Consider the following 72089-nt stretch of genomic DNA (forward strand, 5'->3'; position numbering starts at 1 on the left):
CAAATATAGGTAACTTGATAAATACAAATCGATTTAGAACCACAATTCTTTAAGTTTCATAATATAATAATATTTTTTCTATCACGATTTGCTTTTATGAGCTATGTCTATGTGAACGATATGTCCTATCGCGATTTACACAATGACTGATTCATTAAAGGCAGAAAATAAAAATAATAAACAAATCGATACGATGTTTAGGCTTAGTAAACTACAAATCGAGACTTAGTTGCAAATCGATTTCACTGTAACGATATGTGCTATCATGATTTGCTTGATACTGATTGTCCTATCATGAATTGCTTTTATGAGCTTTGTCTATATGAACAATATGTCCTATCACGATTTACACAATGACTGATTTATAAAAGGTAAAAATGAAAAATAATAAACAAATCGACACGATGTTTAGATTAGTAAAGTACAAATTGAGGTAACTTCAACGATACATCATGACCAATGGTTTATCTTAGATACAATACATGACCATCATCATCAAAGAAAACAGACATAATCATCAGCATCACCCTCACATCCAAACAGTGATGTGCTTCAAATGCAATCCAAGTGCATATGAAATCCTGGTTGTTAGTGCAGAAAGCTTCGAGGCAGAGCTGACGAAGCTGCATATGGTATGGATTCCAACAAACAAAGAAGATGAAGCCTGCACAACTGTAGCATATTTGTCATGAAGTATATCAAAGATTAGGTAGATATTTTTTCAATCGCGAAGGATGGTTTGTGAACGATGGAGGGTCCGACAATAGGAATAGATCAAATAGATGGTCATCAGCATCACCCCTTGTCTATCATGCAGGATATTTGTGCTTGCTCCGGTATAACGACAATGATTGAGGATGATTATGGTCGTTATGTTCTGCGTAAGCTTCGATATACTTCACGACAAATACGCAAAAATCGTATGTGTCATGAATATATCGATGTATACAAAGAAGATAACCACCATAATCATCATCAAAGATTATACAGATCTTTCCTCACAACGTGAAACAATTATGTTATCAACATCAAACCCCATCTATCAAGCACAGGTAGAAGGAACACAGAAGAACAAAAAAGAAAGAAAAATACAAGGAGGAAGAAGAAGAAGGAGAAGGAGAAGGAGAAGAAGAAGAAGAAGAAGAAGAAGAAAAAAAAAGAGGAGAAAAAAGAAGAAGAAGAAGAAGAAGTTGCAAGGTTTTAGACCTGGACAATGGGTCGGGTAGGGTTTTGCATAGAATAGGGTTTTACATAGATCTATATTAGGGTTTTACAAACATATCAATATCGTTCACAAAGACAAACAAAGTTATATCATTGTCACGGTAACTTCATAAATACAAATCGATGTCCTGATAATTATTTATTGGGATTCTATAATTCTTTTCTGTAACGTGACATTCTATAAGTGTATAAATCTATTTTAATAAGTATAACACACAAATGCCACTGAACAAATTATTGTAATGATCGGCCTTCATAAAAAAAATTGAACAAGCGTTTAGCGTTGTGTATAGTGAAAATTATGATTTGCTTTTATGAGTTGTCTTCCTATCGTGATTTACACAATGATTGATAAAAGGCTGAAATGATTTGCACAAACATGATAAAAGGTTGAAACGATTTGTACGTATAAAGGCTACGTGCTATCACGATTTGCTTGATACAGTCTGGCTTGCAACCAGTTCTATAAGAGATCTCGATTTATTTTTTATATAAGGTGTTCTATCACGATCTGTACACCCATTTTTTTATAGAATTTAGGGTTTAGGGTTTTAAAATTTAGGGTTTAGGATTTAGGGTTTAGGTTTTAGGTTTTAGGTTTAAGGTTTAAGGTTTTTGGGTTTAGGTTTTAGGTTTAGGGTTTTTGGGTTTAGGATGTAGGTTTTGGTGTTTAGGGTTTAGTGTTTTAGGGTTTAGGATGTAGGTTTTGGTGTTTAGGGTTTAGGGTTTAGGGTTTAGGGTTTTATGTTGTAGAGTTTAGGGTTTTAGGGTTTAGGGATTGGGGTTTGGGGTTTAGGTTTTAGGTTTTGTGTTTTACGGGTTTAGAGATTTAGAATTTAGGGTTTAAGGTTTTAGGGGTTTAGGGTTTAGGATTTAGGGTTTTATGTTGTAGGGTTTAGGGTTTAAGGTTTTAGGGTTTAGGATTTAGGGTTTTATGTTGTTGGGTTTAGGGTTTAGGGTTTAAGGTTTTAGGGTTTAGGTTTTGGGGTTTAGGGTTTAGGTTTTAGGTTTTAGGTTTAAGGTTTTTGGGTTTTACGAGTTTAGGGTTTTAGGATTTTAGGGTTTAGGATATAGGTTTAGGGGTTTAGGGTTTAGGTTTTGCGGTTTGGGGTTTAGGTTTTAAGTTTTGGATCTATCTAAATTCTAAATGAATCCTCTTAAATAAATAGAACTTGGATTCATTTTATAACCAAATAAATTTAATTAAAAATATATATGTAGATATCTATTTCTCTCTCTATATATATAATAGTTTAGATTGAGTTTGGATTTCATGAGAGCTAAATGGGTCTCATAACCAACCCAATCCAATTACTCCCCCGCCTAAACTCATCACACAATCGAATACATCCCATCCCACCAAATCCGTTTGAATATCCTATTGTGATTTGCCTTTACGAGCTTTGTCTAAGTGAACAATACATCCTATCGTGATTTACACAATGACTGATTCATAAAAAGAGAAAAAGAAAATTAATAAACAAATCGAGACGATGTTTAGACTAAATAAAGTAAAAATCGAGGTATCTTCATAAATATAAATTGATTTACAATTTGATACCGATTTAAGTAACAGTTGCAAATCGATTTCACTGTAACAATTTGTATAGCCACGAACATAAAGCGGAAAACATTTGCCCTATCGCGATTTGCATTGATGAGCTTTGTCTATGTGAACGATATGTCCTATCACGATTTGCACAATGATTGATAAATAACAAAAAAGATATAGAAAAAACAAATCAACACAATATTTATTGGTAAACTACAAATCTAGGTATCTTGATAAATACAAATCGACTTACAACCAAAATTCTTTAAGTTTCATAGTATAACAATTTTTGTACTATCACGATTTTCTTTTACGAGATTTATCTATGTGAACGATATGTCCTATCGCAATTTACACAATGACTGATAAAAGATGAAAAAATATAGAAAAAAAAATCAACACGATGTTTATTGGTAAACTATAAATCTAGGTATCTTGATAAATACAAATTGACTTACAACCAAAATTCTTTAAGTTTCATAAAATAACAAATTTTTTTCTATCACGATTTGCTTTTACGAGCTTTGTCTATGTAAACGATATGTCCTATCGCGATTTACATAATGACTGATAAAAGACAAAAAATATAAAAAAAACAAATCGACATGATGTTTATTGGTAAACTACAAATCTAGGTATCTTGATAAATACAAATCGACTTACAACAAAAATTCTTTAACTTTCATAGAATAACAGTTTTTATCCTATCGCGATTTGCTTTTATAAGCTTTATCTTTGTGAACGATATGTCCTATCGCGATTTACTCCATGACTGATAAAAGATGAAAAAATATAAAAAAAAATAAATCGACAGGATGTTTACTGGTAAACTACAAATCTAGGTATCTTGATCAATACAAATCGAGTTATAATTAAAATTCTTTAAGTTTCATAGAATAACAGTTTTTGTCCTATCACAATTTGCTTTTATGAGCTTTGTCTATGTGAGCAAATCGTTGTAATGTTCACCCTTCGTAAATGAAAATCGAGACTTAGTTGTCGAGTTTTGTAAAAGGATGATGAAATCACATTTTTTAATTTAATTAATGCACAATACAATTTATTTGCACTTGATTTTTAAAAATGAGTGGTATATGAAATGACATTTTCTTTATAAATGAATGACACGTCGCACAAGTTCAGGAGGGTGTCGCTTCGCTTTGCTTTGTGAGTAAGAAACAGATGAACCAACGTTTCCTTTATAAACGACGTGTTCGTGGGTCAAACATATAACCTGCTTCATCTGAACCTCCTGAACTTGTGTGAGGAAGGAGACGACGAAAACTACACGATCAACGATGGCGAATCAGGCGTATATTGTCTAAACCTCATAACAGGATTCTTTAAAATGTCTCTTTTATGGCGCATATTTGATTTGTGTTGTGTACTGTATAAAGAAAGTTCAATATCGTTTATTGAATATTCTGCTAATGTCAGTGGAACATCCACAAAAAAAGGTACCCAAAAACTCAGTAAAGAGCTCTAAGATAACATCAATCGGCTGTAAGATGAATTTACAGAAGGAAACACTATCAATAATTTTGTACGTATAAAACTACTATTAGTTATATATTTACGTATGTCATGGGTATGTATGTTAACACATACATATTTATTGCAAACAGACTATATCCAATTTTGTCATGTATATTCAAAGCAACACAACAACCAATACAAGACGTGTTGTCACCCCCTATTACATGGGTATGTATGTTACTCTTGTTGTATGTTAGAAATTACATAAGTTAGATATTGATAAGCTGCAAGTAATGCAATTTACATGGGAAGCAATATAATGTATTACATACCTGTTCATGCGAAGGGCTTGGTTGCTTTTGCTTAGAGGTTGGTTGTTTCTTAGACCTTTTCTTGAAAACCAATTCTAGTGCAAGTCCTCCGATGACTGCGATCAGAGGAGGGTTTCCTTTAGATACCCTTCTCTAGGTGAACTTTTCTATCATAATTTACAATGTTGACTCCTGACTTGTTAAAGATGGTGTTTACGCTTTGGCTCAACTTCTCATGCGGGTCAAGAGAAGCACAATTTTCACCTTCGTTGTTCGCTCTCATTTTCTTGGACTGGTCTTCATGAGCTGCAACAGACTGATGGTGAATTAACTGCATGTTTTCAATTAACTCTTTTGACATTTTTCTCATGCATACATAGGCTTCTTCACTTTTTGATGCCAAATTTGCAATAAGCATAAGTGACCTACATAGTTGTTGGTAACGGGAGACTATGTGACACTTCTCATCAACACCAGATTGACTGACATTATCTGTATCTAGCAGTTCAATCTTTGCTTGTCTCGTCCATCTTCACATTAAATATGACTCAGGTATTTCTTGTATCTTCTCTTGATTAAGTGCCTTTAATGCATGACGACATAAAATACCTTTGAATTCATATATTTTGCACGTACATTCAACTGTTCTGTTGTCAACATTGTACGTAACATGTGCTTCTTGCCTTTTCAGATGCTCTTCACCCTCCCATACAATATGGTATTTATGCATATTCTCGGTTTGCACATGTCCTTCTATGTTGCAATTCATGACTTGTATAACCTCCTTAATCCATTCAAATACAGTTAGTGTATATAGATCTGCAGATCGCATCAATATTTTCATGCCCAAAGTTGCAGGACGTGTATTGAAGCATTTCACATCTTGTTCAAGCTTATTCTGTCTAAGATTGTCTACAAATAATTCATATTATTCCATGAAGCGAAACATTATTAAACATGAATACAAGGTTTTATTCAGTGTAGCATGCATAAATTCAGCTCTTTGTGTGCTTATCATACCTGCACAAAAGTATTGTCTTTCATATGTTAATGCCCACTTCTCTTTTTCTGCATATAAATTTTATAACCACACACAATATTCAAGGTCGTATATTTGAATCATTTCCTCTCAATCAGACATAAAGGTGACCTCGTCTACGCTCTCAAGTATACACCTTGTAAATTTTTTTGTCAAACCCTATTTTCTGATTAAATATGTGTCCTATGTTCTTTACTGCATTTTGAAAGATATGCCACAAACATAGGCGAAGATGTGTATCTGGCCATACATGAGACACTGCAACCGCAGTTGCGTGATCACCATCTGTAAGTACAACTTCATGTTGCTTTTCATTCATTGCCTGTGTAAATACTCTGAACAACCACTCAAAGCTTTCTGTAGTCTGGTCATACAAAAAAGCGCTGCCTAATATATAACTCTGTGAGCGATGGTTCACTCCGACAAACTGCTCAAATGAACACTGTTCAATATTAATCTTCATTGTCGTATAAAAAACAAATTCATCATTGAAGCATTCATAATCTACTCTTGACCTTGAATCTGCTCAAAACATATTCACAACATATCAATTTTCATTCAGTTGCATTGCACTAAATAAACCAAGGTCAATGCTTGATTTCTTTTATAAGTAATCAACCAAAGAACATGTTTCTCTATTCTTCATGTTATCTGTCATCTTTCTTCTCAAGTGGTTTCTTAGATCCATAGGTGTGAATGGAATATTCTTGCGACCACCATTTATGTGCACGCATAAATTATATGTCTTCATTGGTGCAATGCCAGCGCTATAAGCTATTTTAGCAATTGCAGCATGCACTTCAGTTAATTTATGATGTGACCTTAACATAGAAGTCATAAATGAAGCTGTTAATTCATGGTTATGATCACTGATTAAAGTACAAACTACATATTTTCCATTCAGAAGTCTTCTTAACATTGTTCTCGCTAAACATCCATATCTTGAATCTGACTTGCTCCTTATTGGATTTCCACTTGACTTCTTTCAACCTTCCTTAGAACAAACATGTCTTTCTCACCACGACACCCTATGCATTTTTTGACCAAGAATACCTTCTAACACTAAAGCCAAGTTTTAAGGCATATTCATTGTAAAATTTATATGCAGCTTCCTCATTAATAAACTGCATTTCTTCTACGGGAACAAAGTCAAGTGTACTATCATGTACATTCCCAGTGCCTGCACCTTTATCAAGTGTATTGTTATGATCGTCTACCTCATTATCAAATTGCATTTCTTCTGCTAGAACATTCAAGTCAAGAGTGAATCCAATGCCTGCACTCTTCTTATAATGTACATCATTAGTGCACATGTTCACTTCTTCAGGTGCGTCATTAGTATAGACGTTCACTTCTCTATAACTTTCCAATGATTGAGATAGATCATCTTCACTGCAACCAGATGATAAGTTCACCACTGTCATAAGCAAGATATCAATTTGCGTTAGCCAATGCATATGTTTACTATGATTTATTCAAGATGCATATAACAATGGATATCGATAAGGTCAAGCAAGTCAAAGAAATTATTGAATGAATCACAATATAAAAGCAACAACGATTTGTTATTTGCTTATACTATGCATCGAGTTATTATTTACCATGCTAATAAAAGAAACGATTTATCGTATATGTGTATTGACGATAGCGATTCATGTGACAACGATTTAATTATATCTACGATGTTGTGAAGCGATTTTAATAAAAATCTCTAAATGAGCAGCAATTTGAATACGAAAATCACTGCGATTTATATACCAAATAAATCACCATAGAGTCAATTTACTAATGGTGTAAAAATTAAGCTACAACGATTTAACAACAATCATGCACAGATAGTAAATGTAATAACTTTTTACTTTTAAGACAGTTTATTTATAGAACAACTTTTTGTGCAACGATTCAACTATAGTATGTGCATAACGATTTGTATATGTGAAGGCTAGATGAGACAACGATTTTTACTAATGGTATAAGCACTGAACAACGGCGATTTACCTACGGTATCAAAATTGTAGCTTTGTAGGCTAGATGAGACAACGATTTATACATGTAAAGGATACATATTACAACGATTTACATACTACAAATATCTTACAAATTGATACTAGAAAACACATAATATCTTACAAATCGATATACATATCACATAATATATTATAATTCAATACGATAATTCAGCATAATAGCTTACAAATTGACACTATAAAACACATAATATCTTACAAATTGATATACATATTACATAATATATTATAAATAGATACAAAAATTCAGCATAATAGCTTATAAATCGATATTAACAAATAAAATAATATCTCATAAATCGATAGTATGTTACTACAACCGCGATTTGCGTTATATTGCATATACTGAGTGAATGGACGATACCGGATGGGGTTAAGGCCCTTCCTCACATCTGTAAACAAGCATTCTTGTCAATAGGTCCCAGCGTCTTATAAATATTTTTAATTTTCCAATCGTCGAAAAGACAACATCCACCTGCAATAACAAAATGCCTTAATGGCACTCACGATGACATACGTTCTTCAACAATAGCATGATGACATGGAAAGGTACTCACGATGCCTTAATGGTACTTGTTGGAATGTTTGTGCGTCATTGCTTTTTTCCATACTGCCTAACCAAAATGAAGAAGAAGAGAAGACTGTAAAAAGAGATGGCCGGCAAATGCCCCTATGATGCCCACCAATGATCGAACCAGTTGGTCGATTTATAGTTATCTCCATGAGGTAGGAACGAACCCGAGAATGTTCTGTAACACAAGGCGGGAACGAGAATGCGACAATGTGTTGTAACACAAGCAAAAAACCAAGGCGGCAACCTGGACTTGAGACAATGGCAAAGGGTGCTCCGGCTGCAGTAGACAACGGTAAATGGTGTGTCATCAAAGGGAGCTCATGTTACAGCAGATGGTGCAAATAGAACGTTTGGACTTTGAAGAGTTAACATCATCCTCGACTTTCTAGATTGAGGACATTTTTGTCCTTTTCTCGAACCATCATTTCCCTTTTTTGGATGGAGGACATTTTTATCCTTTTCTTGAACCGTCGTTTCATGGCGAGAATGGCGAAAAAGGGTACTTAAGTCTTTGCAACCGCACCGGACTCTGATGCTAAGTGATGCTGAGACACACGGGGATACGAGCTTCACATGCTTATATATGTGGTGCTTATTCGGACCCCAAACATGCACTATAGCAAACCCTGTATCTTCGGGGGAGAACATGCACCACCCTCTCATGCTAGATGCTTTGCTTGGTTGGTATCCGTCAACTGTACCCTCACTCACGATAATCTTCAAAAGAGAGGCCACCATTTTGCGAGCATATGCTACTACCTGGTCATACCCTTTATTTTAGGATATTTTCAATTTTTCTTGAAAGATCTCGTTGGATTTCAGGGTGGCTGAATCATCCTTCGCCAAGATGCTTCTAATTAATCCTACGTCTCTAAACCCATCCAGTAAGTGGTCGTTCGTATGGTGGTGCTGACTGCTAACTGCATGGTGGGTCATTTGGAATGAGAGAGGAATTCTAGAATTTTCTAGGCCGCTACAACTTTGAGCTTTTTTATGGCAATGAGCATCCTATCGAACGTGTTCTTTATGGTGGCCTAACTATGATCTAGCATGGCTTCGGCCTCTCCTTTTCAATGTTATCATCTTTTTCATAGATTGTCCGTTGACATCTCATAGGTGCAATCACTATCTATGTAATCACCTATTTTTTTTTAAAAAGGCAAGCTGGGGTCAGTTATTCAACTATATCACTGGGTTTTGATCCTGCAATGTCTAGCCACAAGGAAACGTGTACTGATAGCTCCTACCAACCACGGCGGCCCCCATTGGTATAATCACCTAATTAGTCATCTTAATAATATGTTTTCTTTGTTTTAAAAAATATGATATTTAGGTGATAACCATGATTCTTGCTACCACGAAAGGCACTAAAAATAGAAATTCTAGTTGAACTTCAGTTGATCTCAAACACAAATTTCTGCTAGTAACAAGCTATTGTTGTTAAATTAATTTGTAATTGGGAACAATGTCTCCTATATCTTATCTTATTCCAATTATTAGATGGTAGATGATTCTGGTAGGGCTGTTGGTTTTTCAAAGTTGATTAGGGTTACTGGTGATGCTAAACTAACCACAATCATTTTATAAGACAATTCATTTAAAATAAATATTTACATTGTCTTAAACTTTTACAAAACCAATCAAAACCAAAATTTTGCAGGACCCCAAAAGTGTGATTTTTGATTTCATCCTCAATGAACCTGCAACTGCTCAACATTGTTCATTCTTTAATATAAAATTAATTAGGATAAATCATGTCATAACTCATTTCGAGTCTCAATAGAAAACACAACAATTATACGTGCATACATAGTATTTAGAAAACCCATCATGATACACAGTTCTAGAAATCATATCATCAAGTATAATACATGTCAATCATAAACAATGTATGAACTAAAAAGTCAATTTCATAACATGTCAATCATAAACAATGTATGAACTAACAAGTCAAATTCATAAAAACAATTTACAAGAATTGAAATGCAAAATAAACTGTTTGGATAGTCATTATATTTCTCTATTTGCCTCTTCGTGGGTACTCACAGGGTAGGTCTGAGAATTAGGCTGAGGTTATTCGGGGTTTATTATGCTATGTAATTTCAATACCTAAATGTTTGGCTGAAACCGAATCCAATGGGGACGATCACTGATCGAGAGATCTATCCCCAAAGGCTTAACCATAATGAGAGGCATCTCGAAGTCTCTGTAGAAGAAATGGAGCTACCAATAGTAGTTCTGGCCCCTAACTCCAAGGACTGGGGACTGGGGACTGGGTGAGGCATAATGTTCATCACAACAGTAATTGCCCCTCGGAGTTTGTACCATCTACCCTCTCCAAAGAAGCATATATTCTTTCATACCCTTTTCCCACACCAAGGCAAGGATCCGATAATGCCATACCCTTCTCTCACACCGAGGCAAGGATCTTAAGTTTAGATGGTACACAAAATCTCCAAAACTCAAGATAATGGTATACCTATCTCTCACATCAAGGTAGACCAAAGATTTGACACACAGAATCTTCAAGATTAAGTTAAGGGGAAACACTCAGAATCCCAGGATAAATGATACACATAATCTCCCTTGTTTAGTTATATGTGTGTAGATTAATTTATTTAGGGTGTAGAACATCACATTCTAGGGTCATACACAAGGATTATTCTTAAACCTAAATTTCATTGTTCCTGTTTCCTAACTTATTTTTCAAGGAAAAATCTCATATACAGGTCTGTCTTTTGACCCCATCTTGTAAAATCAAAACTGAATTAGACCTGTATGTATTGCAACTCATTTTTTATGTCATTTTTTAGCTTTCCTTTTGAATGTGAAATCTTTGAAATGATGTATTCAGTATTTAATGTTTGTTTTTTTCATTTCAATCATTTTAACTGTGGTGAGCCGATACATTAAAAAGCCTTCTTGGATAAGATGATAATCCATAAACAATGTCGTGATCATTATAGGGATGCAAATGGGTTGGATGTAGGCATTTGATCCAAAATCATCATATCTGACATAGTTGGATTGTATTGGGATAATGGGAAAAAACTTTTATCAGATCCAAATTCGATTAACCTAGTAACATTTCTTAGGTCCCACACAGCCCATGTTTGGAAAGTTGGCTTTTGTTTCAATCGGAACCTCCAAAATTCATGGAACTATGGATCCTTCTTCTATGTAAGGCAAACACATTGCAAGTCCTAATTTGAGCTGCATACATGTAATCAACATCTAAATCATGCCTTATTTATAGTTTTGTAATGAACTAAATTGTCACTTACTAAAACTTAATAACTTATTATTCCTCCAGCTTTGATCATACCCTAGAGCCTAAACAGAGGGCAACCATTTACCCGCCTGCTCCAAACCTCTTTAATAATTCTTCTATAAGACTACTTCCTAGTCCACATTTAAATAGTCTAAATGGGACTTTAATATTTCTGTTAAATCTTTCAACACCAGCTAATAAAGCATTATGATCTGACGTCAACCTGGATGGCTTGATTTATGAGAAAATTACACTACAATACTCCTATGCATGAAAATCTAAAAAAACAAGAAAAAACTAAAAAATTACATAAAACTCAAGAAAAACAATAATTTTCATTCATCAACTCCCTCTCTCTCTTTCTAATCCCTCCAACATAACAAGTATTTATAGAAAAATAAAACCTTAACCCTACGACGAATCTTGGATAAGATCCAAATATAAATGCAAACCCAAAACAAAAATTCAAATCCTAAATACTAACTACAGATCCAATTGAATCTCTTATGGGCCTAGATTGTAGCTGCTCTGCTCCTGCATCATTCTCTCCGGGTTGAAAAAAAAGATTCGGCCTTGTGTCTCGTCCGCTTTCACTTCTTTCAGTTCCACTTGATTGGAAGGAAACAACAAATTGTTGTAACTTTTAAGATATGCATATCCATTAGTGTTGATAAAACCGAGTCCAAAGAATGCCCAAGCAAGTGAAAAATGATGATTTGATCCCTTGATAGTGGATGTAGCATGGAAATAAATGGGTCTTCACTTGGAACATGAACCAAACTAGAAAAGTCTAACTTAAGGGGCACTTGGATCCTTTTAGAATCAATTGGATTCGAATATACCTGAAATGGATCAAAGTATGCTTGGATAGGTCTTGGGTAGGTTTTCAATGTAGGTTGGTTGTGGGTAGGTTTGGTGTTGGACATATTGGTTTTGGGTTTGGGTGGGGTTTAGTTCATGGGTTGGATTCAGGTTTGGCTGGCTGGGATGGTAGGTTTGGTAAGGATCTAATTGGATCATGACTAGATCAAGAATATATTCATTTGCCAGACACAGAATGGGTTGGAGAGTTTGATAGGGATAGGTCTGGTTTAACCCTAATCTAGATCCAAAATATGTATGAGTCTGGTCTTGACCCAGTCCGGGTTGAAGCTGGAGCTCTGTTCGAGTCCGATTAGGTTCAGTTTGGACTTGGATCAGACAATTCAGACCAAAATCAATGGACTGGACCCAATGCAGAGGCATGACCCCTTGAACTAGTCCCACAGGACCCAAAATCGGTGTGATGTGGGTTGAAATCGGTGGAAACATGCCAGAATCCGGACCCACAACACTCACAACTGGTCTTATAGAAGCAAACCGGGTTGGATACCAGTACCTGCTCCAAACCAGTTATGAGAACCAGTTCAGCTGGATCCTTCACGGGAAGCCCTTCCCATTTCAGGAAACCGCCTATCTCAATGGCTGTTGTCCACCACCATCGGTAAAATGGGCCCTTCAAGCAGTGGTTTCCCCTGCCAGCCAGCTCGTCCAGGAGAAACCTGCCAGCCGGACGCTGGGGGTGACGACGTTGTCCCCGTCCATCCCTCTTAAAATGGGTGGGGAGGTGAACCGTGGTCCACCACCTACCACTCCAGTAGGGTCGGTGGCTCCTCCCCATCAACAGTGAGGTGGAGGCTTCTGTCGGGGGCGACAGGGACGTGTGGGAGAGTTATAGATGGTGGTAGTGGAAGACACAAGGGGAGGTAGGGTTGAGACCCCCTTCTTCTGGTTTCTTGCACCACAAAGGGTGATGGGTTTGCACTTACGGTGGGTAAATTGATGACACGATGTCACTGTCCACCGAAACTCCCTCCTTGTTGCACACTGACTGCAGACTAATGAGCGTGGATGCCGCACCATCGATCTCTTTTGGGTGGTTCTCATCTTCCGTTGGTTGTAATCATCGCTCAACACCCTCAAGTCGTCATTCCATCTCCTCAAGTCGATGATGCATTGTCCTTCGGTCATCTTGTACCTCGTTCATCTTCCTGTTTATCGACGCAATATCATTGCTTAGGCGAAGCATAATTTTCGTCAATGATGCCATGTTAGTCAACATGTATCCAATGTCGGATTTTGGGTTAACGTCTAACACATATTGAAACCAACAAGATATGGCCCCTCAAATGGGATCAAGTTTAAAAACCTTTCTTCGATACCAATAGATGTAAACCGGGAAGGCCTACTTTATGAGAAAATTATGCTAAGCCATGCCTATGTACAAAAATCGAGAACTAGAAATTGCACAAAACTTAAAAAACAAAAAAAATCATTCATCAACTCTCTCCTTCTCTAATCTCTAACAAGTATTTATAGAACCTAACACTACGACAAATCTTGGATAAGATCCAAATACAAAAACAAACCTAAAACAAAAATTCAAACCCTAAATACTAACTACGCACCCAATTGGATCTCTTATAGACCTAGATTATAGTTGCTCCGCTCCTACATCAGACCAACTTATGTAAACCGGGAGAAACCGATTTACAAAAAAATTATGCTATGCTAATTTTATACAAAAAAATTATGCTACACTACTTCTATACAAAAAAATCAAGAAAAGCAAGAAAAAACTAGAAATTACATAAAATTCAAGAAAAACAATAGTTTTTATTCATCAACTCTCTCTCCCACGTAACAAGTATTTATAAAAAAATAAAACCCTAACCTTACAATGGATCTTGGAAAAGATCCGAATATAAAAGCAAACCCAAAATAGAAATCCAAATTCTAAATACTAACTATATCCAATTGGATCTCTTATGGACCCATATTATAGCTGCTCTGCTCCTGCATCATTATCGGACACACTTTTAGGATGAATCTTGAGCCATGATCTGGGATATTTATTGATCCAAAGTGGGTTCACAAAAATATTGTCTATTTTGCTAGCTTTGAATAAAAATCCCTCTTGATTGTTAGGTCATACGAACCGCACGTCCACAAATTCGATATCCGTGAGGTTACAACTTTCAAGCACTTTTATTAAATTCCTGCATGGCCAGCTTATCAACACCCACCCCAATTCTTTAATTCATTTAAAGCTCTAAGAAGATTGGTCTCATGAACCCTAAGCGCCTACCATAACTCCCTCCTTGATACATAGTAGTTCCTCCTGTAAATAACCAAAACAATAAACACCACCATTTTTCTCAACCTTAATTAATATATTATTTGATCTGACATGTATATGACTTCCACACTCAGTTTGCAGGGATCCACAACACCGATATTCTATTAAGTGAGGACTGATTAAAGCTACCCATCATTTTGAAATTCGAAAATGCTAAGTGGACTTTTGTGAAAGCACTGAGCAATATTTTGGTTTCAAGTAGGAAGCTAACCTCTGCTTGAGCTTTTCTAATAACTCTGTTGATCTCCTTCCTCTCCCACTTTCAACCTAATCCTTTGATAATCCAAGCTAAAACATTCATTTTGATTTTTAGGATGAGCTTGCTTTATTTAAGAATTTATAATTCCTCTTCATGGAGCTTTTGCTAATATTTTTTTGAGTCATGCTCTCCTCCCAGAACATGGGAACATTTTGCCTTCTTTGTCTCCTTTAAATATAACCGACTTAGCAGCATTATCAGCTCTTTACTAGGTAATTTTAGGCTCAATGAGTTTCTAATCTGATGGTTAACTTCAATGGCTACAATGATTTTCATAACAGTCGATACTTGTTTCATCTTTTTCTTCCTCGAGTTGTTTTTACTAGGTGGCCATTTCAGAGCTTCTTGCTAGTCTCTCCATATCCGTTTACATCTTAGAGGTTCCATACCATAGATGACAATTTCTTTACTGGAGATTTCATTAGGATTTACCCTTTCCAACTCTTCAGAATTATTTTCCAACTTAGTGATAATATTTTGCCTCTCCTTAACAACCAAAGATTTGTCATTCTCCTTTAGTTTCACATTAATTACTCTATATTTGTGGTAACTTAGCTAAGCAACTACAATTAGGGTCCATAAGAGATTCATTTGGATCCTGTTTAGTTTAGACTTATTAGAGTTTGTTTATTTGGGTTTGGATATTTTATCATGGAATGAATTCATCTTGAGTCTAAAATAGATATAGGGTTTCTCTTGTTTTCCTATAAATACTCGTTATAGGGGTTTGTTAAATAGAGTTTATAAATTGAATGAATTGAGCTATTATTATTTTTCTTGAATTTATGCATTAATTTTTTTTTAATTTTCCATTTCTTCTGCTTTTGTAGTGAAATCCGTGTAAAAGTAGCATAACTTAATCATTTTTTTGTGAATCAAGATTTTTTATTTGCATCAAAGTGGTATTAGAGTGAGGGATCATCCTTTTATTTAAAAGAGGATACCAACGAATTCAAGATGCACCTAACGTTCAACCTCGGGAGTAGCATTGGATACATGTCAGAAACATGCTTTCATATACAAGATATGATCATTCTACACATGAGGTGGTTTATAGCTCCCCATTCGATTTATCAAACTGGTGATATTGACCATGGCCGGCCAACCAAACGGAGGTCCCAAGCCATCCATCATTGTCTTCTCCACCATCCACTTTTCCTTCTTCTTACCTATCATCACCCACACCATCTTATTTTCAGACCTATTGCTCACCTACTACAACCTGTTGCAGCCACCATCACCACCATTGTCTTATTTTTCTTATCTGCACATTGTCACCAGTTAAATCATGTTGGCATGATCCCCATCGGCTAGTCAAAAACACCCCATCGATGGAGGATGGCAAAACCCCACCCAAACACCTTCCTCCACCTCTTCTTCTAACATTCTTAATCCAGCCATCAGCGGGGTGAAGGCCAGCCGGGAGTTCACCAGAGAGTGGCCGCCAACCATCCCAAAATGGTGGCACTCTTGACCAGCAAATGATGGCCCCGCCAACCATCCCAAAATGCTCTCATTCGACCACTGTCAATGAGGTGCAAGTCGATCGGGATATCATCGGAGGGTGGCCACCAACCACCCCAAGTCGGCGACACCCCTGACTGAAAACTGATGGCTCAACTGGTCCCCTTTTAACATGGGTGGTGGAGGGTGGGTATCAAAATCTGAACCATACCCATAGCCAAATAGGAGAGATTCATGTAAAGTCCAGTTTCAAGAAGCCTTCTCTAAAACCTCTTTCAAAGAACCATCTCAATCATAGATCCAATTAAAGAAGATTTGGATCCAAAATCATACGATTAATCCAAATATAGTTTGTTAGATCTTCTTAAAACCATTTTGGACCCTCATATCTCCATATCTAAAAACCTTATCCTGAAATTAAATCTAAGTTTATTTGATCTAATCCTAAAAAAATTATTTCATGCATTACCTCCTATCCAAATCCAAGTTTTGCTCGTACCTACCTCACCTAAACCAAATCTGCCCTAAAACCTAAGCTTGTATAGAGTGCATCATTAGCAACATGTGGAGCACGGGATGATAAAGCAAGAGATCCAGGCTATCTCCTTATAGACTTCTTCACATAGGATCAAACTGCTACTAAGTATATTTGATTCACTTATTCCAGAACAACAAAAAGATGCAATTCATGACTATGAATGGTTCGAGAACAATGTTTCAAGTTTCCATGTACATATTAGAGTGAATCTTATTTGGTTCTATTTCCATATTGTGGTCCTTGTGGATCCCTAACCCACAAGGTGAAACTAAATTGGAAAAAATGCAAGCGAGATCCAGACTTGAGGACAAGTCTTCTCCAACATTGGGAGAATAATGCATGAATAGAGCAGCTACAATCAGGTTCTATAAGAGATTCATTTAGATTTAATTTAGTTTAGATTGATTTGAGTTTGCTTATTTGGATTTGAATATTTTTATCATGTAATGGATCCATCCTAGGTTCAAAATAGATTTTCTCTTGTTTTCCTATAAATACTCGTTATAGGGGTTTCTCAAAGAGAGTTGATGAATTAGATGAATTTAGTTATTATTATTTTTCTTGAATTTATGCATTAATTTTCTTGATTTTCCATTGCTTATGCTTTCGTAGTATAATCCATGTAGGAGTAGCATAACTTAATTGTTTTTACGTGAATCAAGTTTTTCGATTTGCATCATATTTTTTTAAATTAGGTAACATCCATAATGGCACTGTCAATACAATTTCTAACTTCCACTCCATTCCTAGATGCCATCTATTAGCAATCATGATTCTCTCTGCTAATTTCTATGCTTTTCTACATATAATCAATCACATATCTTCCTCTTTCCTCACTTTAATCATGAAAAGTCCATTCTTGCGACAAATTTCAAGATCATGAATCCATGGCTAGAGCCACCTGAGGTTCTAAAAAATGAAGTCAAAATTGATTTGCTTCTTATGGTCCTCGCTACCAACCATGCAATAAGAGTCCATGTATCCCCTTCTTCCTCTCTTCAAACTTTATCTTATGGAAAGAATGATATTCACTATTCTCGATCTTCTTGTTTTCTTCTACCTCTAACAAAGTCTTGAACCTTGTATCCTTCCTTCCTTTCATTTGATAGTCTTTTAAGTTTTATCTAGAATGATCACTTGTGCCAGGAGGTCCCCCATGGAAGGCCACTCCCCCACTTGTAATCACTTAACCACTCTTACTAGAATCATTAAAAAAAAAAACCTCTTTTATGGGCACGTCCCCCCCTTGCGTGCTAGTAAAAAAGCATTTTTACTGACGCTATTTTACTTAACACTAGTGAAAAAGTGAGTTATATGGTTGCTAATTGTATTGCACCAATATAATAAACTTTTTTTGGCACACATAAAAAGTGCGCTAATAATTCAACATTTAAAAAAAAATCATTTTCACTCTTTGGCAGGCTCTTTCTCTATCTCATACTAAAAATTTTCGCTTTCATAGGTGCTTAGCGTCGGTAAAAAAGGGTTGTTTCTTGTATATAAATAAAGTGAGCCAATAAAAAGACATAGATTTAAAAAAAAATGAGTTTCATGCGGGCTCTTTGTGTTCACTAGCGACCATTACCACCCTCTCTGTCTCATTCATTCTTTGTGTTCACCGGCCACCATCGCTGCACTCTCTCAGAATGCATGCTAAATCTGATTTTTTTTCTCATGTATGATTTAGATTTTAAGGGTTTTGTATTTTGATTCATATTTTTGTTATTTATTGAGTGAATGCATGTTAAATCTGAATTTTTCCAAGTATGATTTAGATTTTAAGAATTATTCATTTTAATTTATATTTTTATAATTTTTTGAGTGAAAACATGATAAATCAAAATTTTTAGGCATTTTATATTTTAATTGCTAATTTTGTAATTTATTGAGTGAAATCATGTTAAATTCAGTTTTTTTCTCATGTATGATTTAGATTTTAGGGGTTTTGCATTTTAAGTATGATTTATGATTTTTTAATTTTAAGGGTTTTGCATTTTTAGGGTATTGTTTTTTCAAGTATAATTTATAAATTTTTAAGTTTTTGATTTTAAGGGTTTTATATTTTTAGGTGATTTTTTTAAAAATATAATTTATGATTTTTTAAGTTTTTGATAAATTTGAGCTCTGAATTATACTACTATATTATAGTATAGTTTTTTTTCTATTATCCACTTTTAATGGAGCACTTTTTTAGTGTACCAGTAAAAATTATTTTACTAGCACTAATGTAGCACCAATAAAAATAATTTTCTGGTGCTAAAATAGTCTCAGAAATTTCTTTTTTTTTATCACTATTTTAGCGACAGTAAAAATACCTTTTTTGTCTCTATGCTTTGGCGTCAATAAATGTATTACTAGTAACACTTTTACTGTTGGCACTACAATAAAGATCTGATTTCTTGTAGTGAATCCGACATGTTAGCTATTTGTTCTATTTATTTGCGTAGAGGTTTAATGAGAAGGACGAACCATGAAAGGTGAGTAGTAATTTATTACAAAGAAGGTAGGAACTCTGTTAGGGAAAGGAATATCACAAGGGAGATAAGTTTGCTTGAGGGGGGAGAGAGTTTATTAAATGGCCCAAGGGAAAAAAAGGTCAGTTGATATATGCCGAATCATTACTTGGTGGTGTTCACTCATCGGCACTGCCCATATCATGGGGATCAACGTATGGCAACCACCAGGATCATTGATGATGATGTCATAGAGCGTAATTGATGGTGAAGATGGATGCAGGATAGATGGTGAAGATGTCAAAACTCGGATTAGTGATGATTTGGCATATCACGCGAATCCCTTTCCCCTCTGAATAGGGGCATCAGTACAAATGAGAGAGAGATTTAGAAAGTAGAATTTCAATGCTCACAAGTGTCTAAAAAAGTTGATCTTGTGCAGGTTCGATATGTCTTTTAGATGCCCACACGGGCTCCTCTTGTCTGGCAGGGGTCACTTGTTAATGTCACCAAGTTGGTGGGACATCACAAGTTCAAAACCCACGGATGGCGTCCCTTGTCACAAAAATTAAAGCTGGGTGTTCTCTCCGGTGGGCATGGGAGACCTCAAGGGTTTTAGCAACAGGAGGCCAGCCAATGTGTGGTCGATGATGGGAGTTGGTTTTCTCTTAAACTATCCAAGAAAAAAGATATTTGTCTCTTAGATATTGAGATTTATAATTTGATGATTTAGTTGGAGTTATAAACAACCCTAAAAATATCGTTTTAATTGCTAAATTTTTGTGTGTATCGCAATGTTAATCATAAGTTTGCCATATATATATATATATATATATATATATATATATATATATATATATATATATATATATATATATATATATATATATATATATATATATATAAGAGAGAGAGAGAGAGAGACGTGATCGAACCCAAGATTCTATGCTTAAAAGAGAAGCATGTTATAATTATTTTTCTTCAATAAAGCTAATGAGAAAACGCATTCAATATGAACATATTACAAGTCATGATTCGTTTATATTATTTAAAACAACAAACAATAATTTTAAAAAGAAAACCCATTATTCCTCATCAAAAATCCAATTACTAAGCACCACGGATGTCCACTAAGATTAAAGAGGAGATGGGGGAACATGATGAACTCCCTCCCTTGCTCTCAAAGATGTACAAAGACACACTTGATGGCGATATAACAAAACATATCATAACCTTAGCCTATGGCCAACCCTGTCCATTAGCTATCCCACACTACTCAAGAAAACGCCATTTTGAGCTCACCCATGTTGTTGTTGCTGTTGTAGGTTGATCAACTTGTAGTAAGGTCCATCTTTCTTGGCCACTAGGCTGGCATGGTCCCCTTGATCTATGATCTTCCCATCTTGTAGCACCGAGATCTGGTCTGCATTTTGGATTGTCGAAAGCCGGTGGGCCACAACGACCGTGGTTCGGTTCTTCATGAGCTGATCCAGGGCCTGCTGGACGACCCGCTCCGACTCGGCATCCAGGGCACTGGTTGCCTCATCCAACAGGAGTATGGCTGGGTTTTTTAGGACTGCCCTTGCAATGGCGACACGCTGCTTCTGCCCTCCTGAGAGCTGGACGCCGCGCTCACCGACCTTCGTGGCATAGCCCTCTGGCAGTGCACTGATGAAGCTGTCGGCATTGGCGAGCCGAGCCGCCTGGATGACTTCGGCTTCCGTGGCACCATCCCTGCCATATAGGATGTTGTCATAGATGGAGGTGGCAAAAAGAGCTGGCTCCTGCTGGACCAAGCCAATGTGGCGCCGGAGTGACTTTAGCCTGAGCTTCCTTATGTCTTTGCCTGTATGTAAGACAAGGAAGAACAGTATTACTAACATTGATACCGCTGCTAATACATCTGGACCAACCTAAATGGATCCAGATAGGTTATGGGCCATATCAGAATGATCCAATTTCTAGATTTCTACAGGTCAGATTTGAGTATGTTTAACTGCATCCGTATCCAATCGCTGATCCAAATCAAAGATACTCTTTTATGTGCAAGTTTAGGGATAAAAATCGTCTATAAAAAGAAAAAAAGAGGTTTGCCCAATGATATTGGACTTGGCCATTTGGGTCTGTCCAGTGGAGCCTCAATTTGAACCTGGACCTTAATATCCAGTAACCAAAAGAAAAAGCTACCGGGGCGGGACCTGGAAGGTGTCCATCAAGCCAGGGCTCACACCTGCCACTAGTGTCAATGGGTCGGGTGTGTGACCCATTAAGTTGCACCCAAACCCACTTAAATAACATGTAATGCAGCTCAGGTTCGGGTTTGGGTTTGGATTCAGGTTCAGATTATGTTGGATTGAAGAAATGGAACCTATCTCGAATTTCAAAAGTGTTTAGATATTTATATTTACTTAAAAATCCATATAAAATACTCGAGTATAGGGTTGGGCTAGGTTAGATATCTGACAAAAAAGCCATGGCTTAAACCGGACCCAAGTATTATTTGGGTCGACCCAAAATATTACTTGACTACATCTGCCAACCAGATTACAATACTCGGCAGAGATCCGGCCCATTGACAGCATTCGGACGAGTCCGGTTTCACTCATTTCCTATGTCATCCCCCATCTTCATACCCTTCTTAAATCGTATACTGAAAGTTTTTTTTAGTGAAAAATCTTATGATGTAAGTTGTTTTTTATCAAATCTGACAATATATAGATGGATCCACTCGTTCAGCATGACCAATTTAATCAGAATCGACCCTCCAAAAATGCCTGCATACAGATCCGATTTCGGCCATTTAAGTGTCATCTTTAGTAAATGAAATCACATCTATCGAGTCCGATTCGATTAAAATAACATGCACCAATGAAGTCCCAAGGGTACGAAGATAGGGATGACTTCCGATTTGGTTGTGTTCCCACCTGAAGCTCTCCATCAGATGGGAACCACTTCTTCGACACTTTTGCGGTCTAAAATCAGTGCCAACAATCCTGTGTGTGTGTGTGTGTGTGTGTGTGTGTGTGAGAGAGAGAGAGAGAGAGAGAGAGAGAGAGAGAGAGAGAGAGAGAGAGAGAGAGAGAGAGAGAGATGGTTTTTACCGTCGATGAGGACGCGGCCGGAGGTGGGGTCGTAGAACCTGAGGATAAGGGAGAGAACGGAGCTCTTGCCGGAGCCGCTGGTGCCGACGATGGCCATGCTCCGTCCGGCGTGCACCTTCAGGTTGAAGTCCTGGAAGATTTCGATGTCCGGCCGGGACGGGTAGCTGAACCCCACCCCTCTCATCTCGATGACCCCCTGTACCCTTCCCACCTCCTCCCCTCCTGCACCCTCCTCCGCCCCCTGCATCCCCGGCTTCCGGTCGAGGATCTCGAACACCGACGCCGCCATCTGGTTCCCCTTGATCAGGTCCGGCGCCATCGCCAGCATCTCGCCCATGGCCAGAGCAGTCACGATCAGCACCATGAAGGCCTTCATCACCGACTTGAAGGACGCGAGCCCGTCATGCATCAGCCGCGACCCGTACCACAGCGCCAGCGCGTACGAGCTAAAGATGAAGAACTGCGACACGCCGTAGAAGACGCCGGCGATCTGCCCCCGCCGGAACGACTGCCGCGCCGGCTCCGCCAGCTGCTGCGTGTAGAGGTCCACCACCTTCCGCTCGGCACAGAAGGCCGCCACCGTCCGGATGTTGCCGGCCGCCTCGCCGGCGATCATGTTGGCGTGCAGGTACGCCTTGCTCAGGTTGCCGCCGAACCCCTTCATGAACATTTTCTGTTGCACCAGCCCAAAGCAGCAACCAATGTCACATTGACACGCCCAAAATGACACGAGACACGCCATTCTTTTATTTCGTAAGGTTTTCCATACCAAAAAGTATATAAGGGAACACGACATGCAAAGGAGAGAGAGAGAGAGAGAGAGAGAGAGAGAGAGAGTAGTTGGTTGGTACCTCGCTAATGTGGCCGCTGACAACCAAAGGGTAGGTAGCGATGACGACGAGGGTGATCCTCCAGTTGAGCATGAAGGCGATGACGAAGGATGTGGTGACCAGCGATATGTTCTGCAGCAGGATGGTGGACCTGTCCACCACTATGGTCCTAAGCAGTGTCGCGTCCGTCTCGAGCCTGGACGCCAACATGGAGCTCGTGTTGCCGGTGTCGTCGAACCACCCGATCTCGTTCCGAAGGATGGCTGCAACCCAGACATGGTCATGGCTTCCAAATAAAACCAGATGTGGGGGAACGGAAATTTTAATAGAAAAAATAAAAAACCTCAATTTGCCACCCTTTTAAGCGTTTAATATATCTCGATATTTTGAAAATGTCGCGACATAATAATTAAGTGAAAATATCACTATTTTGTCGTGGTGTTTACGCTTTTATTCGCAAAATTTTGGAAAAATGCTTTTTTTTATTTTTACATATTCTAAATGTATCCGGATATTGCTGATAAAAATGTAAATATCACAATAAAATCATGAACTCAAATAGAAAACTATCATGCTTTTAAAAATATCATGATATTTTGGTTGATGTTTGGAAAAAAATGGCGATATTTGACACCGGGCAGCAGTACTCAGCAGGACCGTGCATGCTTTGAAGGTACCAAGATGCACTGGTCTTTAAGACCCAAGGGTCATCCACACGGTCACAGATTCGCGGATAGTGTATGGCAGATCAGCTGCATTTACATTGCATACTTTGAGTGTGCCGCCGCACCTGGCTGCCCTCCAGTTGCTGTTGGACGCCATGAGATAGAGAGTGACTAGGTGCAGAGGCACACTCAAAGTGTGCAATGTGATTGCGCCTGATCTGCCGTCCAGACAGGGAGGTCTCCCCCTGCCCCGAGTCTAGGTCCTCGTGTGGGCACCTGAAAGATGATGCAGGAGGCTTTCTAAGGGTCGAAAGACGTGTCCACAGAGTTTTATGCCACCAGAATGGCGACCGTAGGCAAAGCAGATTAAGATCAGCGCGGTCAGTTCTTTGATCTCAAGTGCAGTTTCTCTGTCTAATAAATCAACCAAAAACAAAAAAAGTGCACCTCATACCCTACATGTTTAATTCTTACCTGCAAACATCTTCTCTCTCACACGAAGGGTTAAGCGTTCACCAATGATGCCAAAGCTCAGGTGCTCAAATGTGTGGGACACAACGGTCACAACGGCAGCACCACAGAAGAGCAGTGATATCTTCCTGATCTCTGCTTTACAGGTCTCCCAGTCGAAGTAGTAGACCACCAAAGCCTGCGACACTCCGAGTGCAAACAGAGGGAACTGGGCACCAGAAATTATGGCACCAATGACGCCCCAGATCGCGAAAACCCAATCTGGTGCAGCCATTGAGAACAGTCGCTTCATGGACACCGGCTTCCGCTTCACCGGTTCAGAGTTGTCCTGGCCATGGTGGCTGATCGAATCCTTATCGGACCGGAAACTGCCTCTGAAGCTCCCTGTCTTACCCGATAGCTCCCGTGAAAATTTCGCGCTGAGCAGGAAGAAAGAAAAGATCAATATAACAGTGATACGGCTGTGGATACGGGCAACAACAAGTTTTTAATATGACTTGTATATAAGGCGATGTAGAACGGGAGTAAAAAATGCAGTATTCGTGTGACATTGATTCACTGTAACTATTCAAGGGCATTTGCAAGGAATAATTGCGCAATGGTGGTCCTTTTCCTTGAAAAGAGGACTCCGGCTGGCCATTATTTTTCTCAGTCAGACAAATTTAATAAGGAAACAAAGTCCGACGAGGGTGATCAGATTTTGTTTCTGCAATAACACTCTTCATACAGCCTTTAGCGCAAATACTATTACTGCGGCGCACCCTTAGGACGTGTTTGATTCCCTGTCTCACGGGATGCCACGGACTCGTATCATGTTCCCGCAATCAAACAGCAGCTGTGCGTCGACGGGACACGCCACACAATGTTTTCTGGTACCGACACCCCCCCTTCGGTGGGGGCGGTACAGTTTTTAAAAAAGAAAAAATAATAAAAATGCTCAGGACACACTGTGTCCTGGATAGAACAACTGTCCTGTCTGTCCTAGGCTAAATGTTCTGTCCTAACCTGGAGAGGGAGTCAAACACCCCCTTAATGGGTTCTTGATTGGCGGGGACAGAACAGTCTGAATGAACTGTTCTGTCTCGTTCTGTGTGGGCCCCACAGTACATCAAACACAGGACGAATTTGTCACATCAAATTGGGATGCAACTCAACCTTGAGGCCCATTTTAGTGGGAAAAAAGACTTGCAACCCTCTGGCACAAGTTGTCCTGGATGAGGTGTTCTTGGTGTCAAACGCACCCTTATGGAGCGTTTGAATTTCTGTACCCGCCCATCCACGGCAATGCATGCTTCCACGCAAATGCAGGCCGTGCAGACGCAATATTGGTGAATTCTGCGGACAGGTAATTTGGCATACACCACTAATCCGTGCCACGGAACAGTGGTGAGCGAACACTCTCTGACAAAAAACAAAAAAAGTTTGCTTTTTTTGGGTGCATGGACAGTGCAGGTCATGTCCTGTTCACAGATTCAAACACACCCTTAAGGACCAAGTGCAGCTCAAGGTAACAGTAATAGGGAAAGCTAAGGCACAAACCTGTGTCTACTTATACTGTGGCTCTCAGTAAGAGATCGATTAGGGGCATCCTGAAGGCTGACAAGTGCAGAATAAGCACTCCCCGGATCTGATATGAGCTGTTCATGAGTCCCTGACTCCACGATCTTCCCCTCATGTACCACTGCAATTATATCTGCATTCCTTACTGTTGACAACCTATGAGCAACCACCACAGTTGTTCTTCCAACCATGACTCTGTCTAATGCTTCTTGCACACTTTTTTCAGACTCTGCATCCAGTGCACTCGTTGCTTCATCCAACAAAAGAATGGAAGGGTTTTTCAAATTTGCCCTCGCGATCGCAATCCTCTGTTTCTGCCCACCAGACAGTTGGATTCCCCTCTCCCCTACCTGTTTGTAGGATCAAAATTACTCACACAATTGAAATTTGTGACCCAAATACTGTTGTGCCAGTGTTTTGTGTCTGCGTGTGAATCTGTATCATATAGGTATGGGAGTGGGTATGCAGAGTACAATACATAAATTTACAAAAATAAGTGAGTATATATATATATATATATATATATATATATATATATATATATATATATATATATATATATATATATATATATATATCACAGTTTAAGGCAAAGATTATATTTTTAGTTTTCAAGACTAGAGCTATCAACCACTCAGTTATGTCACATAGGTGCAGGTGTGAGTATGGGTGTGGCGATGAGACACTTCAAAAAAAATTGAGTACAGGGTGCAGGGAGGGTATATATATATATATATATATATAACAGTTTTAAGTTAACACTATGTGTGTTCGTGTGTGCATTTATGTATTTATATATATAATATAGATAAAAAATAGACTTGATTAGAGTTAACTGAATCTACTTTTGAATATAAATAGACCTCATTGTGGTTGACTTCACCTAAAACAAAAGAAGCTGTGTCCAAGTGTCGCACCCGGTGAATGTGGGTGCGGTGCCCTGTTAGAAGAGTTCGTGTTATATACCCACTCAGTCATCTATCTAATAGACAACACCCATTTTATACTCCTTAATAGGATATGGGCATCACGAGTTGATACCAAAACACTAGAAAGATCTCAGGTGCCATATGTACCTATTCGGTATTTGGATCTATATATTTGTATCTGTATCTGTTGTGTAGATAGCACATGATCGATCATGTCAGGCATCTTTTAAATAAAACTGGACTCTCAACTCCTTGCATCGACCGAATCCCTACTATGCATTACCCTTCTTCAAGTAATCATGTTATACATAGGTGTAGGTATATATTGGAGTTGCGACATCCCCAAGTACTTTTTTTTATGATGCAACATGTTCACCTGCATTTTTTAGCCCCTAAGAATTATATATATAGACTGCCTTAAGTATTACAAATTATTAAATACTAAAGTCCCTTCCATCATTTCTCAAGTCCCATGAGACAATAAATAAGAAGACTATATCCATTTTGTGTGAATCTTTTGCAAGTGGCAAGAAATCATTCAACATCACCAATACCTGTGTTTCATAACGATCTGGCAGGTTATTGATGAAAGAGATAGCCTCTGAAAGCTTGACAGCTCTTGTGATCTCTTCAATTGTTGCATCCTCTTTTCCGTACAAGATATTCTCCTTAATGCTGGTTGCAAACAGAGCTGGTTCCTGATTCACTAGGCCAATTTGTTGCCTGAACCACTTCAAGTCTAATTGTTTGATGTCGTGGCCGTCAAGCAAGATCCTCCCAGATGTTGGTTCGTAGAACCGCTCGATGAGCGAGATCACTGTGCTTTTGCCGGAACCGCTCCCGCCAACAAGGGCGACAATCTTTCCTGCAGGTATGTCGAAACTAAGCTTGTTGAAGATGACCACATCGGGACGGGAGGGGTAGATGAAGCTCACGTTTTGCAATTGTATGTGACCAACAACTTTCTCTAGCATCTTCCCAGTTTTCTCACTAGCTTTGCTAGCAGAGTTCCTCTCTATCATCTTGAAGATGGAATATGCAGCTGATTTTGCCCTTATGAAGGCGGCGACATCGGGTGCTGCTTGTCCAAGAGATCTGCGTAATGATCATGCAGTATATCAAATGCATTGTTACTAGAGTAAGAAGTGAATGTGAGAAGCAACACATGAAGCAAGAAGCAAGTACTTGAGAAATGTTTACATGCATGAAAGCATGAGTTTAGGAGCATGAAGGGAAGGGAAGAGAAGGGAATAAGAAACAAGAAGGAAACAAGTAGAAAATAACATAAAAATATAGTTAAAAGTTATATCCTTTATTTAGGATTGATCATAAGCATTTTTTATCAAGAATATTCATTATATATGCAAATTTAACATCAGAATTTTAATTTTAAAGTAAGATATTTTAACATTAAATAGATGTTTACACTATCAAGGAAGTTCACACATTGGCTGGCCACTAGTTGGCAAAACCCTTGAGTTCCCCTGCCCACTGGGGAGTATACCCAGCTTCAACCTTGTGGCAAGGGATGCCACCGTGGGTTTTGAACTTGTGACGCCTCATCAACCTGGTGACATTCATAAGTTCCAAAGCAAGCTTACAAAACTCCGAAAGCATGTAGCTTCATATATATTTCCAAAGCAAGCTTCTTGAAAAGAAGAGTGTTTGAGATTTTAATAAGCTTGAACAAACATGGTGTCATTGGAATTGAGTTTGTCAGACTCAAATAAACACTTGAGGCCAATAGATATATATTTACACATACATGTCAGTGCACATATATCAAATGCATATTGATATGTATGTGTAGTTTTTTATTTTTTTACTGGTGGTAATTTCTGTTATACTTATGAAGTATATGCTACTAGGAACAAGGGTACTTACAAGCCACTGATGACAACATTGAGCATGGTTGTGAAGGCATCACCACCATCTGCAATCTGCTTATGAACAACCACGCTAGTGTACCAGACAAGAAGAGCCCATGACAGGAACAAAACACAGTGCAATGATCCAAACCCAAGTCCCTTGGCCAGCCCTCCTTTCCTCCCATACTTGTAAGTGTCTTCTAGAGCATTTCTATAGCTCTTAACCGCTTTCTCTTCGCCGACGAATGCGTGCACCGTCCTTATGTTTCCAATTACCTTAAGCACCACATTAAAGAAAATAAAACTGAACTTAATCAGCACACAATTAGTCTGCATGTTCAAAGATAAGCCACTTTTTTTCTTTTTTTACCACAATCAGATTGTGGTTGCTAAAACCCCTGAGATACCTCTGCCCACCGAGGACTACACCCAGCTTCGACCTGCACCAACCCCCCTGTGGTTGTCCCATGTCAGGTGACAAACTATGGCCCCTAACCAGGAAGTTGGATCCGTTGTGCAAATAGGTTCCTCATTCCCAAAGTCATCCTTATCTTCATACCCCTCCTTGAGATTTCATTGATGCAAGTTGTTTTGATCAAATTGGACTCCATATATGTGATCTAGATCATTCATTTAGTGAAGATCAACATTCAATCACTGAGATCCGACTCTGTACAGGATTTTTTGGCGATTCAAAAATGAACGGTTGACAAAACACAAAATTTTGTGATTTAAAAAATAAAAAAATTTCGTCAAAAAATTACGATTCAAGGGTAGATTCTTATTAAATCAATCGTGCTGAATCCATCTATAAAGTCTGATTTGATCAAGACAACTTTCAACATAAGATTTAAGAGGGATATAAAGATGGTGGGTAACAAGAGATGAGTGGAACCGAACTGGCTGCAATGGGCCAGGATAAACCACTAATTGACACTAAGAAATGAAGTTATTGATTATAATCTAAACATAAGTACCACACATTTAGATCAGTCTTGGATCCATTCGTTGGTCATTAGGCCTGACCCATTTGGGCCATAAATTGTTTAGAACTGGTTCAGGACCGGACCCAGTTATGACCATCAGGGACAATTTCATACTCCAAAACGATCCACTCAAGACATAACTGGATCCATATCCACGATCGGAAGATTGGTTGGCTTCATGCTCGAAACCAGTGAGGGAAACTGTGGGACCTAATATATATAGATCCAATCCTGATCCAGGACAAATGACAAGCTCAATCTAGACCAGATCAGGGTCAGAGAAACCACACTCCAGTCGGAGACCAAACCGAACCCATCTAAAGCCAACAACCTTTCCAAGTGATCCCACAGCTAGGGTTTTTCGTGTCGGTCTTGGACCCTGACCCGATCCAATTACGGAGAGAAAATTTTGTCCCTTTTTCATATTTTTCCCAACTTTATGTGCAGGATGCCGACCCAAAAAAAATTTATTTGCAGGAACATAAATCGGCGATACGGACGAACCTCCTCGGCGATTTCCCCGGCTTTGATGTAGGACTTCCTCATACGTGCGACGAGGCCCGTGGCTATGTACGCGTACATGCCGCCCGCCAACGCGATCAACGGCACGATCGAGAGCGTCACGAGGCTGACCTGCCACACGTGCACGAAGCCGATCATGAACCCCGCGATGAATCGGCTGATGTAGTGCATGAAGTTCCCCACCTGCTCGTGCCCACATTCACCCGTCAGCATCAATTACCAACATGCCATCCTCTTTATTTTTTAGAGGTCAATTTTATGCAGCGGAGCTGTATGCCAAGCATGCAGCGCCGTTGCTGATGACCATCCATCTCAACATTTCAATATCGAGAAATGCCAAGATGGGTGGCTGTCAAGCAGGTCGCTGCATGCCCACCCTGCAGCGACGCTGCATATAATGTGCACTATTTTTTTTATACTTTTTTGTTCACTTTTTGGTGCTTTTGATTGCCAAAAAAACTAAAGGTAAAATTTCTCCTCGGGATAGATGGGCCCCACATCCGTTTAATACGTCATAGAAAACAATCTCAAACTCGACAAAGAAAATCTCGGGACAAATTTTAGGTTTTTAGAAGATTTCGAGAATATATGACATAAAATATTAAGAAATTTTGATACAAATAATTAAATGTATTCTCTTTTGAAAAAATTTAAAAACATGTTCATAGAACGTTAATATCACAATAAAATTATGATAATTTTGGAAACCTCGCCAATAATCATGACCATAATTGCAAACATATATAAATTTTATTCATAATAAATTAATAATTTGTCTCACAAAAAAACGTTAGTTTTCGCTTCAAGGTGAGCAACTTTCTAACCTAGATAAAAAGGAATTAAGTCGGTCAGTGAGATCCACGTGATGGAGAAAAAACAGGTTAAATAAAAAAAAAAATCTATCCTTGTAGTAAAACGCATTAATATCGGCCAGTTTAGTTATTGGGGGGCATTTATAGGATGAAAGGTAAGGATAACTCCGATCAGATCTGGTACCTCATTTACTCTTCATACAAGCAACTGGTTAAGGTATCATTTTCCATCATAAAAGTACCAATCTTTTGGAAAAAAATCGTTTTCACCTCATAAAGTTAAATGATTCTCAGGTTTTACAAGTTGATGGTGATGGTTGACAGTGAATGGCGTTGGGTGCGCTCATTCATTAGCTGACCATTTCCAACAGTAGTAAATGTTTTGGTTACAAGGTGGGGCCCATGTATATATATATATATATAGAGAGAGAGAGAGAGAGGAACGGACAATCTTAATTTTCAATGTTATAGATGGTTTTTCCTCAATATGAATCCCCGTTTATTATTGCATCTTTAGCATAAAACATGTTTTTGATCAATTTTTTCATTGAGATAACCTATATTATAAATTTTAGATGCATTATGAACTGTTGATTTTTGGATTCCAAGAGAGAGAAAATATAAGGTGGTATAACATGATACTATCGGTGGTACACACTTTTGTTTGTATGGATCTAGCCACCCATACATATGTATTTAACATAGTTTATTTATTATGTTAGAATGCTTTATCACGTCTAATACATCGTAAGATCTTATTTTTGTTACAACTAAAATCAACAATTCACAATTCATCAAAAATAAAAGTGGTCTAAAAATGGTAGAAAAACATCATGTTTCAGTCAACTTAACACATGAAAATAATAAACAGAACATGTTAAACATGATTCAAAGGTTAGATTTTGCATTGAGAGCTTAGATCTATGTAAATCAAGTGTGTACCACCACACACACACACACACACACACATATATATATATATATATATATATATATATATATATATATATATATATATATATATATATATTAGTGCTTCCACTGTACTGGTAAGTGATGGCATGCTCTTAATTTAAATACATTTGATATCTAAAAATAAAAACTAAATTTCTGACCAGGCTTGGCATATCCTGTTTAGAAATTTCCTGTGTTAAAATTGACATCAAGATGATATTTTGAGTTATCTTTAAACTATCTTAATCTTCATAAAAAGTGGAATGCTTGTATTCTGAAATGGTATACATATATTCAACAACAAGCTTTAAAGTGGACCATAAACTCCAACTAATAAATATAGTGAAGAAGAAAGTTCAAAGGCAGCGATCAATCAATCACCTTCTCTGAAATGGCATCTTGAACCACCATTATGTCACTTGTAATTGCAGCAATGGCCTGTCCCGTGGAAGCCTCCGTGTCAAAGAAGCTTATATCTTGATTCAACATGGACTTCAGGTATGCCAATCTCATCTTTGATGCTTGTCTCTCTCCCGTATACATCCAACACGCAACCTCTGCATTTCAATATTTTTAACCCATCTTAGACTCTCTCTCTCTCTCTCTCTCTCTCTATATATATATATATATATATATATATATATATATAGAGAGAGAGAGAGAGAGAGAGAGAGAGAGAGAGAGAGAGAGAGAGAGAGAGAGTTGGGCTTGGATATAAGGGGAAATTATAAATCCACTTAGATAATACCAATATTGTCAGAATCGGACATTGGCCGATTCAGAAGGGGGTGATTTACCCAATGTTGTCAGTATCGGTATCGATACTCAACTGAATCGTTCTGTATCGGCTTAAACATAATAAAAATTCATTACGCACCAATCGTAATGTGACACATGTTAAAACTATTAATATAATAATAAAATACTATTAAACATTAATTTTCAGTATTTTTTTTTTACATTTATTAAAAAATAGCCGATTCAGGGGTGAAGCATATCGACTTTCTGCCGAGGCTGATAATATTTTTTAAAACGTAAAAAATTTTAAAATAATAAGAATAATAGGTTTTAGTAGTACTTTTTATGGAAACATAAAGAAATTATTTTTTAAATAAAATAAACAAAAAATATGGGCTATATTTGTGCAAAGCAGGTTATATGTCCCCCCCCCCGAACAGGGCAGTTAGCTACATCTCATGTTCGGGGGTCTCAAAGAGCACCACGTATGTAAGCATGTGTGTCTCGTATCCCCATGTTTGTCAGCATTAATTAGCATTGGAGTTTGATGCGATTGCAAAGACTTGAATACCTCTCCTCCATTAGTGCAAAAAAAATGACGATTCTTGAAAAGGAGTGGTTGTAAAGACTTAAGTGCCCCGAAAATAATTACTTAAGACCCAGTCTCTGCACTCCAGGATTATCTGAGCAAGAAATCTCCCCTGGAGGAGGCCATGAACATCAACCCTCTCACTCTTTCTCTTTCCCTTCTTTTTTTGCTTCTATGCACATCCAACAGAAGATCTTACATTGCTCCATCAAGCACCAGCTGACCTGCACATTGACTGTTGTGGAGCCTAATTCAGAGTTTTTACCCTTACAGGAGGAGGGTTTAGGGGCTCATCCCAGCGTGGGTAGCATCATTCAACTAAATGAGTTGTAGATCCTGATTCAGAGTTTTTACCCTTACAGGAGAGGGGTCTGGGGGCTCCTCCCAACGTGGGTAACATCATTCAACTTGAAGAGTTATGGAGTCTGATTCAAAGTTTTTACCCTTATAAAAAGGGGGGTCTGAGGGCTCCTCCCAGTGTGCGTAGCATCATTCAACTTGAAGAGTTGTGGAGTCTGATTCAGAGTTTTTACCCTTACAGAAAGGGGGTCTGAGGGCTCCTCCCAGCGTGGGTAGCATCATTCAACTTGAAGAGTTGTGGAGTTTGATTCAGAGTTTTTGCTCTTACAGGAGGAGCATGCCAGAATCAAGATGTGGATGTCAAGCGAGAATGGTGTTGTGCAACTCAAATAACACAAAATAATAGGGGTCTGATTTTTAGTTAAAATGAGGAATGAAATGACAATAGAAATCGCTGAAAATTTACAGAAATAAACTAGACTCAATAACAAAGACACCACTTTTTACGGATTTGGAATATGACCTCTGGTTAGGGAGATATGTCCCTAACAAGTTTGTCCTAATTCGGGTAGCGATTTACAGCGATTTGCTTACTGAATAACACTACAAATCGATATAGTGATTTGTGGAAGACACTACAAATCGCTATAGTGATTTGCGGAAGAATCTACAAATCGCTATAGCGATTTGCGGAAGAATCTACAAATCGCTATAGCGATTACAGGAAGAATCTACAAATCGCTATAGCGATTTGCGGAAGACACTACAAATCGCTATAACGATTTACGAAAGACACTACAAATCGCTATAGCGATTTACGGAAGACACTACAAATCGCTATAGCTATTTGCGATTTGTAGTGTCTTCTGCAAATCGCTATAGAGATTTGTAATGTCTTTCGCAAATCACCCGAAAATACTACAAATTATTATAGGAAAGCCCGATAATACTACAAATCGTTGTTGTAAAACGCTACAGCGGGATCCGCGCCGGGGGGGAGCCCCCGGACCCCCCCTCCTGTAAGGGCAAAAACTCTAAATCAGACACAAAAATAGAGAGAGAGAGAGAGTTGATGTTCATGGCCTTCTCCAGGGGGAACTCTTTACCTCCCTTGATTTCTTCTCTAGAGAAAGAGGGGGTTTTACAGTGTTTTACGGAGAAGGAAGAAGAAGAAGATGGCGATGGAGCAATGTAGGATCGTCTGTTAGATGTGCACAGAAGTAGAGAGAGAAGAGAGAAAGAGTGAGATGGTTGATGTTCATGGCCTTCTCTAGGGAGAACTCTTTGTCTTCCTTGATTTCTTCTCTAGAGAGAGAGAGGGTTTTACAGTGTTTTACGGAGAAAGAAGAAGAAGACTTTGAAGAGTCAACATCATCCTCGACTTTCTGGATGGAGGACATGTTTGTCTTTTTTTTGAACGGAGAAAGAAGAAGAAGACTTTGAAGAGTCAACAACATCCTCGACTTTCTGGATGGAGGACATGTTTGTCCTTTTTTTGAAGTGTTTGTTTTTTCTTTTTTGAATGAAGGGCATTTTTGTTATTTTCTCAAACCATCACTTTATGAGAAGAATAGCAAGAAAGGGTATTTAAGTCTTTGCAACAACACCAGAGTTCGATGCAAAGTTATGTCAACATACACGGGAATACGAGCCCATGTGCTTGTATACGTGGTGCTCATTCAAAGCCCCGAACACGGACGTGGGATTCAGTGAATCATCGGGGGGCGAACATACACCACCCATTGTTATACGGTGAATCATCGGGGGGGTATGATTAGGGCACGACATAACCATTGTTATACGGTGAGCTTAATATCAGTATATATGCTGAAGCTTTGCTTGGCTAAATATGCTGTTAAGCATGGCCCAAGATAGAAAGGATGTTGGCCAGTGAATCCGATCTTAACAAGGCAAATCGCGAGCATAAGTCTTCTGATTAGCTTTTAGATGATATAATTCCTTGTTTTTCACTAGAACAAGTCTTCTAATTAGCTTAGCTTAGCTCAGTTCAGCTCAGCTAGGATCGGCTTGAAAAGGAACCAGGCTAGATCTGGGCTCAGAATTTATGATGCCACCTTTTGACAGCTCATAAGTCATAACGTTCAAAACACAGCGTTTGCCTCCAATAATTAGAGCCACGCCCCCATGACGCTCGAGTTCGGCTCATTTATGACCAAATTAAGGATTGAAACTCTCTGCTGATCAGACTTATGCTCGTGCTTATGAGCATCATTAGCTCTTAGCTAATAACAATTTCGAACGTTACTTGAAAAAAAAACAATTCAAATGAACCAGTAAAAAGAGCAATCTATGGAAACGACTCAAAAAAATTTTGTAATTAATAAAATTGTTCAAATCTCATTATTGAGTCCAGAAAACGTCACCATTTATTTGAAATTTATGAATGCTTATTTAAATCCTTTATTGTTTAGGTATTAAATATTATTTTTTATTATGATAAGGAACTCTCGCCGAAGCTAGGAAAACCATGGGTGGAGCCCCCATGACCACAGGTATGAAATAATATAGAACTAAATAGTAACCCATGTCCCCTCGGTCAGATCCGAGGGGTTAGCGTTATTGGGATGGGTCTGGACTGGCATATATGGGGCAATCGGGGTTCGATTTCCACGGGAGAGTTATCCCCCTTGTGATAAGCAGAAGCAAGTATAGGCCCTGCGGTCAGGTGTACTAGCAGCCTCCGGCGTTTCCTGCGGATCGATGGCGAATAGGTCTCCTTGCCGGTGGGGGGTTTCCACAGGTTAAATATGGAAAAAAAAAGTACACTCGGTTTTTGCATTTTTTATTATGTTGATTAATGGCTTGAGAGAGAGAGAGAGAGAGAGACAGTGAGTGTGACCAACATTAATTAGAACCTAGTCGCAAATCGTGTTATTAGGATTTTCTTGGCAAAGGAAAATCTCGGGATAAATTGAAAAAATTGTGTTTTTCTTGAAAAGATATCGATATATATTTTAATTTTTTTATAGGAAAATATATAACAATATAATAAAACACAACGAATGTAAGGTAACGATACTGTGATAAAAACACGATGTTTTCATAATAGCCAATATTTTGAAAAATATCGCTTTTTCGTCATGATGACATTGGTTTATGATAATCTCACGATAAAATCAGAAGATTTAAAAAAAAAAACAGTCTGTGTTTATGATTATGCTTTAGAATCGCTGCAAATCTAATTAAGGAATTGAGGAAGAGGCCAACATACCCGTCCAAGATGAGAAGAGCACAGCGATGCTGAGATAAACGAAATCCAAAGCATACTGCACACAATCAATCACAACAGTACCAAAATAAGAGAGAGAGAGAGAGAGAGTTTTGGATCAGGATGCAACCAGGGATGGAGGGATACATACCTTAGCGACCTTATCAGAGACGGTGGCAGGGAAGAGGTAGGCGATGCCCATGATGTTGATGAGCTTGCCGAAGAAGATGAAGAAGACAGGGACGGAGGCGCCGTGGGCACAGGCTCCCAGGGAGCCGATGGCCATCAGCACGTAGTCCCAGAAATCCGCGAAGGAGAAGAGCTTGAGGAAAGGCACGTTCTCCGTCTTCTTGGCCCCCTCCTCATCCCCTTTCTTCTCTCCCCCATTCACCGCTCCCTCTACCCCGAAACCCTGCCGTCCGGCTACCCTACCTTCGCTACTCATCAGTTTCGTTTCACAGAGAGAGAGAGAGAGAGGGAGAGAGAGAGAGAGTTAAATGTGGAGTGTGGGAAAGACCATATGAGAGAGAGAGAGAGAGACTTTAAGTAGGAGGGATAGGAGGTGTGGGAAAGACTATGAGAGAGTGTGTGTTAAGTGGGGGGTGGGGGGAAAGACTGTGAGAGAGAGTTATAAGAGAGAGAATCCATTACTTCGAGTAAACTACCCTGTTGACCGTGATAACTCATTTGATGGGATTGAGTAGGGGAGATTCATTAATGCGACGGAAGGGGGGGGGGGGGGGGAGGCTGCGGACGTCTGTTTGGTCAGTCAGATGAGATTTGTATCCCTACCTTTTGGCTTTTTGAAGTCATCCTTTACCCCCAAAGGGTTTGATCGTTTGATTAATGCATTGAATACGTGCTTATTACTTTGCGTGCCGGTTTTCTTGTTTCTTGGTTGGGGAAATAAATGTGTCATGTATACAGTCAATGAAGGGATACGTAGCAGTCTTAGTTGAAAGAAGTAGTTTGAATGCTTGCTTGGAATGTTTAAAACTGAAAATTGTTTGCATGAGCTAGCTGATTCAGTAGTTGGTCATAAGTTAAGGCCTTTTTTTTTATAAATGATTTGTTGATGATCGTTTCCTAGGAAAATTACTTAATTTGTGGCACTTTGGACCTTTTCCTAGGGACCTAAGGACATGCATGTTGTTTTAGAGGTGATTGGTGTGCCCCCTCAATTGGGTAGTTGGTTGTCACTTGGAACAGTAGAAATGGGAACAAGAATTTTCAATTGTGGTAAAAAAAAAAATTAAAGAGTAAAATTATGAAGATTATTTGCTGTGGATCCTGTTCATCAAAGTGGAGATAGAAAGGACATGGGGGGGCTGGAAGGCGTGAAGACTCATTCATTGGCTTGTGAGGAGCAATGAAGAACGGTTGGGAGAGGGGGTTGGGGGAATGACAGGCGGTCTTTGAGTTTGAGGTTGAAAAGGCATTTAATGCACTTTGGCATGGAGTTTGAGAGGCAGGTCATTACTGGCCACCTCTCACCTCTACAAACTCGGCTCGAACATAGCCAGTGGCTTAATCATCTTCTATATGCACTTAACTAAACCAATAAGACATATCTTCTATATATCTGGATCTCGGGTGTCAATGGGTCAGGTTTGACCCAGTACCAAAACCCTGTAGCATCGGGTTTGGTGATAAACAAGGAGGTCCGATTAGAATCTGTGTCAAGCTCAAAGGGTCCAATTAATATATAGATTCAGGTATGATGTGTGAAATTTCATACCAGACCAAGGCCCAACAAATTTTCAATTAAAACGATAAAAATATTATTTTACCAAGTATGGTTTGTGCCTGGTTCGTGTAATTCTTATAGGTTCTGAGTATAGTTTCTCTTGTTGTAGGTCAGATTGGATTTGGGTCAAAACCCGGTGCTAGCATCTCAAATAAGATCTGAGTTTGGTCCCACTTGAGTGGGAACCAAACCCGATCCTTTGATACCCCTAATTGCATCTCTAGCCCGTCATGAGCCAGGTCCTTTCATAACTACAACTATGACAAGACCGGGAACAAATGTCCAAAATTCAAGTCTAAAAGCCATGGAAAATGTGTCCAGGCTACAAGGGATCCACACACTTGGTAAGGTCGGCTAGCTTAAGGCTTCCAAGTTGAAGGGTTTGCATCCATTGTTACAAGGCCTAAGTCAAATGAGAAACTATCTATTTCAATGGGCAAGTGGGGAGTACGGTGGTCTTGTAACTTTTACTTAGATGGAGTCCAATTGTTAAATACGATCAAATGAAACCGTGATGTAGTTCTAGTCGGACTGCTTTCTAACCAAGATCTATTTCAGTTCAAGCCACATATGCAATGGGTCGGATCCACATCTAACCGTGGGTCATATCCAACCCATTGAGAGCATATAGGGGTTGTCATTTTAGCACTTGTTTAGGGTACCAAGGGTCGGATGGGATGATAAAACCATGGGGTGGAGGGAGGCTTGGCTTGGAGAATGGCTTGAGCCTACGGCTCCATATGAGCCAAAGTGTGCATTAAAGACCCCCAACTACACCATCACGAGATGTTCCTTTTTTTCTCTCTCTCTCTCTCTATCGTTTTTTTGTCCTTAACGCTTTCATCAATCGACATCTTCCCACCTGCCTATTCTTGTTTCCCACGACTCTTACTCTAAACAGGCAACATCCGGGTCGGGTCCTGTTAGAATTGCATCAAGCTGGGCTTTGGTGTAGCCCTAAGACTCAAGGACTCCACTAAAGGATAAAGTCAAAAGTCAATCACTGAACTTCTACGCAGTATAAGAGGTTTTTTTTGTTTTTTCTGACAGGCAAGCTGGGGTTAGACAGACCCCGCACCAGTCACACAATGTACCATTGGGTTTTGAGCACCAACAGCTCCTACCAGACAAGAGGAGCCCCACCCCCCTTAATGGCGACATGAGGTATAAATGCTTTTTTTTTTTCATGTTTTTAATTGTTTTTCATAAAACTAACCTTACACATGTTATCTCCATGTTTTACTTAGCGGGAATCGACTCTTGGATTGTCCAAATATGTTACATAAGCAGAATTTTATAAGAGTTAAAAAATCGATGGCCTACAGTGTATGATGTTTTTGAGGGTTATAAATTTGTGTTTTTTTATCGAAAAAAAAAAACATAATCCAAAAAGCGGATTCCTACTGTCATGAATATGCTAAGTCCAGTTATGAGGTTGAATTGGATCAAAACAACTTGTGCATGGAGATTCAGACGTTTTTTGCAAGTAATGGTGTCATCAGCAAATGTTTTTCCATTAAAATATTGTCTTTGTCCATTTTATTGGAACTTTGATGAGGTTGAAGCCAGGGCTGGTAAATGGCCCAAACAGCTCGTGGCTCGGGTTAGCTCATCACAAACTCACTCATGATCGGCTCAATACATTTAGTGAGCTGAGCCTTGAGCAGCTCGTTTAGCTTAATTGAGTTGAGCCTGAACACATGGTGTTCCGTTGGGCTCAGCTCAAGTGAGTTCGTTATATATATATATATATATATTAACTGTCATACATAAAAGAGATGTACGTAAAAATTGGGATAATATTGGCTACAGTTTGAGGGTAAAGAATCTCTTAGTGAAAAAATGTAATAATTTTATTTTTTAAGTTTTTTTACACATGACCCTCCAGATGTGATCTGCATATTAAGTTCAGTAGAAACTGACTTTTGGATCATGTTTTTCTAAACATATATATCAGATTTTACAAAGGTTGAAAAATCAACAGTCGACAATGTACCAAATTTTCAAACCTCAAAAAACATATTTTTATGTCCAAAAACTATGATTCAAGAGTTGATTTCTACTATTTGGACCATGCTCAACACATCCAGGAGGTCAGATTTTGTCAAAACAACATCCGCCTATGCGTTCTAACTAGGGATTCCTTACCCATAAGGATCCAACTTTCATGAGACTAAAATGGCTTCAAGCATGGTCACAAATATATCTGCAGTAAAAAAAACCTAAAAAAAATCATTGCATTTTCAAAATAACACATTTTTAAAAATTAAAACTGTTTAAAAATTTTCCTTTCAAGAAAACCTCATTTCCAAGATTTGTTGCATTAGATCGGATGAGTAGGTGGATCTTGTATGATTCAGTAATCTAACCAAGTATCTTTCAAAGGTACTCAGGCTACTTATAACCCGAAAAAAACTGCAGCTGGTACAAAGACACCTGATCGCACTGGCTCAGCTTGTGGTCATCATGCGAGCAGTTGCGTAAAACTGTGAGGCTAGTACCCTGCCCTCAGGGCTTAAATTTGACACGTGTTACATTCTAGGTGGTCAAGAAACTTGAAATGTACGTACTCGGTCCAATTACTGGATCTGCTCTCACCTCTAGAATCAGGCTGCATGATGCATGGTCTGGTTTTACTTGTTCGTAGTTTCCTCATAATTACATAACGATATGGGTGTCAATGAGTCGGGTTTGACCCTGGCCCAAACCGTATGGGGGTCAGAGTTTGGAGATAAAGAACAAGGTCCGGTTAGAAAATGGGTCAGATCCAAATGAAGAGTTTTGCTTTCAACTTCATGCATGGTTTAATGATTTGGATTACCGTATTAAGCCTTAAACAGTCTATTAAATCACATACAATAAGGGGTAGGCTCGGTTTTACGCTGCTAGGATAGTGATTATAATAAGTACGGCACACAGAGCCAGCACGACTAGCACTATGATCCCAGGGGCAGTTTTTTCGTATAAATATATATAAAAAAACAGCATAACGGCAATCTTTATCCTTGACAATTAGACGGTGTAAAAATTGAAGCGGGACAGATTTGACCCATCATTTGAGGCAGTTCTCCCCATGGCTGAGATTTTGCAATGAATAGTGAGTGAAATAGGTGGCAGATGTGGCTAGGGATAGCAGTGGACTGGGGCAGGTGTCGGGGACAAGGTCCCAACCCCCTGCCCCATCCCAAAATTTTGCCTTCCATCCCCACAACGGTTTTGATTTTGACCTCCATTCCCAGTTCATTTCCCATTTCATGTCCTCCGATCCAAACAGGGTGAGGTGGGACCCTGTATATTCAGTCCTTCGTCCTTCGGCCACTGTTACTTTAACACTAATGGACAGTAGAGTGTTATGTTTTGATGAAACTTGATAAATGAAAACCCCTCAACGGTTCTGCTCATCTGGTAGGGGCGAGTTGTGAATATCACCAAGTTGACAGAATATCAGAAGTTCGAAACCCACGGGTGGCATCCCTTGCTGCAATTAGGTTTGTGCCAAGGTATTGAAGACCTAACCAGATATGGGTTCTGAACTTCTGATCCATGTCCAACCTGGACAAGAGTCAAACCTTAGTTAAGCATCATAAGGTAGTCAAATCTATTGGTTGGGAGTGTATGAACAGGGGGGCGTTTGCATGCCACGGGGCACCCCTTACGTGGAAATGCCTGCCACAGAAACAAAATCAGACCCTCCCCCAACGGGAACCACCTCTAGAGTGTATTTTGGCATGCCCATCGAGGTTTTTTCGCAGAAACAGCGGTTTTCCACTGTGGGCCCCATGGAAATGCACGCTCATCCATGTGTTTCCGCGGAAAACACTCATTTTCCGTGACTGGTCCGAAGCAGGTGGTTCCAGTTAAAACTCAGCCTCGCAGGAAGCCAAGCCTATGGGGCAGAATAGGATTCAAATATTTGGGACTGATCCATAACCTTGTTGGACCCACTAGGCTTGCATTATTAGATTGGAACAGGGTCAAGTCTGACCCAGTCACAGCCCAATTTGCTGATGCATTTAGTGAAATGTCATGAATACAACAAGCTCATGTATGTCATACATAGCTTTACGGCCCATTTGATTGCACGGACAAGGCTGTGTAAAACAGTCCTGTTTGCACACTTCTAACTGGGTGCAAAGGTGTCCAAGACAAGCTGTGTTTTTGTTTCAGGGTTATACTTTTTTTGTCTCATGTGTTCCAGAAACCACTGCTACAGGGAGAGGGGTGGAACACCGCGGGACAACAAAAAAGGTGTCTCATCGGGTGTGCGAGACTCTCACACCGGGCACACAGGGTATGAACAGTAGCTGCCTGTGGATGCTGCTGTCTACGCAATCAAACGCCCCCATATCAACAATTCAGAACTTATTTCACTAAGAGACCTCCATAAATCACAGCTAAAAAATTTTAAAAATGTTTTTTTTTCCCTTGAATAGGACAAGCAAAACTGAATTCTCATTGGCCATCACCGAGTGGGTGTGAACCCAGCAGGCCCGATTGCACGCTTCAGCCCATAAAAACCCCTTACAAGGACGGGAACATCCTCTGGGCCTGGGCCTGTTACTGCATACAAAACTCTAATGTTGGCAAGGCATTTTAAGATAAAATTGTCTTATAAAACCATGTTTTGTGAAGGGTATTTTTCAATAAGAAAAAAGGTCTCTAGACTCTACGCACTCAAACCCTAGAAATTTGCTTTTATTTTGACATCAAAACATGACAAAAAAGCATATATATAAAGGAAATTGATACCTAAAGAATACAACACCTACTCAATGAAACATGCTATTGGATTTTCATGAATTTCTGGTGTTTTTTCAAAATTATTACAGTACTGATGGGATCTACATGCTTGTTTTTATAGGATCACTTCTTAGCACATTTGATTTGGATGCATGGATAGGTTTTTATAAGGTTTCAAAAATCAACAGCTTATCATTTTCATAAATTTTTGAGGCTTCAAATACCATTTTTTTCATTTCAAATGCATGATCTAAGTATCAATTTTTAGTAAATCAATTATGCTGAACACATCTATGGGGTCGAAATTTAAAAAAAAAAATACGGAAAATCCACTATCATGTTTCATTTAGAAAGTTTTGTATTTTGTAGGTTTTCATTTCACACACACACACATATATATATATATATATATATATATATATATATATATATATATATATATATATACATATATATATATATCATTTCCTAAACAGTTTATATATTAAACCGTCTTAAACATTTTAAAAGACAGGTGGCACATGTTTTTTTTTGCATAATCCTAACTTGTAACTTGTAGATGCATTCATCGATGCTTCTAAACTAAATTGTGCTTCGGATCAAATCAATCGATTCGATGAGAAACCGTGCTTACATAATATGTTTTGTCGATTTTCGATTACTCTAAATAAATATCTAAACATGAAGAATGCCTAATCTAATACATGTTTTATATTAAGTATCTATCCTTTTGACTAATAATAGTTTGTCTCAAGGTAAAAGTACTTCCCTGTTCTCTTTTTTTGTGCGCTATATTGGGGTTGAGCCTACAGTAATTGATAGGAATGTGTCAAATACTTCATGGCACCACCAATTAATGCATTGAATTTTAAATTATTGCAACCTACTAAATTGGAAAATTATGGATATAATTTAATGCAATGCAGAAAACTTTGTAATATATATATATATATATATATATATATATATATATATATATATATATATATATATATATATATATATATATATATATATATATAGAGAGAGAGAGAGAGAGAGAGAGAGAGAGAGAGAGAGAGGTATCGTCCGTTGGGGATTACCTTTTTTTTTTGACGATTTTTACATTTAGCGACCGACAGCTACTAAATCGTCAAAAAACGCAAAAAACAGGCGCGCCGTAGATCGCTTATGCAATAAAAAGCGATCTACGGCACTCCTTTGACCGATGGATCATCACACTTTAGTGTCTCATGATACGACCATCTCTCTCTTTCACTATCTAAATATATACATGCAGCTTCCACTTGTGAACCCTTAACACCACTGAGCAGAAGGGGACTCTATCATGATTTTTGCTTCTATCAATGCTGGAGTAGTTCTGGAAAGATATGGATACAACCTTCCCATCTTCCAACTACATGAATACGACATTCTGTAGCTTCCACTTTAATTTTCAAAACCAGGAAGGGTAAAGATGTGTGACCCATTAGAGCTCCACACAGGTGACTAGGTGGGTGGGCCGTCTTAAGGCAGTCAAGTTGAAGAATGTTGCGAGTTTGATACCCAAGATATTCATTTCTTATTGCAAATAGAGATGCACAACAAACCGAGCTGGCACGGGTTCATTTGTAAATGAGCTGAGCTTGTACATTGCTCTGAGGCTGGGATGAGCAAACGAGCCAAGCTTGATAGGCCTACTGAGCTTGATGAGGCTGAATAGGCCTGATAATGCTTGCTAGCCTTTTTCAGGCTTTTCGGACCTGCTCTTTTAACCCCTTCTTGCTAGGGTTTTTTTCTGATCACCCTACATTCTCGTTTCGCTCCGACGACGAAAACATGATCGTCAGCCATTTTTCTTGCATAGAAAAAGAGCCCTCAATTCCACATCAATGGAGTTCAAAACCCTAAGGATTGTGCACAAGGATCCAACCCTAGGGATCCTCCATCTCCTCCTCCACAACCCTTCTCGAAAAAACGTGTGCCCTAATCCTCGACTTCTTTGATGAGTACCACACCCCCTCCTCCCCCCTCGACTAGAACCCCTCTGCCTGTGTTGTCATCATCGCCTCCAATTCGGATCACTTCTGCTCCGGCATCGACATCTCTGCCTTGTCCACCATCCTCCAGAGGATGGCTTGGCACGACGGAGGATGAAGGGTGTGTTGGACATTATGGGTTATGGGTCCAACCCACTGTGTGACCCGGTTTGACACCCATTAGTGGGTCACGTTAATGGCCGCGTAATGGGGATAGTGGGTGAGAGTTACGTGAATGTGGAGAAACCACATTCACGTAACTGCCTAATCTCCCATTACATAAGGGGTTAGGGTCTGTGAGGATGATGAGACATTCATAGCATTTACCCTGCCAAATTCAGTTCCGCATTCGGATACAGCGGAACAGGGTCCTGCTCACCATCGACCTAAGGCCTGGGCTCATTGTGGGCATGACCGACTGAGGAGAATGCCGGATTTTCTACACGCACTATGGAGAATTCAGGTACGCTTCCTGTCAATGTTTGTTTTTCAAGATTCACCAACATTGGGTTATGGGCCCACAATGCACGCATTCAGCTCCACGTAGTCGTGTAGAAACTTTCGGCGTATTGCAGCGTCTGTGGCTGTCAGACGACTGTAACAGATTGAGCCTAACTCATTTGTATTCAGAATACAATCGTTGTCGCCATGGGGCGACAACATTTTTTCGGCATCACATCCACGAAAAAACTCTGCCACGAAAAACCAGTACGCGGCGATGGTCATCGTGAGGCGACAAACATTCCGGGCAGCAGATCAGATCCTTATAAAAGAAAAGAAAGGAGGATCGACGTATACCTGTGGGCGTTGGGCTGTAGGGAGGATCTGCCGTTGCCGGGATGGTCCCTGGAGCCGTCGCCTATGGTCGTTGGGTTGCAGAGGGGTTTACCCTTGCTGGTGTGCTTTCGCCTGAAGATGTGGCTGACAGATGGCGAAAGGGGTTTAAAAACCCCCTTTTCTCTGTTTTTCGAATTCAGTCGTCGGGCAGGGTTTTCGGTTGAAGGATTTTGCTGGAGAGTTGCAGGTAGCAGCAACGGCCTTGTCGGCGCCAGGGGTTGCCCAACCTCATCGTCGGTTTACAGGTTACTCCGGCGACAATAAAAAAAAATCATAACCCTTACCTGTTGCCGGGGGGGGATCGTCGGGGTTGATCACTGCGAGGCGATTTGTCGGCATGGGCAGCCGTCGATCGCCGATAGCCTTGTTGGCGCCGCTGGGGTGTCGCCGGGGGTCTTTAGGGCATCCGAAAATGGCTGTTGCCGCCATTTGGATCTGTTGGAGCCGGGAGACTGTCGCCGGATAGACGTCGTCGTGGGGCAACTTCAGTCGTCGGTGGAATGTCTCCGGTCGCTGGCAGGCGGCGTCGATCGCCGTTCAGCGACGTGGGTCGTTGTGGAGCCAAAAATGGCTGAAACCGTTTTGGTTTCCCTAAAAACCATAAACAGAAAAACCATGGGGTTTTCTGTTTTTGTGTTAAAAAGGGGTACTGGATCGGATCCGGCAGGTGATCCGATGACAGAACCGATCCAAACTCATTTGGGGTGGATCAGTTCTGCGGTTTATTCTTGGATCTGACCCGGACCCATAATGGTTTTGGGTCTGGGTCTGATCTAGAAAGAATCGGGTCTCTCTCTGACCGGGTCCGACCCGGGTCCATTTAGGACCGGGTCCGATCCAAATCCATTAAGAGTCGGGTCCGACCCGTGTCCTTTTGGACCGGGTCTAACCCGAGTTCTGTTTTGGACCGGGTCTGTTTCGGACCGGGTCTAACCCGGGTTCTGTTCGGACCGGGTCCGACCCGTATCAAGTATGGGTCGAGTCAGACCCAGATCCCATTTGAACTGGGTCAGATCCATGTTAAGCAGGATTCGAACACTATTAAGACTGAATCAGATCAGAAACCTGATCTGACCCCTTCCAGAACTAGTTCGGAGCCGTTTTTGACCGGTTCTTTCCAGTTTTTCACCGGTTCCGAGATGTTGAGACCCTGTTTTCATAAATATAAAAAGATACATGGATTTTAGGATACAGTTATAGAGTTTTATGAACTTTTGTACATATTAAGTATTGGTTTATAAGGTTTAGAACCGGTTCAGACCCTTAGATGACCGGTTCAGGGTAGTTTCAGACCGGTTCAGAGTGTTTTTAGACCGGTTCCTACTAAAGAACCCTAGGTTTTACCCATACGAGCATGCTTTTGTTGTTTTTCATGCTTTATAAAGTATTTATTTTGAATAATGCATGACTTATGCATGTTAATTCATGTATTTTGCATTGGTTAAGTTGTGCATGATGATTTTAAGCATGAATTGTAACTAAATTCATGACAATTAGTTTATGTATATTAGTTGAAGCATGAACTTATATCATGTCATGAATATACATGCATTAAAATGTGTGCATGGGTATGCTTCATAATACGAATAAGTTTTTTCGGAAAAAGATCTTGATTGACCGATTCATGTAATCACCAAAGTGATCTGAGTCGTGTTAATTAAGGATTCTTTGGACCGTATTAAGATTTGTAATTATGATTATGTGTAAATTTATGAAACATCGATTCTACCCAAAGGTAGGTCGTTGTGTTCCAAATTTACACAGGGTGTGATAGTAGATGTGTATTCCAGCCCATGAAGCATGTTTGTACTCAAGGTACAATATTGAATTGCCTCTAGATTCATGATCTACTAGTTTCACCAACTGAAGGCAATTCTTTGAGAATTGAAGAGACAGAGCAACTATGAGTATTATCATTTTCACCAAAGTGGAACAATAATGGCTCAACTATGTTTGTCTCAGAAAAGGTGAAAATAAAGGGTCTCACTTTTACCTTTTCAACACGAGTCTCGTCTGAGCAATAATAGTAATGTTTTTTCATTTTCGTTCCTTGTTTTATCAGGTTCCTTTCATATCGATGGTTTAAGTAATATCCCTATCTTAGACGGATCAAATTTTTCTGATTAAAAAGAAATCATGTTATTTAATTTGGGCTATACGGATTTAGATCTGGCTCTTAGAATTGACGAACCTTTCGCTCTTACAGAGCAGAGTACAGCCGATCATAAGGTTGCCTTTGAGAAGTGGGAGCGCACGAACAAACTTAGCCTGTTGCTTTTGCAATATCGAGTGGCTAAGAATATTCGAGGCGCCATTTCTCATTGTAGGAATGTTAAGGAATTTCTGGGGGCCATTGAGGCTCAGTTCGCCACTTCTAATAAGGCAAGGGCCAGTACGCTCATGTCCAAATTAGTGCCTATGAAATATGTTGGTGACAGTCACATCCGATAGCACATTTTGAAAATGAGGAATATTGTGACTAAACTGAATGACATGAAGTTCGCCATCTCTGACTCCTTCTTAGTCCATCTGATCTTAACCTCGTTACCTACTAAGTATGGACCCTTTAAAATCTCTTACAATACACATAATGATGAGTGGTCTTTTAATGACCTCTTGGCCAAGTGTGTTGAGGAAGAGGAGAGATTGAAGGGTGAGAGGGTGCCAAGTGCACATATGGCCTCTCATAAGGATAAACAGAGGTCGAGGTCAAAGAAAAACTCATTCAAAAGGAAGAATCAGAAGAGAGCCACTGAGGAGAGCTCAAACTCTCAGGCGAAAGCCAAATCCCAATTAGGAGGCCCTTCTATAAAGTGTTTTTCTGCAAAAAGAAGGGGCATAAGAAGGTGGACTGTTTGAAGTACAAAAAGTAGCTCGAAAGTATATGTAATAAATCATTCATTTCTCATGAGTGCAATCTAATTCATGTTCCATTGCATAGTTGGTGGATTGATTCTGGTGCCACGGTGCACATTGTCAACTCTTTGTAGGCATTTCTGAACAAAAGGAAACCAATAGAGCATGAAAGAAGTATCTTCTCAGGAAATAAGATGCGTTCGCATGTCAAGAGCGTTGGGACCTGCAGAATTGTGTTGGAGTCAGGATTTGGTCGATGCATTTTATGTGCCATCTTATAGTCGGAACCTAATTTCAATTTCAAAACTTGGTAAGTTTTACTTTGTATTTAAATTTGAAAAATCTGAACTTATTATTATGAAAAATTCAATGAATATAGGTTCTGCATATATGTGTGATGATTTGTATCAATTAAGAACCAAATTTCAAATTCGAGAATCTCACTCCATTGAGAACATAATGATTGACAATAAACGTGGCCTAAAAGATGATCAATCCTATTTGCTTTGGCATCAGAGGTTAGAACATATCTAGAAAGAGAGAGTCCAAAGACTCGTGAAAGAGGGAATCCTTGGATCCCTTGATTTTACGAATATAGAGCCATGTGTTGACTGCATAAAGGCTAAGCAGTCTAACACATATAAGAAAGATGCCAAATGCAACAATGAAAAGTTAGAAATAGTGCATACAGATGTCTGCGGCCCTTTTTCACCGTGTTATATAGGTGAAAAATATTTTGTCACCTTTATAGACGATTACTCATTGTATATGTATCTTTACTTATTATTTGAAAAATCAGAGGTCTTTCAAGTTTTTAATTACTTCAAGAAAGAAGTAGAAAAACAAACTGGTGAAGTTATTAAGGTTGTCAGATCTGATAGAGGTGGCAAATATTATGATCATTTCACTGAGATGGGACAAAAGGAAGGTCCATTAGCACGGTTTCTAAAAGAGGAAGGCATTGTACCTCAGTATACCATGCCTGGTAGTGCTTACCAGAATGGTGTAGCTGAAAAGAGAAACCGTACACTTAAAGAAATGGTTCGAGCGACGTTGAATCACTCAAACCTTCCTTTGACCTTGTGGGGTGAAGCTCTTAGGACAACAGTGCATATTCTGAATAAGGTTCCTACGAAGGCTGTTCAAAAGACTCTTTACGAGTTATGGAGAGGTAGAAAACCTTCTTTATCATATATGCACATATAGGGATGTCCAGCAAAAGCTAAATTGTATAACCCACATATAAAAGTCTTTGATCATAGAACAACTAGTGGTTTCTTCATTGGTTATCCAAAAAGATTGAAAGGCTTTAGGTTTTATTGTACATCTCATACATCATAAATAGTGAAAACAGATAATGCAAGATTTCTTGAAAATGGTTTTGTTGGGAAAGATGCATCTCAAAATATTGATTTTGAGGAAATGGAGGATTCAGGTTTCACACCTGCTAAGGATATAGACCCGATTTTCTCTATCATTGTTCCTTCGAGTAATGTAAGAGAAAGTTCAGTCAATGAATATTAATCCCAACTAGATCTAGTTGTTGATGAGGATATACAACAACAACAACAGGATACAAAAGCTCATTTTGAACCACTTGTAGCACCTGTATGGAGGTCCACCAGAATTAGAAAATCTGTTATCCATCCGAACTATGTGGTGTATTTACAAGAGTCAAATGATTTCATAGACATTGATGAAAATCTCTTCACATTTGCAGAAATCATTGAAAGTGAAAGATCAACACATTGGATTAATGCCATGAAAGAAGAGCTTGACTCTATGACAAAAAACTAAGTGTGGGATCTTGTACCTCGGCCTGATAGAGTTAGACCTGTTGGTTATAAATGGGTTTATAAAACCAAAACAGACTCTAAAGGTCATATAGAGAGGTACAAGGCTAGGCTTTTTGCAAAAAGTTTCACACAGATAGAGGGCATTGATTATAATGAGACTTTTTCTCCTATTTCAACTAAGGAATCATTGAGGATAATCATGGCCCTCGTATCTCATTTTGATTTAGAGCTGCATCAGATGGATGTGAAAACTGCCTTCCTAAATGGGGATCTGAATGAGGAGGTATACATGCAACAACCTTCTGGTTTCAGTATAGATGACTCAAATAACTTAGTTTGCAAATTGAATAAGTCAATTTATGGACTTAAACAGGCCTCTCGCCAGTGGTATAAGAAGTTCAATCAGGTAATAATGAACTTTGGATTCACTGAAAACATTGTTGATCAGTGTATTTACATTAAGACTAGTGAGAGTAAGTTCATAATTTTGGTTTTATATATTGACGATATTCTTCTTGCAACTAATGATTTGAGTCTTTTACATGAAACAAAAGATTTTATTTCCTCTCATTTCGATATGAAAGACATGGGTGAGACCACTTATGTCCTTGGAATTGAGATCCGTCGTAACAACACTAAGGGTGTCCTTGGTTTCTCTCAAAAATCCTGTATCCTTAAGGTTCTTAAAAGATATAGGATGGAGAATTGTTCTCCTTGTTCGGCACCTATAGTGAAAGGGGATAAATTGAGCTTAAAGGACTGTCCTCAGGATGATATTGCGAAGGCTCAGATGAATGTTGTCCCATACGCTTCGGCAGTTGGGAGTTTACAGTACGCGAAGACCTGATATAGCATTTGCTGTGGAAATGCTTGGTAGATATCAGTCAAATCCAGGCATTACGCAATGGAAGGCAGCGAAGAAGGTCATGCACTATTTACAAGGAACGAAAGACTATATGTTGACCTATAGGAAAACTGACCACCTAGAGGTCGTTGGATATTCTGATGCGGACTTAGGAGGGTGTATTGATAGTAGAAAATCCACTACTGGATATATTTTCCTTCTAGCAGGTGGTGTTGTCTCATGGAGAAGTGGAAAATAGTCTACCACTGCTGCTCATACCATGGAGGCAAAATTTATTGCTCTATACGAGACTTCATCACAAGCCATTTGGATAAGAAACTTCATTATGGGTCTTGCTATAGTGGACTCTATTGAGAAACCACTATTTGTGACAATGAAGCAACTGTGTCCTTTTCAAATAACAACACGAGCTCAACATCGTGTCAACATATGGAGTTAAAATATTTTGTTGTTAATGAAAGGACTGAGAATCATCTGGTATGTATTGATATAATTGGGACGAAGAAAATGACTGTAGATCCCCTTACTAAAAGGCTTGCACCGGGATTGTATTCCCAACATGTAAAGGGGATGGGTCTTTTTTATTCCTTCTGATGTATGACAATACATTATTGGATCACATTTGTGTTTATATTTTGATTTTCTAAGGTTTTGTGTTATTGTTGATTTCGCATACAAAATCTCTCATATGGGTTAGAGAGAATAGCAGAATAGCAATATTAAAGGACCAATAGAATAGGTGAGAGACCAATCTATTCATAAAGGTAAATTTTTACATGCCTAAGCACTGAAGGTGAATTGTAATGTAGTACATGGAAATATGACATTGCATAAAGGGGTGTTCATATCCATGACTCATACGATTCATTCTTGTGATAAAAGATGGCATGTGAACCCACATGAAGAATTAAATCGAGATAACGATATACACCTCAATTTAGTACACTTTTGGTGTCAATAGGTCAAGTGGGAGAATGTTGGACATTATGGGTTATGGGTCCAAGCCATTGTGTGACCCGGTTTGACACCCATTAGTGGGTCACGTAATGGGCATAGTGGGTGAGAGTTACGTGAATGTGGAGAAACCACATTCACGTAACTGCCTAATCTCCCATTACATAAGGGGTTAGGGGTTGTGAGGATGATGAGACATTCATAGCATTTACCCTGCCAAATTCAGTTCTGCATTCGAATACAGCGAAACAGGGTCCTGCTCACCGTCGACCTAAGGTCTGGGCTCATTGTGGGCGTCGACCGACTGAGGAGAACGCTGAATTTCCTACACGCACTATGGTGAATTCAGGTATGCTTCTTGTCAATGTTTGTTTTTCAGGATTCGCCAACAGGGTGGGCCAGGGAGGCCCTGAGGCGGATGATTAAGATGATATAGGTGGCGATCTCAGCAACGGAGACCTACTGAAAGGCGGTGATCACGACCCTTGACGGCAGGGGGATCAACCTCGTGGCAGTATGTGACTGCGGGCGTGCACGAAGGGCGCCTTCTTCTCAGTGAGGGAGGTGGATCGACCTTGGGACATTGTAGAGGCCGACACGACGGTGGGGTTCGGGAATGTGAGGGCGTTAGGGAAAGTCCAGAGAGGTTTTTCATCTAGAGATTCTCCAGCGAGGATGCGAGGGCATTGGAGCTCATCCAAAAGGTTTTTCCGTTTAGGGCTGCCTTGGAGGAAGGCATCTGGAGGATCGCCGCTGGTAAGACCCTCATCTCTCTCTCTCTCAGTCCGTAGCTCAGAACAAGCTTACGAACCGGGCCGAGCTCAACGGTTCAGACTCGGGAACTGGAGCCGAGCCTATACATCTGTTTTTTCCGCAAGCCTAGCTTGTACATGCCAAGCCCTGCTAGTGAAGTAATAGAGTTTTACTCTATGGAGACGCAAAAACAAGACCATGATCAACATGACACCTCTGGACCTACATTGGGTGTCCGAACAGTAACCAGGTTTCACCTCATTATGTAAAAAAAGATAAAAATAAAAAAATAAATAAGTATAGAGGTGGATAAGATCATAAGAGTCCTCATTGCTATTTAGAATAGAATTGGCAATAAAGACATCCTAAATAGTAAAGTTAAAAAAACTCAATTTCTAAATGGATGTTTCTAATGGTTAGTACTGTTGCCAAGAGTTCATTCATTGAGCTGTCTGTTTGGATGTTCTATATTTTACTGTGGATTACTTTTTGCAGTTTGGGCAGCCAACTGTTAAAGTTTTTTTTTTTTTACAAATAATCGCAAGTGTCAAATTTATAGTACACAGTTATTTAAACCATTCATCAAGTAGCATGGGTGAAAGTAGGCCTCTTTAATGCAACAGTTATCCATTTTCAATAATTAGTACTATCATTCTGTTATGAGTTGTTTTCCCTCCTCTCTATGCAGCACCACAATAGAATAATTAGTCCTATAGAAACAGAAATAAATCCTTCCTATGATTTTTTTTTTTTTGGAGAATAATGGAACTTAAAATGGGCAATGATAGAGTTTTTTTTGGGTTGTAAAAGAATAATTACAGTTAAATCATGATTTTTTTTTGCTACAGAAGACATGCAGTTTTCTACATTGCCCAAAAAAAGCAAAAGATTTGCAGACACTTTTAATACTAGAACAGTAGTGTTCTGCTCGTGCAAATTTAAAAGAGAATAAATAGGCTTTTCTTATGAGTTAAATTAAAGGGTTGACCTGACAAAGTACAACCTACCTTCATTTAACCAACCCATGTACGTTTGAACATTACACCACATCCTAGGGCTCTTAGTCAATCCGTACACAGCAAACTTTGCACTAGTAGGACCCAACCTAAACTTGACTCGTGTTGATCCTTTGGGAATAGTTAGATCTGCATATGTCTGGCGAGCAAGGGTATTGACTACCCCCATAATTAAGTGGTAAGATCTGTGCCCTTGTGGAAATCAAAGGCTGACTACTGCACTGTAACTAGTAGTGAACTCTTGATTTACATTGACCCAATCTCCAAAAGTAAAGATTAACCTTTGCATCATGTATAGCATGTTGTATTTGTATTTTCATGTGTTGAAGTTGGCTCTAACGTGATGATTTGGTTCATGTATAAACTACTTATCTTCATCAATTATGAGCTAGCAATTTTTCATCAACCTGAAAATTGAATTTTAAGTTATATTAGAGATAATTAAACCTACAAACATGGTAAATAAACCATGTTAGATATATTAGTATGGTTAGATCTAACATTTGTTGAATCAATCCATGCAATCTAGTTGCAAAATCATATGCGTAAGTTGTATCCACTATATTAGAGATAATCGCACGTTGTCTGGCCTCCTGTTTGTAAAACCCTTGACCACCAGAGAGTACACCTAGCTTTGACCTTGCGGCAAGGGATGCTACCTTGGGTTTCGAATTTGTGATGTTCCGTCAAGTTGGTGATGTTTACAAGTCACCCCTACCATATGAGTGGAGCCCTTGTTGGCAGATATATAAATATATACTCTGCTAGTAGTTTTCTTCACTGAATATTAATTTAGGTTCTTTTGGGTGCCTTGAATGCCAAGTGTGTGGTTCTGGCTAATGCTCTCATGCTCTCTGCTGTTTGGGAGCAGTGGTGTTGCCAAAACACTGGTTTGGGGATAAGACTTGGCAGCCCTAATATCACATTTCAACGCTATTCACATGTGCCTTCTGCTGTAAAACGTTACTGTCATCCACTGCAGCCATGTGATAAGGGTGTAAAAGATATCAATGATATCTGATTTCGATTTTATTGTGAGTTGGTATGTGTCCTGATTCAGATCATCTAATGGATCCTAACCACTTCTACTCAATTAATTGGGAAAAAGATTGGCAACCCTCTAGTCTACCGAACCCTCTAGTAGAAACCACCCCTTCATATTTTTTCTTGGCCTTTTGTGAATATGATCTATATAGCTTGCTTAGTCAAAAACATGTTTTAGATTGAGGGTTGCCTTATTTATTTATTTATTTTGAAAGGCTAGCTGAGGTCAGGCAGACCTCTTACGATACAACTATACCATTGGGTTTTGAACCTGCAACGTCCAACACAGGGTGACGTTTACATGGTTTTAAAACTCGTTGACTGGTCACTCGGCTCGTTCTTGAGTGACCCATGACTCGGCCTGGTCTTGTTAACTTTATATTTTTATATAAAATGTATAAATATAAATATATATACTGTGTATATTTTATGGTATTTTATTAATGTATTATATATAATATGCATTATATGATATTTTTATAATATATTTAATGTATAATTTTATTGATATATGTATAACTATATTTTTATATTTGATATATATCTCAAGGTTGAAGGTATTTTAATTAAGAAATTTCTCTTTTCTTTTTCATGACCTGCCAAGGAGTGTCGCCGGTTAATGAGCCACCACTCCAAGATAGTAAACCCCAAGTGAGTGTCTTAGCTGGCAAAGGACACCCACGAAGCAAGCCGCAGGTGTGATCTCAGGAGAAATTGATTCAAGATAAGATGGGGTTCCATCATTTTACCAAGCACCGCCCTAACCACCTCCGCGGATCAGGTGCAATCACATTGCACACCGGCGGCACCTGATCTGCTCTCCATCTGCTGTTGGACCCCACAGCTGACAGGTTGTACACTAGAGATGGAGCCGGGTCAAACTGGAATAGGAGTTAATGCATTTGGCAAAAAGTTGGTCAAACTACCAACTGGTGGCTGTTTGGAAACTGGTAGCTGGGATGGAAGTTAATGCATTTGGGATGAAAAGTGACCTTTGATTTACACTAAAGCATGGAATTGCTGCCATTTCTTGAAATCGCCACTTCCCATCCCAGCTACTAGTTTTCAAACAAGGACTAAGGATTTGTACATTTGGATAGGAGGTAAATCAGGTTCAAGTTGGTTTGGGTAGAACTGCTTCAGGTAAATCTAGTTCAGACATGAATTGTTTTGGGTCACTAGCATTTCTAGTGTGAAACAGGTTAGGGTAAAATATGGGTCAAATTCAAGTTGACACAAGCATATCCTACAGAGAACGATTGGGTAGGGTTTGCAATTGATTCAGGTATAAGGTGGGTTCGAGTCTAGGTTAGTTCAAGCATATATAGTGCAAAGAACTAATCGGCTGAGGTATAAAATCAAGCGTGGTACACAGCAGTTTTCCGCTGTGTTTTCTTAAGTGGACCTAAATTTTGGAGTTTGCCCAACCCACAGGTTTTTTAAAGTTGGGTTTGAGTGGGATTTAACCACTTCGGTTCTGCTCGGGGGGGGGGGGTGCAGGACTGGGCTCCCAGTCCTGCCTCCGGAAACAGTTATTTTTTTTTGTAAAAACCCAGTCCTAGCCCAGCCCTGATTCCATATGAAATAGATTTTTATCCATTTTTTTAGCCCAGCCCTGACTGCAGCAAATAGTTTGATTTGTTGAAATGAAATAGATTTTTATTAATAATTGTAGCCATTTTTTATTTGTTTTAAATTTTCTTTTCCAAAGGCTTTCAGGGAGTTTGTTACACCTTTTTTTTATGGGATTTCTCACTCTTTTTTATCAACACCTTTATTTTTGAGGATTTCATTTTTCTTCCCATTCAGGTTAAGGGTCAAGCTTGAACCTCATTCTTCCATGAGGTATCTCCTTCTCATTCAGGTCAAGGGCTAAGCCTTAGCCTCACCCCGGTGAGGTGAATCTTCTTCTCCATTCTCCATTTCATATCTATCATTATCACTAGAACCAATTCTTTCATACTCTGTCAGGTTTTCCTAACTAGAGTATTTTTATAGCCTAAATTTGGTGTGTTTTTCTTTGCCACTAAGCTCAGCTCTCAACCGGCTTAGTAGCGAAGAGGAACATCTGTAAACACCCTAAATTTTTCAGGTCCATTCTGAACACCCCCCTCACAGATGTCATCCAACCTTGTAGATCAATGTAGGAGTCTAACCCTAGGTCCATTGTAGTTTAGGTATCATTTTACCCCCCATTTTGTCGATAAAATCACCATTCTGCCCCTAGGTCACCTTAGACCCTTGTCAGTCAGACTCAATCAAACTCATTTTAAGTTCAGAAGAGTTAGAATGATAGTAAATCATATTCATTTCTTATCATTTTAGCTAAAATTGGTATATTTCTCGATAAATGAGCTCATTTCTAGTTTAAATCTAAGCCAATTGTCTTCAAATCAGTTAATTCCAGTCAACCCTATTTCTCTGAGTCTAACCTGAGCTCACCAAGAGTTCAAGTAGTTCGGTTCTAGTTCAAATTTGTTTCCCAGAGTCTTGGAGTTCACTTTAGTCCATTTCTACTTATTTCAGCTGAAATTGAATTAAGCCCAATCAGTTTAGCTAGTGTTTGAGTTCTAGATTTAGTTCATCTCAGTATAACTGACCTTCATTTTAGCTCAAACCTAATGCATTTTCGTGATCCACTTCACTCCATTGTTCATTTCTCATCAGTTCTCTGAGAATTGTGTAATTTCTTAAATATCCAGTCTACGAGTTTAGTTGTGTCAGTATCTTTTTAGTTCATCTGAATTTAGAAACCCTAGAACCCAGTTCAATCCAGTTTAAACCCGTTTAAACCGGTTCAAACCTCATTTTCCAATGTCACTCTTTACCCTGAAGGGGCAAAATCATTTCTCATGTCATTTTATTCAAAATATCAATTCTACCATTTTCCCATGCTTGTGCAAATGTCAATCTGGGCTCGGATCAATTTCTTTTTTGAAATTTTAGCTATATCTGAGATCCAATTCATATTTGGATTGGATCTGATATCAGGTCTGATATCTAATACCCAATTTAAATCCTGAGATGGTAATTTTCAACTCTTTGTCTCTGCCAGGCGTCTAGGACTTCAAATCCCTGATCTAGGGTTTGCCTTTTGCATATCATTGCATGTCATTTCATTGCATTCTATGTCATTGCATATCATTTTCGAGATCCAGAACTCTTGTTTTTAAAATATCAAATCCAGACTCGATTTTAAAACTTTTCTTTCGAAATCAATTTCAAAAACCTAGGTTTTAAAACCAATATTTATCATTTGGTCCATTATTTTGAAGCATTTTTCTTAGAAAAATGATCTGGATTCGTTTTAAACTTGATTTTTAAATCAATTTTCTTCAAGTGCCCCCCCCTGTAGGGGGGCGCCAACCCTAAATTTTTCATCTTTATTATATTTTATTTTATTTTCATGTTTTATCTATTTCAAAAATACAAAAAAATTACAAACATAGAATTCTTTTAAAGCTTCTTGAAAATCTTGTTTTTAACCCCTTTATTTTCACATTTTAAAATTCATTTTTGAAAAACCAAATGGGGCCCACATATGTGGCGCCACATTTGAGGGTATTTAAACCCATTTAGGTCTAGTTAGTATTTTAATTAGGTTAAAGTTTGAAAAGTAAAAACCAAGCCCATTAGGACTAGAACCCCCCCCCCCCCACACACACACACACACCACCTTTTAGTGTTTATCAAGAGAGTTTTGACTAGATCAAAACTCTCTAAACAAAAACCAATTTTTTTCTATAAATAGAGACCTATAGGGGAGTCGACCCCCTCATGCTTTTTAACTCTCTCTCCCTAAAGTCCTCCAAATTTCAGCAGCTCCTCATCTTCCTTCATTGCAGCCCAAGGTGAGTTTCCTCCTCTTTCTCTTTTATTATTATTTTTATTTTTTTATTAAATCCACCATTGTTGCCCCCCCCCCCCCCCCCCCCTATGCATGTTTTTTTTTGTTTTTCCACTCAAGAAATTGTGTGAGGGCTTCAAGAAGAGGATCAACTCAATGTTTGATGTTCTCCTCACATTTTTGATCCATTAACAATGGTTAGATTAGGTTTATTTTGTTAATGCCCAAATAAAGAAGGTGATTTGACCCCTCTATGGATTGAATCTCTCTTTTAATGGCAAAACTGAATTCTCAACCACACTTCCCTGATTTTTAATTTTTATTTCATCATGCTCATGCATATTTTTATTATTTTATTTTATTTATTTAATCATGATCCATGGCCTTAGTTACATGTTTTATAGTTTTGTCATGCTTAATCAAGTTTTATTTTGTTCTAGGGTTTTAGATTCCATAATTTTAAATTCTTGTCGTCTGTTCATGTTATTATTTTATCTGTTTATATTCATTATTTAAATCTGAATTTTTTATGGTAGAATCATGCATATGCCTACGATTTCCAGTAAAAAAATCCGATTTTTCTGTGTTCTGTAACTCTATTTTCAAAAATCCAAGTTGGAACTTGTTTCTTGCACCATTAAAACGCTATATAGAATCAGGTGTTACTTGTCAGGGCCATATCTCCCTCACCGAAGATTGTATTTTAGATCCGTAAAAAGCAACATCTTTAAAAGAGTGTTTAGTTTAATCTTTAAAATTTTTATAAATTTCTATGATCGATTGCTATTTTTCATTAACCCAAGATCCAAACCTATGTTTCTTGAACTGACATGCACGGTTCAGAGCCAGATTCATCTTCCTAGAGTGATTTCTCCCTAACCAGAGATCGTATTGATGATTCGTAAAAAGTGACTGATTTGTCTGTATGTCTACTTTTTGTAGTGTTATTTTTATAAATTTTTACCATAATTTATTTTTTCTTGAAACCCAAAATCATAGTCTATGTTTCTTGAATCGTCAGGCATGATTCAAATCTTGGGCCATCTTGACGGAATGATTTCTTCCTCACCCAAGATCGTATTTCTGATCCGTAAAAAGAGTTTTTCTCATTGTTATCTCTAATTTATTTCTAAAAAAATTATAAATTTTTATCATTGTTTGTTATATTTCTTTAAACCCAAAATTAGATCTGTCTTTCTTGCATTTTTGTGCATGGGCTAGAATCAGGTACGTTTTGCCAGAGTCGTATCTCTCTAATCGGAGATCGTATTCCTAATTTGTAGAAAGAGTTATTTTCATTGATCTGTTTAGTTTCTCTTTTTTAAATTTTATAAATTTTATAAATTTTTATCTCTATTTGTTATGTCGTTCTGGTTTTACACATCCAACGTTCAATGTACTATTATAAGAAAAAAACTTTTTACATAAAATATATCATACCTAAAATATTACAACGACTAGTGTACCCCAAATACTACTTTTATGGAAAGAAGACTTTTTCGAAAATTCATAAAGATGTTTTTGAAATGACTTGACAACTCACATCCCAAAAATACTATCATTTCAAAAAGGCAACGACTATTTTTCTAAGGCTATATAAACACAATCAAATTAATGATTTCACATGGACATGTGAGCTTGCAACGAGAAAAATTCCTATTCGATATTTGAAATAGATCCTTGAAAAAGAAAAAAAAAAAAAGAGAAAAAGTCAAGAATAGATCTTTGACAAAGAGTATCTTTTGAGTGAAAAGAACAGAACATTCTGAGAATCCTTTATTCGTGCATTCATATCATTCTAAAGGTTCTATATGAAGTATTGTAACTTTCTGTTATTCTCTGTATTTTTTCTTTGTTGAAAGAAGTAGACCTCTGAGAAAAAGGGTGTTGTCCTTCTCTGTTGATAGAAGAAGACCTCTGTGAAAGAGGGTGTGCTCATTCTCTGTTGAGAGAAGATGACCTCTGAGGAAGAGGGTGTTGTACTATTTATCCGGTAACTCGGATGTTATAGTGGAAAGCTCAAGTGGTTTGCTTGGGGACTGGATGTAGGTCTGGGTTTTGACCGAACCAGTATAAATTCTGTGTGATATGTGTTTTGCCTTATTGAATTCTATTTTTAATTTATCGATCTTTTTTAGTATTTCACTATTCACCCCCTCTAGTGGAATTTCACAATGAAATTTTAGAAAAAAAAAACTATGAAAAATCTTTGTGCATACCATCTTACATATTTTCTTGGTTTACATATTTCAGATATTATATATGAGTAGAGCGGAGGTGCTTAATGATACATGTTTAATGAGTTTTTTTGCACTTTCAGTGTTTTTTTCGCAGTGTTGACCCCATAAATGTGTTGGGAATGGTTGATTTACCAGGAATCCACACTTGGATCGTGTGTTTTCGATGAAAAAATGATATTTGGAGTCTCAAAATTTTACAAAGATTTTGGACCATTGATTTTTTGAACCTTATAAAATCTCGCCCATGTGTCAGAATCAAACACTTCAAGAGCTAAAATCAAGTAACTAAATCACATATGTACCGCCATAATTTAAAAATAAAACAAAAAAAACTGAAAAAGTCATTTCGTATCATTAAGCACCTCCCCTCTACTCATATATATATATATATATATATATATATATATATATATATATATATATATATATATATATATATATATAGAGAGAGAGAGAGAGAGAGAGAGAGAGAGAGGGGTTTGAGATGGAGGAGGATGCGGGTTAGGGTGGGTAAAGTGACGAACGGTCAGATATGGCCCGATCTTGTGGCACCAAAATATGTATAGAAAAAAGACCATATCCAACATATCCCCACAACTTGGAGGAAAACTAACATATCTGAGACCCTGTATGGATAAACCATCTCTCTCTCTCTCTCTTCAACTCTCTCTCTCTCTCTCTTCAAAAATTTGCCACAAAAATGGAAAATTTATGGTCCCTACTAAATGGTATAGTCTCACTGGCCACCCATGTGTTTATGTGCTAATGTATGGGGTTAATATTTGGTCGGGTTGCCATTATGTCATAATGCGTAGAAAATGCTATTTTCTATTTTTTTTTTCAAATCTGACCTACAAATGTGATCAGCGCGGTTTATCCAGTAGGAAACCTATTTTGAATCATGTGATTACAACATTTAAGTAGGTTCTTGAATGGCCAAAAAATCAATGACCCGCAATATTCAAATTTTCCATTTCTTGATAAATGTTTTTTTAAAGAAAATAAATGATTTTTATACATCAGAAAAACATGATCCAAAGTGTATCCATGGGTCAGACTGGGTCAGTATGGCTTACACCTTTGACTTCCAGCTGGGTTCAACAGTCAGGTCGCCGTGACCATTGTTACCCCATATATGTGTGTGTATTCAGGCTGGTGCCACCAAAACAAATGATTGGATTGATTTCAATAATAAAACCTTTTTTTTTTAAAGCAAGCTGGGGTTAGACGAACCCCTATCAGAACAACAGCCGCCCCATGTGGCAGAGGGATTCGATCCTGGGCCTTCAGCTTGACATAGGACCCCGCATACCACATGGGATACCGTGGTCCAATAATAAAACTTGCTTCCGTTAATTCTGCTCCAAAGCACTTAGTATGACATTTATGGAAGTGCTTAGATTCCATCAATTTTATCAATTATAAATGCATGATATCATCCAAATCTTTTTCGTGGATCTTCATCCAATGGCTAATATGATATATTTTAAGAGCCTAGCTAAGCAGGAGGAAAAGGTTAGGCAGATCCAATTTGAAACACGTATAGTTAACTAATAGCAAATTAAATGTTGACAAAAAAAAAGGAAAAAACATAAAGAAAAGAACACTTCTATTAGAAAAGTAAACACCCACCTGGGGTGACCTAGTTACGCAGCGGGCTTGGGAAGAAGGTGCTGACCCCTTCATCCAAACGATTGGGGTGTTTTTTTCATGTTAAGTAAAAAAAAAAGGATAAGAATGAAAGATAGAGTTTCAACAATTGGTCCTGAATATTAGTGAATAGAGGATAACAGCGTGCCAAGGCTCACTGGTTAATAACAGCGTGCCAAGGCTCACTGGTTAAAATCAGAGGAGCTCAACACAAGATACTTTCATACGTGCGCTTTCACAAGAAGAATGACCAACAACATTGCATCTATATATGGTGATTAACGACCAATCATTTCAAGTTCGCATATCTTGCCGAATGCTAGTATTTTCTTTATCCATCGCTTTTCGAAGAGCATAAGAATAGAGTATAACATGTCAGTCGTGGCTTTTAAATCATTGAGTGAGGACGATCGTAGGAGAGAGGGTAGTGTATGTTCTCCCCCGATGATTCACTGAATCCCACGTATGTGTTCCGGGGGGTCTGTGTTCAGGGGTCTGAATGAGCACCACATATACAAGCACATGGGGCTCATATTCCCATGTATGTTGACATCACTTAGCATTGGAGTCTGGTGTAGTTGCAAAGACTTAAGTACCCTTTCTTGCTATTCTTCTCATAAAACGATGGTTTGAGAAAATGACAAAAATGCCCTTCATTCAAAAAAGAAAAAACAAATGGTTCAAAAAAAGGACAAACATGTCCTCCATCCAGAAAGTCGAGGATGATGTTGACTCTTCAAAGTTTACACAGTGAAACAAACCTTAATCATTTCGCCGATGATGATCCGGCCAAACAATGGCGAGCCGACGATCCGATGGTCATCTGGCGAAACGAACCTGAACCATCAAAAACGTTTGTTTGAACTTTTCATCGTCATCTTCTTCTTCTTCCTTCTCCGTAAAATACTGTAAAACCTCTCTCTCTCTCTCTCTCTCTCTCTCTCTAGAGAAGAAATCAAGGGAGGCAAAGAGTTCCTCTTGGAGAAGGTCATGAACATCAACACTCTCACACTCTCTCCCTTCTCTTTCTACTTCTGTGCACATCCAGCAGATGATCCTACATTGCTCCATCAAACACCGACTGACCTGCACACTGACTGTAGCATCGTTCAACTTGATGAGTTGTGGAGCTTGATTCATAGTTTTTGCCCTTACAGGAGAGGGGTTTGGGGGATCCTCCCAGCGTGGGTAGCATCATTCAACTTGATGAGTTGTGGAGCCTAATTTAGAGTTTTGGCCCTTACAGGAGGGGGTCCGGGGGCTCTTCCCCGGCGCGGGTCCCGTTGTGGGGCTTGTTGGAGACCAAAAAACACTACAAATTATTGTAGGAAAGTCCGACAATACTACAAATCATTGTTGAAAGACCGGACAATACTATAAATCGTTGTGGGGTTCGTTGGAGACCCAAAAACACTACAAATCGTTGTAGGAAGATCCGACAATACTACAAATCGTTGTTTGAAGACCGGAAACACTATAAATCGTTGTGGGGCTCGTTGGAGACCTGAAAACACAAAAAATTGTTGTAGGGGAGTCATTGAAAAAATCGTGAGAAAGAAACAAAAAAAGAAAAATAGAAAAATCGTGGGAAAGGGTGTTACGAAAACCTCGAGCAAGAAACAACCGAAAGAAACATGAGCCCAACAATTAAACAAAACACTTTATTGCTCTTTTTCGATAGTTAAAAGAGAGAAATAAAATTAAAAAAATTATACAAGGCCCCAAAAAAATTGGTCCGGGGGGCGCTGCCCCCCGAGCCCCCCGCCAAGGGGAGAGCTCCCGGACCCCCCTCTTGTTAGGGCAAAAACTCTAAATCAGGCTCCACAACTCATCAAGTTGCATGATGCTACCCACGTTGGGAGGAGCCCCCAAACCCCCCTCCTGTAAGGGCAAAAACTATGAATCAGGCTCCACAACTCATCAAGTTGACTAAAAACTTCACGCTGGGAGGAGCCCCCAAACCCACCTCCTGTAAGGGCAAAAACTCTAAATCAAGCTCCACAACTCTTCAAGTTGAATGATGCTACCCACACTGAGAGGAGTCCTCAGACTTTCCTTCTGTAAGGGTAAAAACTTTGAATCGGGCTCCACAACTCTTCAAGTTGAATGATGCTACCCACGCTGGGAGGAGCCCCCTGACCCCTCTCCTGTAAGGATAAAAACTCTGAATCAAGATCCACAACTCATTTAGTTGAATGATGCTACCAATGCTGGGAGGAGCCCCCAAACCCTCTTTCTGTAAGGGTAAAAACTCTAAATCAGGCTCCACAACAGTCAATGTGCAGATCAGTCGGTGCTTGATGAAGTAATGTAGGATCTTCTGCTAGATGTGCACAAAAGCAGAAAGAGAAGGGAGAGAGAGAGTGAAAGGTTTGATGTTCATGGCCTCCTCCAGGGGAGATTTCTTTCTCGGATAATCCTGCAGTGCAAAGACTAGGTCTTAAATAATCATCTTCGGGGCACTTAAGTCTTTATAACCACTCCTTTTCTAGAATCATCATTTTTTTGGCACCAATGGAGGAGAGGGTACTTAAGTCTTTGCAATCGCATCAAACTCCAATGCTAATTAATGCTGACAAACATGGGGATACGAGACGCACATGCTTACATACGTGGTGCTCTTTGGGAACCCCCGAACGTGAGATGTAGCTAACTGCTTTGTTCGGGGGGGGGGGGGGGGGACATATAACCTGCTTCGATCGTAGGGGTAGCACTGGGGCTTTCATGTTGAAGGTAATCAAGATGCAGTATGGAGTGTGCTGAATGGGAAAACTTCGGGTATAAATGGATTTCTAATTGAATTTTTTAAAGAATCTTGAGACTTTGTCAAGGGAGGTCTTCTGCGGTTGATGGTTGAATTCCACCTAAATGCTAAGGTTCCCCAAGTCATAAAAAAATCAATGCTCATTCTTATCTCCAAAGATGTGCAGGCTGCTAAAATTGACATGTTCATACCCATTTTCCAGTTTTAAAGTTTATTTCAAAAATATCGGCCTCACGGATTAAGAAGATTATTAATCCTCTTATTTCGAAATCTCAATGTGCATTCATCCCGAGAATGAGATTACATGAGTCGTGTGTTGTGGCCCACTAAGCTACATTCCATAAGAGCATCTGTTAAAAAAACTTTTATTTTAAAAATTGATCTAGAAAAAACTTTTGATTCTTTAAATTGGAGATTTTTATTACATTGTACCTGAAACATGGTATTTAAAAAAAAATGACCTCTTGGGTCTAAGGTCTTCTCTCTGCAACCTTGGTTGGTGTGTTAATTAATGAGGAGACTGGTGGTTTCTTTAAGACTAGGAGGCATCAAGATGACCCACTTTTCCTCTTCTTTTTATTATCGCGATGGAGAATCTCTCAGTTATGCTCTCCTCTAGGCAAGCACATGAAGGGTTTCAGGGCGGCAGGATCTCGCAGAGTGTCACCGTTTCTCACATCTTATTTGTTGGTGTTCGAAAAGGTGTTAGAGCAAAACATGTAGTCTTTGTGGGTTGTTCTTAAATGCTTTGTAAAGATCTTAAGGTTGTGCATGAATGAGGGCAAAAGTCAGGTGTTTGAATTACCCCTTGGGTGAGTTGCAACAGTTGACCTCCGATAGTTTTTAATTGCAAAGTTGGTTCCTTACCAATGAAATATTTGGGTTTGCCTTTGCACTTGGGTGTGTCAAAAGAGCTACATTAGATCCGGACGGACAATCAAATTAGGGAAAAGGTCCAGGCTTGTGTGACTTGTATGCTATCGAGGGCGGGTCATATTAACCTAATAAAGTTTAATACATAACTCCTATTGTTCCCTTGCGACTTACAGCGTACAGTTGCGCTTAGAGTCTGTTTTGCTTTTGTTGAGTCTGATGTAAGCTGCCCGGTTCAGGTGAATCAATACCCCGAAGGGACAGCCTGTATACTTGAACTGTAATGGCCTGCAGGCAAAATTGTGAATAAAGTAAATGCGTTGAGCTTTCTTTTGTTCACCCTCGTTGTGATTTCTTATTGTGATTGCAATTTCTCTCCCTCTATTCTCTCTTGCTCTCTTGCACTCTGATTACAAGCTTCCGCGATCGACAAGCGAGCTGACTAGTAGGTTTGCGGCGGTGAGGAAGAACCGTCGCACCGCGCTGGCCCATTGAAGAAAATATGCCCATGACAAGTGGTACCAGAGCCCGTTCTCGTGCTGGGGAAGGGACTTCGGAGTCAGTGTTGACAGACACGCCGACAGGCTGCGATTTGTGAGCAAGACATCGTGGCGCCTTATCAAAACTTACGCAACACCAAAGGCAAGGCAGTTGTTGAAGCTGTGGAGATGGGTTCACCTCGAGGCCAAGAAGAGTTGGCTGCAACTGTTAACAAGCTAGTGGAAGAGGTGACTTCGCATGAAGAAGCGATTTCGCATGCATGTGAATCATTCAATGGACTGAATGATGTGGTGATGAGCCTGCAAGAGCAGGTAACCTTATTAATGGGGCAGGTCACTTCGTTGACGACTACAGTGGCCGACTTGCAGACTGAAGTAGGGGAGCTTCAGTTGAAGAACCATACGTTGCAGCGGATGGTGACCCTAAATAGCGGAAACAGTGAGAGGCCATCAAAGATTGATGTGCCAAGACCCGCAAAATTCAATGGTTCTCGTGACAGCAAGGTCATCGAGAACTTCTTGTTCCAAGTAGAAGACTACTTGGATATCCAGAATATGACCCTTGAAGATCTGAGGATTAAGGTTGCAGCGACCTTACTTGATGGAGATGCTATTGCTTGGTGGAGGAGAAAGCACAATGACATGGAGAGGGGTCAATATGTGATAGACACCTTTGATGACATCAAAATGGAGTTGCACAACTACTTCATGCCAAGAAATGCGCAGAGGCAGGCTTACCATTTATGAAGAGTGATAAAGTAAAGGACATTGCTTTTGAAGAAGAGTATATTTCTCTTCATACAGTTGTTGTAGATAATGGTCAAATTTTTATTCCTGGCATTGTTCCTACAAATCCAGAATAAGGCAATGCTTTAAATCTTCTTATCCAAAATTAAGCTTTTAATCCTAGAGTACAAACTCAACAACCTCAAGAAACACCTCAAGCAACTCAGGAACAAGTACCATTAAGAAAATTCACTAGAGAGAGAAGAAGGGCAATTCTAGATGATTATATTGTTTTTCTTCAAGAACATGAGGGTGATATTTGCTTAAGAAAAAATAATTCAATCAACTTTCATCAAGCTATAAAGATTTCTAACTCTCAAAAGTGGATTGATGCAATGCATGACGAGATTAAATCTATGAAAGACAATGATGTATGAGGTCTTGTCCCATTACCTAAAGGTGTGAAACCATTTGCTGCAAATGGATATTAAAAACCAAGAAGGATTCAATGGATAATGTGGAAAGATATAAGGTCCATCTTGTTGTAAAAGAGTTTACTAAAAAGGAAGGCATTGACTATATAAAAACTTTTTTTCGGTTTCTACGAAAGACTCTTTTAAAATTATGATGACACTTATGGCTCATTATAATTTAGAGCTACATCAGATGGATGTAAACACTGCATTCCTTAATGGTGACATTGATAAGACAATATATATGGTGTAACCAAAATATTTTGTCTCAAGTAATGCAAAAAATATTATTTGTAAATTAAAGAAATCCATCTATGGACTTAAGCAAGCTTCTCGTCAATGGTATCATAAATTTTATCAAGTTGTCCTATCATTTGGTTTTGAGATGAATGTATATACCATAAGTTCAGTGAGAGTAAATATATTTTTCTAGTTTTATATGTCGATGACATATTATTTGCCAATAATAATATAGAAATATTGCACGAAACCAAGATATTTCTGACAAAAAAATTTGAAATAAAAGATCTTAATGACACTTTTTTGTATTAGGGATCCAAATACATCGAGACCATTCTCGGGGTATTCTTGAATTATCGCAAAAGAGCTATATCGAAAAGATTTTATGGCATGAAAGATTGTAAACCAAGTGATACTCATGTTGCTAAGAGAGACAAGTTTAGTCTTGTTCAGTGCCTCAAACACCAGTCTAAGTTAAGGATATGGAACAAATTTCTTATGCATCTGCTGTGGGGAGTCTTATGTATGCTCAAGTGTGTACACGTTTGGATATAACATACATTATTGGGATGTTAGGCAGATATCTTAGTGACCTAGGTATGAATCATTGGAAAATAGCCAAACGGATTATGTGGTACTTGCAAAGAACAATAGGTTACATGGTCACATACAGAAAGTCAGATCAGTTGAAGATCATTAGGTATTCTAATTCTGACTTTGCTGGAAGCCAAGACAGTCGCAGATCCACGTCAGGTTATATTTTTCTTTTGGTCGGGAGAGCTATTTCTTAAAGGAGTGCTAAGTAAACACTTATTGCTTCTTTCACTATGGCAGCAAGTCTATTATGAGGCATCCAATCATGAAATATGATTATGCAATTTTGTCACAGGGTTGCAGGTTTTGGATAATATCGAAAGACCGCTAAAGTTATTTTATGATAATAATTCGATAGTGCTAGATTTTAATAAAAATAGAAGTTGGTCAAAGTTAAAACATATTTACATCAAGTTCCTTGTTGTTAAAGAAAAAGTGCAAAATGATAAGATATTTATAGAACATATTGGCATAAACTTCATGATTGTGGATCGCTTATCAAAGGTTTACCACCCAAGGTCTTTCATAAGCATATTGCTCGAATGAGTGTTTTATCATTTTATGATATGCTGGTTTAGTAAGAGTTTGTATTTGGACATTCTATGATATAATAAAGTTTCTTTTACCACTTTAGTATAAAGTTCATGTTTCGGTTTTATTCTATACTCATTTGTTGTGATCTCACTAAAGATTAAGGCAGGACCAATTGGAAATAGGCATGTTTGGATCACATTACATGTAATTTTCATGCTTCACATCCCTGCTTGATTTATGTCATCTGGTTATGTTAATATACATGATCATTGATGGGTCTAATTATGATATTTATAATGAAGACCACTTTGGTTCTATATTGACATGATCAATGGACCAGATTGTTAGAGATATCATTTGATAAGACATTGGTTTTGAGCTCATAAGGATATAATGCATGATTATAAGGTGACATGTGTGGCCCAAGTGAGAGATTGTTGAAAAAAATCATGTGGGCCTATATATGTTTAATCATACGTTATAAATTATCTAAGGTTAAGACCCGTATTATATGATCTCATACAGTTGGACTATGTGATATCTCATATGGTATGATCTTATTATGTGTAGAGACTTCATGTACCCTTCTCTGTCAATTTTTAATTTTATGATGGGCTAAATTGAAAATAGACCCTAAGGTAGTTACAATTCTCAAACCATATGTAGTGGCTATTCTCTTTAGGCTCTCCATCATCATCAAACTTGTCCCTCTCTCATTAAGTTTAGAGAAGAAGGCAAGGTCACGTATAGAGGTTCGAGGTTCTGAAAAATCATACCCGTAAAAGATATATCGGAGCACCAATGGATTCAGGTACGCTTTCACATCAAGATTTGGTTTTTGTTCTTTTCAACGATTTAGCTCGAATAAGATTAATGATTTATCTAGTTTTTCAGTGGATTTAAAATTCAACACAATCAACAGTGTCAACGGACATCAAGTGTAAATAAGACAAAATTGAGGGGCAATACTTGGTGTTAATAAATATAACAGCATGGTCTCCAATTTCCTTGACCAAGTATTTTTTGTGAAAAAACAAGAAGAAAAAGTGTAGAGTGAAGGCCTACAAGTGCTCCACACACTTAGCTAGGTTGGTTGGCTTAAGGCTTTCAAGTTGAAGGACGTTAAGAGTTTGATGGTTGAGATAGTTGTCCCTTGCCACGAGGCCAAAGTCACGGGCTTCCTCGTAGGCGAGGGAAGCGTCCCTCGGGTTATGTTGTGGCAACCATAGCTTGGTAGGACTTTTTAGTGTGCAGCACCAAAGGGGGTTCTGCTTGTCTGGTAGGATCAGCTAGAATGGTATAGTTGTATAACTGCTAGGGGTTTGCCTAACCCCCCAGCTTGCCTTAAAAAGAAAAGTTTCCTGACCCAACATAAGCTTTTCAGTGTAATAAATAAAAAAACAAAGGTGATGAGTGGTGGATCAATTAGCTATAACACCAGTGGCACCACAAGAGAGATGGAAGGAGTGGCCTTTCTTTGCAAAAAAATCCAGCCAAGGACATAGAACGTCATACACCTCCACAATAAGGGATTTTTAATCTACAAGTTGAAACATATATTTTATCAAGGAAGATTATTAAAGGGGTCTTTCCAAGCAAAATCTGACCAAGACTCGAGGATGTCAAACATACACCTCATCAAAGTATTTGGTATCCTACAAGTTGAAATATTTTATTGCGAAAGCAGAGAGAAAAAACTCTAATAAACTAGTTAGACCAGAGAGAGAGAGAGAGAGAGAGAGAGAGAGAGAGAGAGAGAGAGAGAGAGAGAGAGAGAGTCTTGGCAAAGAAAGAAAAACTAAAAGAAAAGAAAAGATTAGGCTTTGGCAAAAGAGAGAAAAAGAAAAAAGAAAAAAAATTATATTCCAGTCATGGCAAATAGAAAAAAAAAATTACATCTCACTCTTGACAAAGAGAAACCAAAGCACTAGAAACTTTTCAGGCTTGGCAGAAAGATAAAATTGATTTTTTTTTTGTTATTTTCAGTCTTGGCACACAAAATCTTAAAAAAAAACTAGGTAAATTTCAGTCTTTTTTTTTTTTTCTGAAAGGCAAGCTGGGGTTAGGCAGATCCCTACCAGTTATACAAATATACCACTGGG

The 72089-nt window shown here is 38.7% G+C and overlaps 1 protein-coding gene across 1 annotated transcript; it reads right to left on the minus strand.

Annotated features, from left to right (window-relative positions):
• Positions 1 to 20316: 20316 nt before the first annotated feature.
• LOC149845266 (ABC transporter B family member 2-like) lies at positions 20317 to 37440 on the minus strand. Its single transcript, XM_089995653.1, has 11 exons — positions 37072 to 37440; positions 36924 to 36978; positions 32446 to 32621; positions 30281 to 30481; positions 28807 to 29066; positions 27477 to 28017; positions 25973 to 26343; positions 24437 to 24852; positions 23319 to 23560; positions 22468 to 23140; positions 20317 to 21212 (listed from the first exon to the last, which is right to left on the minus strand). The coding sequence occupies exons 1-11, from the start codon at positions 37363 to 37365 to the stop codon at positions 20665 to 20667; spliced, it is 3777 nt and encodes a 1258-aa protein (XP_089851779.1). The 5' UTR covers positions 37366 to 37440; the 3' UTR covers positions 20317 to 20664.
• Positions 37441 to 72089: the final 34649 nt, after the last annotated feature.

The sequence above is a fragment of the Nuphar pumila genome, chromosome 2 (genome assembly GCF_984573655.1).
Source record: "Nuphar pumila chromosome 2, dmNupPumi1.hap1.1, whole genome shotgun sequence".
NCBI lineage: Eukaryota > Viridiplantae > Streptophyta > Magnoliopsida > Nymphaeales > Nymphaeaceae > Nuphar > Nuphar pumila.

Coding starts and splice junctions, on each gene's coding strand:
- LOC149845266 (XM_089995653.1), bottom strand. CDS start 37,365: ATGAGTAGCGAAGGTAGGGTAGCCGGACGGCAGGGTTTCGGGGTAGAG. Junction 26,344..27,476: donor CAGATCGTTATGAAACACAG/GTATTGGTGATG, acceptor TCCTACAAACAG/GTAGGGGAGAGGGGAATCCA. Junction 24,853..25,972: donor CACAGTATAAGTAGACACAG/GTTTGTGCCTTA, acceptor CTTCCTGCTCAG/CGCGAAATTTTCACGGGAGC.